Consider the following 72,089-nt stretch of genomic DNA (forward strand, 5'->3'; position numbering starts at 1 on the left):
ATTAGTCCATCTATACTAACCTCCACCAGGTTGCAAATTCAATATAATTTTTTTCTGCATCAAGATCTGAAAAAATATTTCAGCTTGTAGCAGTGTGTGGGACTTGTTCTATTAGTTCATCTTTACTGACCTCAATCAGGTTGCAAATTCAATATAATTTTTTTCTGCATCTAGCTCTGAAAAAATATTTCAGCTTGTAGCAGTGTGTGGGACTTGTTCTATTAGTCCATCTATACTGACCTCCATCAGGTTGCAAATTCAATATAATTTTTTTCTGCATCTAGCTCTGAAAAAATATTTCAGCTTGTAGCAGTGTGTGGGACTTGTTCTATTAGTCCATCTATACTGACCTCCATCAGGTTGCAAGTTCAACATAATTTTTTTCTGCATCTAGCTCTGAAAAAATATTTCGGCTTCTAGCAGTGTGTGGGACTTGTTCTATTAGTCCATCTATACTGACCTCCATCAGGTTGCAAATTCAATATAATTTTTTTCTGCATCGAGCTCTGAAAAAATATTTTGGCTTCTAGCAGTGTGTGGGACTTGTTCTATTAGTTCATCTATACTAACCTCCATCAGGTTGCAAATTCAATATAAATTTTTTCTGCATATTGCTCTGAAAAAATATTTCAACTTGTCGCAGTGTGTGGGACTTGTTCTATTAGTCCATCTATACTAACCTCCACCAGGTTGCAAATTCAATATAATTTTTTTCTACATCTAGCTCTGAAAAAATATTTCAGCTTGTAGCAGTGTGTGGGACTTGTTCTATTAGTCCATCTATACTGACCTGTATCAGGTTGCAAATTCAATATCATTTTTTTCTGCATCTAGCCCTGAAAAAATATTTCAGCTTGTAGCAGTTTGAGGGACTTGTTCTATTAGTCCATCTTTACTGACCTCCATCAGGTTGCAAATTCAACATAATTTTTTTCTGCATCTAGCTCTGAAAAAATATTTAGGCTTCTAGCAGTGTGTGGGACTTGATCTATTAGTCCATCTATACTGACCTCCATCAGGTTGCAAATTCAATATAATTTTTTTCAGCATCTAGCTCTGAAAAAATATTTCGGGTTCTAGGAGTGTGTGGGACTTGTTCTATTAGTCCATCTATACTGACCTCCATCAGGTTGCAAATTCAATATAATTTTTTTCTGCATCGAGCTCTAAAAAAATATTTCGGCTTCTAGCAGTGTGTTGGACTTGTTCTATTAGTCCATCTATACTAACCTCCATCAGGTTGCAAATTCAATATAATTTTTTTCTGCATCTAGCTCTGAAAAAATATGTCAGCTTGTCGCAGTGTGTGGGACTTGTTCTATTAGTCCATCTATACTGACTTCCATCAGGTTGCAAATTCAATATAATTTTTTTCTGCATCGAGCTCTGAAAAAATATTTCGGCTTCTAGCAGTGTGTGGGACTTGTTCTATTAGTCCATCTATACTAACCTCCATCAGGTTGCAAATTCAATATCATTTTTTTCTGCATCTAGCTCTGAAAAAAATATTTCAGCTTGTATCAGTGTGTGGGACTTGTTCTATTAGTCCATCTTTACTGACCTCCATCAGGTTGCAAATTCAACATAATTTTTTTCTGCATCTAGCTCTAAAAAAATATTTAGGCTTCTAGCATTGTGTGGGACTTGTTCTATTGGTCCATCTATACTGACCTCCATCAGGTTGCAAATTCAATATAATTTTTTTCAGCATCTAGCTCTGAAAAAATATTTCGGGTTCTAGGAGTGTGTGGGACTTGTTCTATTAGTCCATCTATACTGACCTCCATCAGGTTGCAAATTCAATATAATTTTTTTCTGCATCTTGCTCTGAAAATATATTTCAGCTTGTTGCAGTGTGTGGGACTTGTTCTTATTAGTCCATCTATACTAACCTACACCAGGTTGCAAATTCAATATAATTTTTTTCTGCATCAAGATCTGAAAAAATATTTCAGCTTCTAGCAGTGTGTGGGACTTGTTCTATTAGTTCATCTTTACTGACCTCCATCAGGTTGCAAATTCAATATAATTTTTTTCTACATCTAGCTCTGAAAAAATATTTCAGCTTGTAGCAGTGTGTGGGAATAGTTCTATTAGTCCATCTATACTGACCTCCATCAGGTTGCAAATTCAATATCATTTTTTTCTGCATCTAGCTCTGAAAAAATATTTCAGCATGTAGCAGTGTGTGGGACTTGTTCTATTAGTCCATGTTTACTGACCTCCATCAGGTTGCAAATTCAACATAATTTTTTTCTGCATCTAGCTCTGAAAAAATATTTAGGCTTCTAGCAGTGTGTGGGACTTGTTCTATTAGTCCATCTAAACTGACCTCCATCAGGTTGCAAATTCAATATCATTTTTTTCTGCATCTAGCTCTGAAAAAAATATTTCAGCTTGTAGCAGTGTGTGGGACTTGTTCTATTAGTCCATCTTTACTGACCTCCATCAGGTTGCAAATTCAACATAATTTTTTTCTGCATCTAGCTCTGAAAAAATATTTAGGCTTCTAGCATTGTGTGGGACTTGTTCTATTAGTCCATCTATACTAACCTCCACCAGGTTGCAAATTCAATATAATTTTTTTCTGCATCAAGATCTGAAAAAATATTTCAGCTTGTAGCAGTGTGTGGGACTTGTTCTATTAGTTCATCTTTACTGACCTCCATCAGGTTGCAAATTCAATATAATTTTTTTCTGCATCTAGCTCTGAAAAAATATTTCAGCTTGTAGCAGTGTGTGGGACTTGTTCTATTAGTCCATCTATTCTGACCTCCATCAGGTTGCAAATTCAATATAATTTTTTTCTGCATCTAGCTCTGAAAAAATATTTCAGCTTGTAGCAGTGTGTGGGACTTGTTCTATTAGTCCATCTATACTGACCTCCATCAGGTTGCAAGTTCAACATAATTTTTTTCTGCATCTAGCTCTGAAAAAATATTTCGGCTTCTAGCAGTGTGTGGGACTTGTTCTATTAGTCCATCTATACTGACCTCCATCAGGTTGCAAATTCAATATAATTTTTTTCTGCATCGAGCTCTGAAAAAATATTTTGGCTTCTAGCAGTGTGTGGGACTTGTTCTATTAGTTCATCTATACTAACCTCCATCAGGTTGCAAATTCAATATAAATTTTTTCTGCATATTGCTCTGAAAAAATATTTCAACTTGTCGCAGTGTGTGGGACTTGTTCTATTAGTCCATCTATACTAACCTCCACCAGGTTGCAAATTCAATATAATTTTTTTCTACATCTAGCTCTGAAAAAATATTTCAGCTTGTAGCAGTGTGTGGGACTTGTTCTATTAGTCCATCTATACTGACCTCTATCAGGTTGCAAATTCAATATCATTTTTTTCTGCATCTAGCCCTGAAAAAATATTTCAGCTTGTAGCAGTTTGAGGGACTTGTTCTATTAGTCCATCATTACTGACCTCCATCAGGTTGCAAATTCAATATAATTTTTTTCTGCATCTAGCTCTGAAAAAATATTTAGGCTTCTAGCAGTGTGTGGGACTTGATCTATTAGTCCATCTATACTGACCTCCATCAGGTTGCAAATTCAATATAATTTTTTTCAGCATCTAGCTCTGAAAAAATATTTCGGGTTCTAGGAGTGTGTGGGACTTGTTCTATTAGTCCATCTATACTGACCTCCATCAGGTTGCAAATTCAATATAATTTTTTTCTGCATCGAGCTCTGAAAAAATATTTCGGCTTCTAGCAGTGTGTTGGACTTGTTCTATTAGTCCATCTATACTAACCTCCATCAGGTTGCAAATTCAATATAATTTTTTTCTGCATCTAGCTCTGAAAAAATATGTCAGCTTGTCGCAGTGTGTGGGACTTGTTCTATTAGTCCATCTATACTGACCTCCATCAGGTTGCAAATTCAATATAATTTTTTTCTGCATCGAGCTCTGAAAAAATATTTCGGCTTCTAGCAGTGTGTGGGACTTGTTCTATTAGTCCATCTATACTAACCTCCATCAGGTTGCAAATTCAATATAATTTTTTTCTGCATCGAGCTCTGAAAAAATATTTCAGCTTGTAGCAGTGTGTGGGACTTGTTCTGTTAGTCCATCTATACTGACCTCCATCAGGTTGCAAATTCAATATAATTTTTTTCTGCATCTGGCTCTGAAAAAATATTTCGGCTTCTAGCATTGTGTGGGACTTGTTCTATTAGTCCATCTAAACTGACCTCCATCAGGTTGCAAATTCAATAATATTTTTTTATGCATCTAGCTCTGAAAAAATATTTCAGCTTGTCACAGTGTGTGGGACTTGTTCTATTAGTCCATCTATACTAACCTCCACCAGGTTTCAAATTCAATATAATTTTTTTCTGCATCTAGATCCGATAAAATATTTCAGATTGTAGCAGTGTGTGGGACTTGTTCTATTAGTTCATCTTTACTGACCTCCATCAGGTTGCAAATTTAATCTAATTTTTTTCTGCATCTAGCTCTGAAAAAATATTTCGGCCTCTAGCAGTGTGTGGGACTTGTTCTACTAGTCCATCTAAACTGACCTCCATCAGGTTGCAAATTCAATATCATTTTTTTCTGCATCTAGCTCTGAAAAAAATATTTCAGCTTGTATCAGTGTGTGGGACTTGTTCTATTAGTCCATCTTTACTGACCTCCATCAGGTTGCAAATTCAACATAATTTTTTTCTGCATCTAGCTCTGAAAAAATATTTAGGCTTCTAGCATTGTGTGGGACTTGTTCTATTAGTCCATCTATACTGACCTCCATCAGGTTGCAAATTCAATATAATTTTTTTCAGCATCTAGCTCTGAAAAAATATTTCGGGTTCTAGGAGTGTGTGGGACTTGTTCTATTAGTCCATCTATACTGACCTCCATCAGGTTGCAAATTCAATATAATTTTTTTCTGCATCTTGCTCTGAAAAATTATGTCAGCTTGTCGCAGTGTGTGGGACTTGTTCTATTAGTCCATCTATACTGACCTCCATCAGGTTGCAAATTCAATATAATTTTTTTCTGCATCGAGCTCTGAAAAAATATTTCAGCTTCTAGCAGTGTGTGGGACTTGTTCTATTAGTCCATCTATACTAACCTCCATCAGGTTGCAAATTCAATATAATTTTTTTCTGCATCGAGCTCTGAAAAAATATTTCAGCTTGTAGCAGTGTGTGGGACTTGTTCTATTAGTCCATCTAAACTGACCTCCATCAGGTTGCAAATTCAATATCATTTTTTTATGCATCTAGCTCTGAAAAAATATTTCAGCTTGTCACAGTGTGTGGGACTTGTTCTATTAGTCCATCTATACTAACCTCCACCAGGTTTCAAATTCAATATAATTTTTTTCTGCATCTAGATCCGATAAAATATTTCAGATTGTAGCAGTGTGTGGGACTTGTTCTATTAGTTCATCTTTACTGACCTCCATCAGGTTGCAAATTCAATCTAATTTTTTTCTGCATCTAGCTCTGAAAAAATATTTCGGCCTCTAGCAGTGTGTGGGACTTGTTCTACTAGTCCATCTAAACTGACCTCCATCAGGTTGCAAATTCAATATCATTTTTTTCTGCATCTAGCTCTGAAAAAAATATTTCAGCTTGTATCAGTGTGTGGGACTTGTTCTATTAGTCCATCTTTACTGACCTCCATCAGGTTGCAAATTCAACATAATTTTTTTCTGCATCTAGCTCTGAAAAAATATTTAGGCTTTTAGCATTGTGTGGGACTTGTTCTATTAGTCCATCTATACTGACCTCCATCAGGTTGCAAATTCAATATAATTTTTTTCAGCATCTAGCTCTGAAAAAATATTTCGGGTTCTAGGAGTGTGTGGGACTTGTTCTATTAGTCCATCTATACTGACCTCCATCAGGTTGCAAATTCAATATAATTTTTTTCTACATCTTGCTCTGAAAATATATTTCAGCTTGTTGCAGTGTGTGGAACTTGTTCTATTAGTCCATCTATACTAACCTCCACCAGGTTGCAAATTCAATATAATTTTTTTCTGCATCAAGATCTGAAAAAATATTTCAGCTTCTAGCAGTGTGTGGGACTTGTTCTATTAGTTCATCTTTACTGACCTCCATCAGGTTGCAAATTCAATATAATTTTTTTCTACATCTAGCTCTGAAAAAATATTTCAGCTTGTAGCAGTGTGTGGGAATTGTTCTATTAGTCCATCTATACTGACCTCCATCAGGTTGCAAATTCAATATCATTTTTTTCTGCATCTAGCTCTGAAAAAATATTTCAGCATGTAGCAGTGTGTGGGACTTGTTCTATTAGTCCATGTTTACTGACCTCCATCAGGTTGCAAATTCAACATAATTTTTTTCTGCATCTAGCTCTGAAAAAATATTTAGGCTTCTAGCAGTGTGTGGGACTTGTTCTATTAGTCCATCTAAACTGACCTCCATCAGGTTGCAAATTCAATATCATTTTTTTCTGCATCTAGCTCTGAAAAAAATATTTCAGCTTGTAGCAGTGTGTGGGACTTGTTCTATTAGTCCATCTTTACTGACCTCCATCAGGTTGCAAATTCAACATAATTTTTTTGTGCATCTAGCTCTGAAAAAATATTTAGGCTTCTAGCATTGTGTGGGACTTGTTCTATTAGTCCATCTATACTAACCTCCTCCAGGTTGCAAATTCAATATAATTTTTTTCTGCATCAAGATCTGAAAAAATATTTCAGCTTGTAGCAGTGTGTGGGACTTGTTCTATTAGTTCATCTTTACTGACCTCCATCAGGTTGCAAATTCAATATAATTTTTTTCTACATCTAGCTCTGAAAAAATATTTCAGCTTGTAGCAGTGTGTGGGACTTGTTCTATTAGTCCATCTATACTGACCTCCATCAGGTTGCAAATTCAATATAATTTTTTTCTGCACCTAGCTCTGAAAAAATATTTCAGCTTGTAGCAGTGTGTGGGACTTGTTCTATTAGTCCATCTATACTGACCTCCATCAGGTTGCAAGTTCAACATAATTTTTTTCAGCATCTAGCTCTGAAACAATATTTCGGGTTCTAGGAGTGTGTGGGACTTGTTCTATTAGTCCATCTATACTGACCTCCATCAGGTTGCAAATTCAATATAATTTTTTTCTACATCTAGCTCTGAAAAAATATTTCAGCTTGTAGCAGTGTGTGGGAATTGTTCTATTAGTCCATCTATACTGACCTCCATCAGGTTGCAAATTCAATATCATTTTTTTCTGCATCTAGCTCTGAAAAAAAATTTCAGCATGTAGCAGTGTGTGGGACTTGTTCTATTAGTCCATGTTTACTGACCTCCATCAGGTTGCAAATTCAACATAATTTTTTTCTACATCTAGCTCTGAAAAAATATTTAGGCTTCTAGCAGTGTGTGGGACTTGTTCTATTAGTCCATCTATACTGACCTCCATCAGGTTGCAAGTTCAACATAACTTTTTTCTGCATCTAGCTCTGAAAAAATATTTCGGCTTCTAGCAGTGTGTGGGACTTGTTCTATTAGTCCATCTATACTGACCTCCATCAGGTTGCAAATTCAATATAATTTTTTCCTGCATCGAGCTCTGAAAAAATATTTTGGCTTCTAGCAGTGTGTGGGACTTGTTCTATTAGTTCATCTATACTAACCTCCATCAGGTTGCAAATTCAATATAAATTTTTTCTGCATATTGCTCTGAAAAAATATTTCAACTTGTCGCAGTGTGTGGGACTTGTTCTATTAGTCCATCTATACTAACCTCCACCAGGTTGCAAATTCAATATAATTTTTTTCTGCATCGAGCTCTGAAAAAATATTTCGGCTTCTAGCAGTGTGTTGGACTTGTTCTATTAGTCTATCTATACTAACCTCCATCAGGTTGCAAATTCAATATAATTTTTTTCTGCATCTAGCTCTGAAAAAATATGTCAGCTTGTCGCAGTGTGTGGGACTTGTTCTATTAGTCCATCTATACTGACCTCCATCAGGTTGCAAATTCAATATAATTTTTTTCTGCATCCAGCTCTGAAAAAATATTTCGGCTTCTAGCAGTGTGTGGGACTTGTTCTATTAGTCCATCTATACTAACCTCCATCAGGTTGCAAATTCAATATAATTTTTTTCTGCATCGAGCTCTGAAAAAATATTTCAGCTTGTAGCAGTGTGTGGGACTTGTTCTGTTAGTCCATCTATACTGACCTCCATCAGGTTGCAAATTCAATATAATTTTTTTCTGCATCTGGCTCTGAAAAAATATTTCGGCTTCTAGCATTGTGTGGGACTTGTTCTATTAGTCCATCTAAACTGACCTCCATCAGGTTGCAAATTCAATATCATTTTTTTATGCATCTAGCTCTGAAAAAATATTTCAGCTTTTCACAGTGTGTGGGACTTGTTCTATTAGTCCATCTATTCTAACCTCCACCAGGTTTCAAATTCAATATAATTTTTTTCTGCATCTAGATCCGATAAAATATTTCAGATTGTAGCAGTGTGTGGGACTTGTTCTATTAGTTCATCTTTACTGACCTCCATCAGGTTGCAAATTCAATCTAATTTTTTTCTGCATCTAGCTCTGAAAAAATATTTCGGCCTCTAGCAGTGTGTGGGACTTGTTCTACTAGTCCATCTAAACTGACCTCCATCAGGTTGCAAATTCAATATCATTTTTTTCTGCATCTAGCTCTGAAAAAAATATTTCAGCTTGTATCAGTGTGTGGGACTTGTTCTATTAGTCCATCTTTACTGACCTCCATCAGGTTGCAAATTCAACATAATTTTTTTCTGCATCTAGCTCTGAAAAAATATTTAGGCTTCTAGCATTGTGTGGGACTTGTTCTATTAGTCCATCTATACTGACCTCCATCAGGTTGCAAATTCAATATAATTTTTTTCAGCATCTAGCTCTGAAAAAATATTTTGGGTTCTAGGAGTGTGTGGGACTTGATCTATTAGTCCATCTATACTGACCTCCATCAGGTTGCAAATTCAATATAATTTTTTTCTGCATCTTGCTCTGAAAATATATTTCAGCTTGTTGCAGTGTGTGGGACTTGTTCTATTAGTCCATCTATACTAACCTCCACCAGGTTGCAAATTCAATATAATTTTTTTCTGCATCAAGATCTGAAAAAATATTTCAGCTTCTAGCAGTGTGTGGGACTTGTTCTATTAGTTCATCTTTACTGACCTCCATCAGGTTGCAAATTCAATATAATTTTTTTCTACATCTAGCTCTGAAAAAATATTTCAGCTTGTAGCAGTGTGTGGGAATTGTTCTATTAGTCCATCTATACTGACCTCCATCAGGTTGCAAATTCAATATCATTTTTTTCTGCATCTAGCTCTGAAAAAATATTTCGGCATGTAGCAGTGTGTGGGACTTGTTCTATTAGTCCATGTTTACTGACCTCCATCAGGTTGCAAATTCAACATAATTTTTTTCTGCATCTAGCTCTGAAAAAATATTTAGGCTTCTAGCAGTGTGTGGGACTTGTTCTATTAGTCCATCTAAACTGACCTCCATCAGGTTGCAAATTCAATATCATTTTTTTCTGCATCTAGCTCTGAAAAAAATATTTCAGCTTGTAGCAGTGTGTGGGACTTGTTCTATTAGTCCATCTTTACTGACCTCCATCAGGTTGCAAATTCAACATAATTTTTTTGTGCATCTAGCTCTGAAAAAATATTTCGGCTTCTAGCAGTGTGTGGGACTTGTTCTATTAGTCCATCTATACTGACCTCCATCAGGTTGCAAACTCAATATAAATTTTCAGCATCTAGCTCTGAAAAAATATTTCGGGTTCTAGGAGTGTGTACGACTTGTTCTATTAGTCCATCTATACTGACCTCCATCAGGTTGCAAGTTCAATATAATTTTTTTCTGCATCTAGTTCTGAAAAAATATTTCAGCTTCTAGCAGTGTGTGGGACTTGTTCTATTAGTCCATCTATACTGACCTCCATCAGGTTGCAAATTCAACATAATTTTTTTCTACATCTAGCTCTGAAAAAATATTTCGGCTTCTAGCAGTGTGTGGGACTTGTTCTATTAGTCCATTTATACTGACCTCCATCAGGTTGCAAATTCAATATAATTTTTTCTGCGTCTAGCTCTGAAAAAATATTTCGGGTTCTAGCAGTGTGTGGGACTTGTTCTATTAGTCTATCTATACTGAAATCCATCAGGTTGCAAATTCAATATAATTTTTTTCTGCATCGAGCTCTGAAAAAATATTTCGGCTTCTAGCAGTGTGTGGGACTTGTTCTATTAGTCCATCTATACTAACCTTCATCAGGTTGCAAATTCAATTTAATTTTTTTCTGCATCTAGATCTGAAAAAATATTTCAGCTTGTCGCACTGTGTGGGACTTGTTCTATTCGTTCATCTTTACCGACCTCCATCAGGTTGCAAATTCAATATAATTTTTTTCTGCATCTAGGTCTGAAAAAATGTTTCGGCTTCTAGCAGTGTGTGAGACTTGTTCTATTAGTCCATCTAAACTGACCTCCATCAGGTTGCAAATTCAATATCATTTTTTTCTGCATCTAGCTCTGAAAAAATATTTCAGCTTGTAGCAGTGTGTGGGACTTGTTCTTTTAGTCCATCTATACTAACCTCCACCAGGTTGCAAATTCAATATAATTTTTTTCTGCAACTAGCTCTGAAAAAATATTTCGGGATCTAGCAGTGTGTGGGACTTGTTCTATTAGTCCATCTATACTGACCTCCATCAGGTTGCAAATTCAATATAATTTTTTCTGCATCGAGCTCTGAAAAAATATTTCGGCTTCTAGCAGTGTGTGGGACATGTTCTATTAGTCCATCTATACTAACCTTCATCAGGTTGCAAATTCAATTTAATTTTTTTCTGCATCTAGATCTGAAAAAATATTTCAGCTTGTAGCAGTGTGTGGGACTTGTTCTATTAGTCCATCTATACTGACCTCCATCAGGTTGCAAATTCAATATAATTTTTTTCTGCATCCAGCTCTGAAAAAATATTTCGGCTTCTAGCAGTGTGTGGGACTTGTTCTATTAGTCCATCTATACTAACCTCCATCAGGTTGCAAATTCAATATAATTTTTTTCTGCATCGAGCTCTGAAAAAATATTTCAGCTTGTAGCAGTGTGTGGGACTTGTTCTGTTAGTCCATCTATACTGACCTCCATCAGGTTGCAAATTCAATATAATTTTTTTCTGCATCTGGCTCTGAAAAAATATTTCGGCTTCTAGCATTGTGTGGGACTTGTTCTATTAGTCCATCTAAACTGACCTCCATCAGGTTGCAAATTCAATATCATTTTTTTATGCATCTAGCTCTGAAAAAATATTTCAGCTTTTCACAGTGTGTGGGACTTGTTCTATTAGTCCATCTATTCTAACCTCCACCAGGTTTCAAATTCAATATCATTTTTTTCTGCATCTAGATCCGATAAAATATTTCAGATTGTAGCAGTGTGTGGGACTTGTTCTATTAGTTCATCTTTACTGACCTCCATCAGGTTGCAAATTCAATCTAATTTTTTTCTGCATCTAGCTCTGAAAAAATATTTCGGCCTCTAGCAGTGTGTGGGACTTGTTCTACTAGTCCATCTAAACTGACCTCCATCAGGTTGCAAATTCAATATCATTTTTTTCTGCATCTAGCTCTGAAAAAAATATTTCAGCTTGTATCAGTGTGTGGGACTTGTTCTATTAGTCCATCTTTACTGACCTCCATCAGGTTGCAAATTCAACATAATTTTTTTCTGCATCTAGCTCTGAAAAAATATTTAGGCTTCTAGCATTGTGTGGGACTTGTTCTATTAGTCCATCTATACTGACCTCCATCAGGTTGCAAATTCAATATAATTTTTTTCAGCATCTAGCTCTGAAAAAATATTTTGGGTTCTAGGAGTGTGTGGGACTTGATCTATTAGTCCATCTATACTGACCTCCATCAGGTTGCAAATTCAATATAATTTTTTTCTGCATCTTGCTCTGAAAATATATTTCAGCTTGTTGCAGTGTGTGGGACTTGTTCTATTAGTCCATCTATACTAACCTCCACCAGGTTGCAAATTCAATATAATTTTTTTCTGCATCAAGATCTGAAAAAATATTTCAGCTTCTAGCAGTGTGTGGGACTTGTTCTATTAGTTCATCTTTACTGACCTCCATCAGGTTGCAAATTCAATATAATTTTTTTCTACATCTAGCTCTGAAAAAATATTTCAGCTTGTAGCAGTGTGTGGGAATTGTTCTATTAGTCCATCTATACTGACCTCCATCAGGTTGCAAATTCAATATCATTTTTTTCTGCATCTAGCTCTGAAAAAATATTTCAGCATGTAGCAGTGTGTGGGACTTGTTCTATTAGTCCATGTTTACTGACCTCCATCAGGTTGCAAATTCAACATAATTTTTTTCTGCATCTAGCTCTGAAAAAATATTTAGGCTTCTAGCAGTGTGTGGGACTTGTTCTATTAGTCCATCTAAACTGACCTCCATCAGGTTGCAAATTCAATATCATTTTTTTCTGCATCTAGCTCTGAAAAAAATATTTCAGCTTGTAGCAGTGTGTGGGACTTGTTCTATTAGTCCATCTTTACTGACCTCCATCAGGTTGCAAATTCAACATAATTTTTTTGTGCATCTAGCTCTGAAAAAATATTTAGGCTTCTAGCATTGTGTGGGACTTGTTCTATTAGTCCATCTATACTAACCTCCACCAGGTTGCAAATTCAATATAATTTTTTTCTGCATCAAGATCTGAAAAAATATTTCAGCTTGTAGCAGTGTGTGGGACTTGTTCTATTAGTTCATCTTTACTGACCTCCATCAGGTTGCAAATTCAATATAATTTTTTTCTACATCTAGCTCTGAAAAAATATTTCAGCTTGTAGCAGTGTGTGGGACTTGTTCTATTAGTCCATCTATACTGACCTCCATCAGGTTGCAAATTCAATATAATTTTTTTCTGCACCTAGCTCTGAAAAAATATTTCAGCTTGTAGCAGTGTGTGGGACTTGTTCTATTAGTCCATCTATACTGACCTCCATCAGGTTGCAAGTTCAACATAATTTTTTTCAGCATCTAGCTCTGAAAAAATATTTCGGGTTCTAGGAGTGTGTGGGACTTGTTCTATTAGTCCATCTATACTGACCTCCATCAGGTTGCAAATTCAATATAATTTTTTTCTACATCTAGCTCTGAAAAAATATTTCAGCTTGTAGCAGTGTGTGGGAATTGTTCTATTAGTCCATCTATACTGACCTCCATCAGGTTGCAAATTCAATATAATTTTTTTCTGCATCTAGCTCTGAAAAAAAATTTCAGCATGTAGCAGTGTGTGGGACTTGTTCTATTAGTCCATGTTTACTGACCTCCATCAGGTTGCAAATTCAACATAATTTTTTTCTACATCTAGCTCTGAAAAAATATTTAGGCTTCTAGCAGTGTGTGGGACTTGCTCTATTAGTCCATCTATACTGACCTCCATCAGGTTGCAAGTTCAACATAACTTTTTTCTGCATCTAGCTCTGAAAAAATATTTCGGCTTCTAGCAGTGTGTGGGACTTGTTCTATTAGTCCATCTATACTGACCTCCATCAGGTTGCAAATTCAATATAATTTTTTCCTGCATCGAGCTCTGAAAAAATATTTTGGCTTCTAGCAGTGTGTGGGACTTGTTCTATTAGTTCATCTATACTAACCTCCATCAGGTTGCAAATTCAATATAAATTTTTTCTGCATATTGCTCTGAAAAAATATTTCAACTTGTCGCAGTGTGTGGGACTTGTTCTATTAGTCCATCTATACTAACCTCCACCAGGTTGCAAATTCAATATAATTTTTTTCTACATCTAGCTCTGAAAAAATATTTCAGCTTGTAGCAGTGTGTGGGACTTGTTCTATTAGTCCATCTATACTGACCTCTATCAGGTTGCAAATTCAATATCATTTTTTTCTGCATCTAGCCCTTAAAAAATATTTCAGCTTGTAGCAGTTTGAGGGACTTGTTCTATTAGTCCATCTATACTGACCTCCATCAGGTTGCAAATTCAATATCATTTTTTTCTGCATCTAGCTCTGAAAAAATATTTCAGCATGTAGCAGTGTGTGGGACTTGTTCTATTAGTCCATGTTTACTGACCTCCATCAGGTTGCAAATTCAACATAATTTTTTTCTGCATCTAGCTCTGAAAAAATATTTAGGCTTCTAGCAGTGTGTGGGACTTGTTCTATTAGTCCATCTATACTGACCTCCATCAGGTTGCAAATTCAATATAATTTTTTTCAGCATCTAGCTCTGAAAAATTATTTCGGATTCTAGGAGTGTGTGGGACTTGTTCTATTAGTCCATCTATACTGACCTCCATCAGGTTGCAAATTCAATATAATTTTTTTCTGCATCGAGCTCTGAAAAAATATTTCGGCTTCTAGCAGTGTGTTGGACTTGTTCTATTAGTCCATCTATACTAACCTCCATCAGGTTGCAAATTCAATATAATTTTTTTCTGCATCTAGCTCTGAAAAAATATGTCAGCTTGTCGCAGTGTGTGGGACTTGTTCTATTAGTCCATCTATACTGACCTCCATCAGGTTGCAAATTCAATATAATTTTTTTCTGCATCGAGCTCTGAAAAAATATTTCGGCTTCTAGCAGTGTGTGGGACTTGTTCTATTAGTCCATCTATACTAACCTCCATCAGGTTGCAAATTCAATATAATTTTTTTCTGCATCGAGCTCTGAAAAAATATTTCAGCTTGTAGCAGTGTGTGGGACTTGTTCTGTTAGTCCATCTATACTGACCTCCATCAGGTTGCAAATTCAATATAATTTTTTTCTGCATCTGGCTCTGAAAAAATATTTCGGCTTCTAGCATTGTGTGGGACTTGTTCTATTAGTCCATCTAAACTGACCTCCATCAGGTTGCAAATTCAATATCATTTTTTTATGCATCTAGCTCTGAAAAAATATTTCAGCTTGTCACAGTGTGTGGGACTTGTTCTATTAGTCCATCTATACTAACCTCCACCAGGTTTCAAATTCAATATAATTTTTTTCTGCATCTAGATCCGATAAAATATTTCAGATTGTAGCAGTGTGTGGGACTTGTTCTATTAGTTCATCTTTACTGACCTCCATCAGGTTGCAAATTCAATCTAATTTTTTTCTGCATCTAGCTCTGAAAAAATATTTCGGCCTCTAGCAGTGTGTGGGACTTGTTCTACTAGTCCATCTAAACTGACCTCCATCAGGTTGCAAATTCAATATCATTTTTTTCTGCATCTAGCTCTGAAAAAAATATTTCAGCTTGTAGCAGTGTGTGGGACTTGTTCTATTAGTCCATCTTTACTGACCTCCATCAGGTTGCAAATTCAACATAATTTTTTTCTGCATCTAGCTCTGAAAAAATATTTAGGCTTCTAGCATTGTGTGGGACTTGTTCTATTAGTCCATCTATACTGACCTCCATCAGGTTGCAAATTCAATATAATTTTTTTCTGCATCGAGCTCTGAAAAAATATTTCGGCTTCTAGCAGTGTGTTGGACTTGTTCTATTAGTCCATCTATACTAACCTCCATCAGGTTGCAAATTCAATATAATTTTTTTCTGCATCTAGCTCTGAAAAATATGTCAGCTTGTCGCAGTGTGTGGGACTTGTTCTATTAGTCCATCTATACTGACCTCCATCAGGTTGCAAATTCAATATAATTTTTTTCTACATCGAGCTCTGAAAAAATATTTCGGCTTCTAGCAGTGTGTGGGACTTGTTCTATTAGTCCATCTATACTAACCTCCATCAGGTTGCAAATTCAATATAATTTTTTTCTGCATCGAGCTCTGAAAAAATATTTCAGCTTGTAGCAGTGTGTGGGACTTGTTCTGTTAGTCCATCTATACTGACCTCCATCAGGTTGCAAATTCAATATAATTTTTTTCTGCATCTGGCTCTGAAAAAATATTTCGGCTTCTAGCATTGTGTGGGACTTGTTCTATTAGTCCATCTAAACTGACCTCCATCAGGTTGCAAATTCAATATCATTTTTTTATGCATCTAGCTCTGAAAAAATATTTCAGCTTGTAGCAGTGTGTGGGACTTGTTCTATTAGTCCATCTATACTAACCTCCACCAGGTTTCAAATTCAATATAATTTTTTTCTGCATCTAGATCCGATAAAATATTTCAGATTGTAGCAGTGTGTGGGACTTGTTCTATTAGTTCATATTTACTGACCTCCATCAGGTTGCAAATTCAATCTAATTTTTTTCTGCATCTAGCTCTGAAAAAATATTTCGGCCTCTAGCAGTGTGTGGGACTTGTTCTACTAGTCCATCTAAACTGACCTCCATCAGGTTGCAAATTCAATATCATTTTTTTCTGCATCTATCTCTGAAAAAATTATTTCAGCTTGTAGCAGTGTGTGGGACTTGTTCTATTAGTCCATCTTTACTGACCTCCATCAGGTTGCAAATTCAACATAATTTTTTTCTGCATCTAGCTCTGAAAAAATATTTAGGCTTCTAGCATTGTGTGGGACTTGTTCTATTAGTCCATCTATACTGACCTCCATCAGGTTGCAAATTCAATATAATTTTTTTCAGCATCTAGCTCTGAAAAAATATTTCGGGTTCTAGGAGTGTGTGGGACTTGTTCTATTAGTCCATCTATACTGACCTCCATCAGGTTGCAAATTCAATATAATTTTTTTCTGCATCTTGCTCTGAAAATATATTTCAGCTTGTTGCAGTGTGTGGGACTTGTTCTATTAGTCCATCTATACTAACCTCCACCAGGTTGCAAATTCAATATAATTTTTTTCTGCATCAAGATCTGAAAAAATATTTCAGCTTCTAGCAGTGTGTGGGACTTGTTCTATTAGTTCATCTTTACTGACCTCCATCAGGTTGCAAATTCAATATAATTTTTTTCTACATCTAGCTCTGAAAAAATATTTCAGCTTGTAGCAGTGTGTGGGAATTGTTCTATTAGTCCATCTATACTGACCTCCATCAGGTTGCAAATTCAATATCATTTTTTTCTGCATCTAGCTCTGAAAAAATATTTCAGCATGTAGCAGTGTGTGGGACTTGTTCTATTAGTCCATGTTTACTGACCTCCATCAGGTTGCAAATTCAACATAATTTTTTTCTGCATCTAGCTCTGAAAAAATATTTCGGCTTCTAGCAGTGTGTGGGACTTGTTCTATTAGTCCATCTATACTGACCTCCATCAGGTTGCAAACTCAATATAAATTTTCAGCATCTAGCTCTGAAAAAATATTTCGGGTTCTAGGAGTGTGTACGACTTGTTCTATTAGTCCATCTATACTGACCTCCATCAGGTTGCAAGTTCAATATAATTTTTTTCTGCATCTAGTTCTGAAAAAATATTTCAGCTTCTAGCAGTGTGTGGGACTTGTTCTATTAGTCCATCTATACTGACCTCCATCAGGTTGCAAATTCAACATAATTTTTTTCTACATCTAGCTCTGAAAAAATATTTCGGCTTCTAGCAGTGTGTGGGACTTGTTCTATTAGTCCATTTATACTGACCTCCATCAGGTTGCAAATTCAATATAATTTTTTCTGCGTCTAGCTCTGAAAAAATATTTCGGGTTCTAGCAGTGTGTGGGACTTGTTCTATTAGTCTATCTATACTGAAATCCATCAGGTTGCAAATTCAATATAATTTTTTTCTGCATCGAGCTCTGAAAAAATATTTCGGCTTCTAGCAGTGTGTGGGACTTGTTCTATTAGTCCATCTATACTAACCTTCATCAGGTTGCAAATTCAATTTAATTTTTTTCTGCATCTAGATCTGAAAAAATATTTCAGCTTGTCGCACTGTGTGGGACTTGTTCTATTCGTTCATCTTTACCGACCTCCATCAGGTTGCAAATTCAATATAATTTTTTTCTGCATCTAGTTCTGAAAAAATGTTTCGGCTTCTAGCAGTGTGTGAGACTTGTTCTATTAGTCCATCTAAACTGACCTCCATCAGGTTGCAAATTCAATATCATTTTTTTCTGCATCTAGCTCTGAAAAAATATTTCAGCTTGTAGCAGTGTGTGGGACTTGTTCTTTTAGTCCATCTATACTAACCTCCACCAGGTTGCAAATTCAATATAATTTTTTTCTGCAACTAGCTCTGAAAAAATATTTCGGGATCTAGCAGTGTGTGGGACTTGTTCTATTAGTCCATCTATACTGACCTCCATCAGGTTGCAAATTCAATATAATTTTTTCTGCATCGAGCTCTGAAAAAATATTTCGGCTTCTAGCAGTGTGTGGGACATGTTCTATTAGTCCATCTATACTAACCTTCATCAGGTTGCAAATTCAATTTAATTTTTTTCTGCATCTAGATCTGAAAAAATATTTCAGCTTGTAGCAGTGTGTGGGACTTGTTCTATTAGTCCATCTATACTGACCTCCATCAGGTTGCAAATTCAATATAATTTTTTTCTGCATCTAGCTCTGAAAAAATATTTCGGCTTCTAGCAGTGTGTGGGAGTTGTTCTATTAGTCCATCTATACTGACCTCCATCAGGTTGCAAATTCAACAGAATTTTTTTCTGCATCTAGCTCTGAAAAAATATTTCAGCTTGTCGCAGTGTGTGGGACTTGTTCTCTTAGTCCATCTATACTAACCTCCACCTGGTTGCAAATTCAATATAATTTTTTTCTGCATCAAGATCTGAAAAAATATTTCAGCTTGTAGCAGTGTGTGGGACTTGTTCTATTAGTCCATCTATACTGACCTCCATCAGGTTGCAAATTCAATCTAATTTTTTTCTGCATCTAGCTCTGAAAAAATATTTCGGCCTCTAGCAGTGTGTGGGACTTGTTCTACTAGTCCATCTAAACTGACCTCCATCAGGTTGCAAATTCAATATCATTTTTTTCTGCATCTAGCTCTGAAAAAAATATTTCAGCTTGTAGCAGTGTGTGGGACTTGTTCTATTAGTCCATCTTTACTGACCTCCATCAGGTTGCAAATTCAACATAATTTTTTTCTGCATCTAGCTCTGAAAAAATATTTAGGCTTCTAGCATTGTGTGGGACTTGTTCTATTAGTCCATCTATACTGACCTCCATCAGGTTGCAAATTCAATATAATTTTTTTCTGCATCGAGCTCTGAAAAAATATTTCGGCTTCTAGCAGTGTGTTGGACTTGTTCTATTAGTCCATCTATACTAACCTCCATCAGGTTGCAAATTCAATATAATTTTTTTCTGCATCTAGCTCTGAAAAAATATGTCAGCTTGTCGCAGTGTGTGGGACTTGTTCTATTAGTCCATCTATACTGACCTCCATCAGGTTGCAAATTCAATATAATTTTTTTCTGCATCGAGCTCTGAAAAAATATTTCGGCTTCTAGCAGTGTGTGGGACTTGTTCTATTAGTCCATCTATGCTAACCTCCATCAGGTTGCAAATTCAATATAATTTTTTTCTGCATCGAGCTCTGAAAAAATATTTCAGCTTATAGCAGTGTGTGGGACTTGTTCTGTTAGTCCATCTATACTGACCTCCATCAGGTTGCAAATTCAATATAATTTTTTTCTGCATCTGGCTCTGAAAAAATATTTCGGCTTCTAGCATTGTGTGGGACTTGTTCTATTAGTCCATCTAAACTGACCTCCATCAGGTTGCAAATTCAATATCATTTTTTTATGCATCTAGCTCTGAAAAAATATTTCAGCTTGTCACAGTGTGTGGGACTTGTTCTATTAGTCCATCTATACTAACCTCCACCAGGTTTCAAATTCAATATAATTTTTTTCTGCATCTAGATCCGATAAAATATTTCAGATTGTAGCAGTGTGTGGGACTTGTTCTATTAGTTCATCTTTACTGACCTCCATCAGGTTGCAAATTCAATCTAATTTTTTTCTGCATCTAGCTCTGAAAAAATATTTCGGCCTCTAGCAGTGTGTGGGACTTGTTCTACTAGTCCATCTAAACTGACCTCCATCAGGTTGCAAATTCAGTATCATTTTTTTCTGCATCTAGCTCTGAAAAAAATATTTCAGCTTGTAGCAGTGTGTGGGACTTGTTCTATTAGTCCATCTTTACTGACCTCCATCAGGTTGCAAATTCAACATAATTTTTTTCTGCATCTAGCTCTGAAAAAATATTTAGGCTTCTAGCATTGTGTGGGACTTGTTCTATTAGTCCATCTATACTGACCTCCATCAGGTTGCAAATTCAATATAATTTTTTTCAGCATCTAGCTCTGAAAAAATATTTCGGGTTCTAGGAGTGTGTGGGACTTGTTCTATTAGTCCATCTATACTGACCTCCATCAGGTTGCAAATTCAATATAATTTTTTTCTGCATCTTGCTCTGAAAATATATTTCAGCTTGTTGCAGTGTGTGGGACTTGTTCTATTAGTCCATCTATACTAACCTCCACCAGGTTGCAAATTCAATATAATTTTTTTCTGCATCAAGATCTGAAAAAATATTTCAGCTTCTAGCAGTGTGTGGGACTTGTTCTATTAGTTCATCTTTACTGACCTCCATCAGGTTGCAAATTCAATATAATTTTTTTCTACATCTAGCTCTGAAAAAATATTTCAGCTTGTAGCAGTGTGTGGGAATTGTTCTATTAGTCCATCTATACTGACCTCCATCAGGTTGCAAATTCAATATCATTTTTTTCTGCATCTAGCTCTGAAAAAATATTTCAGCATGTAGCAGTGTGTGGGACTTGTTCTATTAGTCCATGTTTACTGACCTCCATCAGGTTGCAAATTCAACATAATTTTTTTCTGCATCTAGCTCTGAAAAAATATTTAGGCTTCTAGCAGTGTGTGGGACTTGTTCTATTAGTCCATCTATACTGACCTCCATCAGGTTGCAAATTCAATATAAATTTTCAGCATCTAGCTCTGAAAAAATATTTCGGGTTCTAGGAGTGTGTGGGACTTGTTCTATTAGTCCATCTATACTGACCTCCATCAGGTTGCAAGTTCAATATAATTTTTTTCTGCATCTAGTTCTGAAAAAATATTTCAGCTTCTAGCAGTGTGTGGGACTTGTTCTATTAGTCCATCTATACTGACCTCCATCAGGTTGCAAATTCAACATAATTTTTTTCTACATCTAGCTCTGAAAAAATATTTCGGCTTCTAGCAGTGTGTGGGACTTGTTCTATTAGTCCATTTATACTGACCTCCATCAGGTTGCAAATTCAATATAATTTTTTCTGCGTCTAGCTCTGAAAAAATATTTCGGGTTCTAGCAGTGTGTGGGACTTGTTCTATTAGTCTATCTATACTGAACTCCATCAGGTTGGAAATTCAATATAATTTTTTTCTGCATCGAGCTCTGAAAAAATATTTCGGCTTCTAGCAGTGTGTGGGACTTGTTCTATTAGTCCATCTATACTAACCTTCATCAGGTTGCAAATTCAATTTAATTTTTTTCTGCATCTAGATGTGAAAAAATATTTCAGCTTGTCGCACTGTGTGGGACTTGTTCTATTCGTTCATCTTTACCGACCTCCATCAGGTTGCAAATTCAATATAATTTTTTTCTGCATCTAGTTCTGAAAAAATATTTCGGCTTCTAGCAGTGTGTGAGACTTGTTCTATTAGTCCATCTAAACTGACCTCCATCAGGTTGCAAATTCAATATCATTTTTTTCTGCATCTAGCTCTGAAAAAATATTTCAGCTTGTAGCAGTGTGTGGGACTTGTTCTTTTAGTCCATCTATACTAACCTCCACCAGGTTGCAAATTCAATATAATTTTTTTCTGCAAATAGCTCTGAAAAAATATTTCGGGATCTAGCAGTGTGTGGGACATGTTCTATTAGTCCATCTATACTGACCTCCATCAGGTTGCAAATTCAATATAATTTTTTCTGCATCGAGCTCTGAAAAAATATTTCGGCTTCTAGCAGTGTGTGGGACATGTTCTATTAGTCCATCTATACTAACCTTCATCAGGTTGCAAATTCAATTTAATTTTTTTCTGCATCTAGATCTGAAAAAATATTTCAGCTTGTAGCAGTGTGTGGGACTTGTTCTATTAGTCCATCTATACTGACCTCCATCAGGTTGCAAATTCAATATAATTTTTTTCTGCATCTAGCTCTGAAAAAATATTTCGGCTTCTAGCAGTGTGTGGGAGTTGTTCTATTAGTCCATCTATACTGACCTCCATCAGGTTGCAAATTCAACAGAATTTTTTTCTGCATCTAGCTCTGAAAAAATATTTCAGCTTGTCGCAGTGTGTGGGACTTGTTCTATTAGTCCATCTATACTAACCTCCACCTGGTTGCAAATTCAATATAATTTTTTTCTGCATCAAGATCTGAAAAAATATTTCAGCTTGTAGCAGTGTGTGGGACTTGTTCTATTAGTCCATCTATACTGACCTCCATCAGGTTGCAAATTCAATATAATTTTTTTCTGCATCCAGCTCTGAAAAAAAATTTCAGCTTGTAGCAGTGTGTGGGACTTGTTCTATTAGTCCATCTTTACTGACCTCCATCAGGTTGCAAATTCAATATAATTTTTTTCTGCAGATAGCTCTGAAAGACTATTTCGGGTTCTAGCAGTGTGTGGTACTTGTTCTATTAGCCCATCTATACTGACCTCCATCAGGTTGCAAATTCAATATAATTTTTTTCTGCATCGAGCTCTGAAAAAATATTTCGGCTTCTAACAGTGTGTGGGACTTGTTCTATTAGTCCATCTATACTAACCTCCATCAGGTTGCAAATTCAATATAATTTTTTTCTGCATTTAGCTCTGAAAAAATATTTCAGCTTGTAGCAGTGTGTGGGACTTGTTCTGTTAGTCCATCTATACTAACCTCCACCAGGTTGCAAATACAATATAATTTTTTTCTGCATCGAGCTCTGAAAAAATATTTTGGCTTCTAGCAGTGTGTGGTACTTGTTCTATTAGTCCATCTATACTGACCTCCATCAGGTTGCAAATTCAATATAAATTTTTTCTGCATCTAGCTCTGAAAAAATATTTCAGCTTCTAGCAGTGTGTGGGACTTGTTCCATTAGCCCATCTATACTGACCTCCATCAGGTTGCAAATTCAATATAATTTTTTTCTGCATCTAGCTCTGAAAAAATATTTCAGCTTGTAGCAGTGTGTGGGACTTGTTCTATTAGTTCATCTATACTAACCTACACCAGGTTGCAAATTCAATATAATTTTTTTCTGCATCCAGCTCTGAAAAAATATTTCAGCTTGTAAAAGTGTGTGGGACTTGTTCTATTAGTCCATCTACACTGACCTCCACCAGGTTTCAAATTCAATATAATTTTTTTCTGCATCTAGCTCTGAATAAATATTTTGGTTTCTAGTAGTTTATGGGACTTGTTCTATTAGTCCATCTATACTGACCTCCATCAGGTTGCAAATTCAATATAATTTTTTTCTGCATCTAGCTCTGAAAAAATATTTCAGCTTGTAGCAGTGTGTGGGACTTGTTCTATTAGTCCATCTATACTAACCTCCACCAGGTTGCAAATTAAATATAATTTTTTTCTGCATCTAACTCTGAAAAAATATTTCAGCTTGTAGCATTGTGTGGGATTTGTTCTATTAGTCCATCTAAACTAACCTCCATCAGGTTGCAAATTCAATATATTTTTTTTCTGCATCTAGCTCTGAAAAAATATTTCAGCTTGTAGCAGTGTGTGGGACTTGTTCTATTAGTCCATCTATACTGACCTCCATCAGGTTGCAAATTCAATATAATTTTTTTCTGCAGCTAGCTCTGAAAGACTATTTCGGGTTCTAGCAGTGTGTGGGACTTGTTCTATTAGCCCATCTATACTGACCTCCACCAGGTTGCAAATACAATATAATTTTTTTCTGCATCGAGCTCTGAAAAAATATTTCGGCTTCTAGCGGTGTGTGGGACTTGTTCTATTAGTCCATCTATACTGACCTCCATCAGGTTGCAAATTTAATATAAATTTTTTCTGCATCTAGCTCTGAAAAAATATTTCAGCTTCTAGCAGTGTGTGGGACTTGTTCTATTAGTCCATCTATACTGACCTCCATCAGGTTGCAAATTCAATATAATTTTTTTCTGCATCTAGCTCTGAAAAAATATTTCAGCTTGTAGCAGTGTGTGGGACTTGTTCTATTAGTCCATCTACACTGACCTCCACCAGGTTGCAAATTCAATATAATTTTTTTCTGCATCTAGCTCTGAATAAATATTTCGGCTTCTAGTAGTTTGTGGGACTTGTTCTATTAGTCCATCTATACTGACCTCCATCAGGTTGCAAATTCAATATAATTTTTTTCTGCATCTAGCTCTGAAAAAATATTTTGGCTTCTAGCAGTGTGTGAGACTTGTTCTATTCGTCCATCTAAACTGACCTTCATCAGGTTGCAATTTCAATATAATTTTTTTCTGCATCTAGCTCTGAAAAAATATTTCAGCTTGTAGCAGTGTGTGGGACTTGTTCTATTAGTCCATCTATAGTAACTTCCACCAAGTTGCAAATTCAATATAATTTTTTTCTGCATCTAGCTCTGAAAAAATATTTCAGCTTGTAGCAGTGTGTGGGACTTGTTCTATTAGTCCATCTATACTGACCTCCATCAGGTTCCAAATTCAATATAATTTTTTCTGCAGCTAGCTCTAAAAAAATATTTCGGGTTCTAGCAGTGTGTGGGACTTCTTCTATTAGTCCATCTATACTGACCTCCATCAGGTTGCAAATTCAATGTAATTTTTTTCTGCATCTAGCATAGAAAAAATATTTTGGGTTCTAGCAGTGTGTGGGACTTATTCTATTAATCTATCTAAACTGACCTCCATCAGGTTGCAAATTCAATATAATTTTTTTCTGCATCTAGCTCTGAAAAAATATTTCAGCTTGTAGCAGTGTGTGGGACTTGTTCTAATAGTCCATCTATACTAACCTCCACCAGGTTGCAATTTAAATATAATTTTTTTCTGCATCTAGCTCTGAAAAAATATTTCAGCTTGTAGCAGTGTGTGGGACTTGTTCTATTAGTCCATCTATACTGACCTCCATCAGGTTGCAAATTCAATATAATTTTTTTCTGCATCTAGCTGTGAAAAAATATTTCGGCTTCTAGTGGTTTGTGGGACTTGTTCTATTAGTCCATCTATACTGACCTCCATCAGGTTGCAAATTCAATATAATTTTTTTCTGCATCTAGCTCTGAAAAAATATTTTGGGTTCTAGCAGTGTGTGGGACTTGTTCTATTAGTCCATCTAAACTGACCTCCATCAGGGTGCAAATTCAATATAATTTTTTTCTGCATCTAGCTCTGAAAAAATAATTCAGCTTGTAGCAGTGTGTGGGACTAGTTCTATTAGTCCATCTATACTAACCTCCACCAGGTTGCAAATTAAATATAATTTTTTTCTGCATCTAGCTCTGAAAAAATATTTCAGCTTGTAGCAGTGTGTGGGACTTGTTCTATTAGTCCATCTATACTGACCTCCATCAGGTTGCAAATTCAATATAATTTTTTTTTTCTGCATCTAGCTCTGAAAAAATATTTCGGCTTCTAGCAGTGTGTGGGACTTGTTCTATTAGTCCATCTAAACTAACCTCCATCAGGTTGCAAATTCAATATAATTTTTTTCTGCATCTAGCTCTGAAAAAATATTTCAGCTTGTAGCATTGTGTGGGACTTGTTCTATTAGTCCATCTATACTGACCTCCATCAGGTTGCAAATTCAATATAATTGTTTTCTGCAGCTAGCTCTGAAAGACTATTTCGGGTTCTAGCAGTGTGTGGGACTTGTTCTATTAGCCCATCTATACTGACCTCCATCAGGTTGCAAATTCAATATAATTTTTTTCTACATCGAGCTCTGAAAAAATATTTCGGCTTCCAACAGTGTGTGGGACTTGTTCTATTAGTCCATCTATACTAACCTCCATCAGGTTGCAAATTCAATATAATTTTTTTCTGAATTTAGCTCTGAAAAAATATTTCAGCTTGTAGCAGTGTGTGGGACTTGTTCTGTTAGTCCATCTATACTAACCTCCACCAGGTTGCAAATACAATATAATTTTTTTCTGCATCGAGCTCTGAAAAAATATTTCGGCTTCTAGCGGTGTGTGGGACTTGTTCTATTAGTCCATCTATACTGACCTCCATCAGGTTGCAAATTCAATATAAATTTTTTCTGCATCTAGCTCTGAAAAAATATTTCAGCTTCTAGCAGTGTGTGGGACTTGTTCTATTAGTCCATCTATACTGACCTCCATCAGGTTGCAAATTCAATATAATTTTTTTCTGCATCTAGCTCTGAAAAAATATTTCAGCTTGTAGCAGTGTGTGGGACTTGTTCTATTAGTCCATCTATACTGACCTCCATCAGGTTGCAAATTCAATATAATTTTTTCTGCATATAGCTCTGAAAAAATATTTTGGGTTCTAGCAGTGTGTGTTACTTGTTCTATTAGTCGATCTAAACTGACCTCCATCAGGTTGCAAATTCAATATAATTTTTTTCTGCATCTAGCTCTGAAAAAATATTTCAGCTTGTAGCAGTGTGTGGGACTTGTTCTATTAGTCCATCTATACTAACCTCCACCAGGTTGCAAATTAAATATAATTTTTTCTGCATCTAGCTCTGAAAAAATATTTCAGCTTGTAGCAGTGTGTGGGACTTGTTCTATTAGTCCATCTATACTGACCTCCATCAGGTTGCAAATTCAATACAATTTTTTTCTGCATCTAGCTGTTAAAAAATATTTCGGCTTCTATTAGTTTGTGGGACTTGTTCTATTAGTCCATCTATACTGACCTCCATCAGGTTGCAAATTCAATATAATTTTTTTCTGCAGCTAGCTCTGAAAGACTATTTCGGGTTCTAGCAGTGTGTGGGACTTGTTCTATTAGCCCATCTATACTGACCTCCATCAGGTTGCAAATTCAATATAATTTTTTTCTACATCGAGCTCTGAAAAAATATTTCGGCTTCCAACAGTGTGTGGGACTTGTTCTATTGGTCCATCTATACTAACCTCCATCAGGTTGCAAATTCAATATAATTTTTTTCTGCATTTAGCTCTGAAAAAATATTTCAGCTTGTAGCAGTGTGTGGGACTTGTTCTGTTAGTCCATCTATACTAACCTCCACCAGGTTGCAAATACAATATAATTTTTTTCTGCATCGAGCTCTGAAAAAATATTTCGGCTTCTAGCGGTGTGTGGGACTTGTTCTATTAGTCCATCTATACTGACCTCCATCAGGTTGCAAATTCAATATAAATTTTTTCTGCATCTAGCTCTGAAAAAATATTTCAGCTTCTAGCAGTGTGTGGGACTTGTTCTATTAGTCCATCTATACTGACCTCCATCAGGTTGCAAATTCAATATAATTTTTTTCTGCATCTAGCTCTGAAAAAATATTTCAGCTTGTAGCAGTGTGTGGGACTTGTTCTATTAGTCCATCTATACTGACCTCCATCAGGTTGCAAATTCAATATAATTTTTTTCTGCATCTAGCTCTGAAAAAATATTTTGGGTTCTAGCAGTGTGTGGGACTTGTTCTATTAGTCCATCTAAACTGACCTCCATCAGGTTGCAAATTCAATATAATTTTTTTCTGCATCTAGCTCTGAAAAAATATTTCAGCTTGTAGCAGTGTGTGGGACTTGTTCTATTAGTCCATCTATACTGACCTCCATCAGGTTGCAAATTCAATATAATTTTTTTCTGCAGCTAGCTCTAAAAAAATATTTCGGGTTCTAGCAGTGTGTGGGACTTCTTCCATTAGTCCATCTATACTGACCTCCATCACGTTGCAAATTCAATGTAATTTTTTTCTGCATCTAGCATAGAAAAAATATTTTGGGTTCTAGCAGTGTGTGGGACTTGTTCTATTAGTCTATCTAAACTGACCTCCATCAGGTTGCAAATTCAATATAATTTTTTTCTGCATCTAGCTCTGAAAAAATATTTCAGCTTGTAGCAGTGTGTGGGACTTGTTCTAATAGTCCATCTATACTAACCTCCACCAGGTTGCAAATTAAATATAATTTTTTTCTGCATCTAGCTCTGAAAAAATATTTCAGCTTGTAGCAGTGTGTGGGACTTGTTCTATTAGTCCATCTATCCTGACCTCCATCAGGTTGCAAATTCAATATAATTTTTTTCTGCATCTAGCTGTGAAAAAATATTTCAGCTTCTAGTGGTTTGTGGGACTTGTTCTATTAGTCCATCTATACTGACCTCCATCAGGTTGCAAATTCAATATAATTTTTTTCTGCATCTAGCTCTGAAAAAATATTTTGGGTTCTAGCAGTGTGTGGGACTTGTTCTATTAGTCCATCTAAACTGACCTCCATCAGGGTGCAAATTCAATATAATTTTTTTCTGCATCTAGCTCTGAAAAAATATTTCAGCTTGTAGCAGTGTGTGGGACTGGTTCTATTAGTCCATCTATACTAACCTCCACCAGGTTGCAAATTAAATATAATTTTTTTCTGCATCTAGCTCTGAAAAAATATTTCAGCTTGTAGCAGTGTGTGGGACTTGTTCTATTAGTCCATCTATACTGACCTCCATCAGGTTGCAAATTCAATATAATTTTTTTTTTCTGCATCTAGCTCTGAAAAAATATTTCGGCTTCTAGCAGTGTGTGGGACTTGTTCTATTAGTCCATCTATACTAACCTCCATCAGGTTGCAAATTCAATATAATTTTTTTCTGCATCTAGCTCTGAAAAAATATTTCAGCTTGTAGCATTGTGTGGGACTTGTTCTATTAGTCCATCTATACTGACCTCCATCAGGTTGCAAATTCAATATAATTTTTTTCTGCAGCTAGCTCTGAAAGACTATTTCGGGTTCTAGCAGTGTGTGAGACTTGTTCTATTAGCCCATCTATACTGACCTCCATCAGGTTGCAAATTCAATATAATTTTTTTCTACATCGAGCTCTGAAAAAATATTTCGGCTTCCAACAGTGTGTGGGACTTGTTCTATTAGTCCATCTATACTAACCTCCATCAGGTTGCAAATTCAATATAATTTTTTTCTGCATTTAGCTCTGAAAAAATATTTCAGCTTGTAGCAGTGTGTGGGACTTGTTCTGTTAGTCCATCTATACTAACCTCCACCAGGTTGCAAATTCAATATAATTTTTTTCTGCATCTAGCTCTGAAAAAATATTTTGGGTTCTAGCAGTGTGTGGGACTTGTTCTATTAGTCCATCTAAACTGACCTCCATCAGGTTGCAAATTCAATATAATTTTTTTCTGCATCTAGCTCTGAAAAAATATTTCAGCTTGTAGCAGTGTGTGGGACTTGTTCTATTAGTCCATCTATACTGACCTCCATCAGGTTGCAAATTCAATATAATTTTTTTCTGCATCTAGCTCTGAAAAAATATTTTGGGTTCTAGCAGTGTGTGGGACTTGTTCTATTAGTCCATCTAAACTGACCTCCATCAGGTTGCAAATTCAATATAATTTTTTTCTGCATCTAGCTCTGAAAAAATATTTCAGCTTGTAGCAGTGTGTGGGACTTGTTCTATTAGTCCATCTATACTAACCTCCACCAGGTTGCAAATTAAATTTAATTTTTTCTGCATCTAGCTCTGAAAAAATATTTCAGCTTGTAGCAGTGTGTGGGACTTGTTCTATTAGTCCATCTATACTGACCTCCATCAGGTTGCAAATTCAATACAATTTTTTTCTGCATCTAGCTGTGAAAAAATATTTCGGCTTCTATTAGTTTGTGGGACTTGTTCTATTAGTCCATCTATACTGACCTCCATCAGGTTGCAAATTCAATATAATTTTTTTCTGCATCTAGCTCTGAAAAAATATTTTGGCTTCTTGCAGTGTGTGGGACTTGTTCTATTCGTCCATCTAAACTGACCTCCATCAGGTTGCAAATTCAATATAATTTTTTTCTGCATCTAGCTCTAAAAATATATTTCAGCTTGTAGCAGTGTGTGAGACTTGTTCTATTAGACCATCTATACTGACCTCCATCAGGTTGCAAATTCAATATAATTTTTTTTTTCTGCATCTAGCTCTGAAAAAATATTTCGGCTTCTAGCAGTGTGTGGGACTTGTTCTATTAGTCCATCTAAACTAACCTCCATCAGGTTGTAAATTCAATATAATTTTTTTCTGCATCTAGCTCTGAAAAAATATTTCAGCTTGTAGCAGTGTGTGGGACTTGTTCTATTAGTCCATCTATACTGACCTCCATCAGGTTGCAAATTCAATATAATTTTTTCCTGCAGCTAGCTCTGAAAGACTATTTCGGGTTCTAGCAGTGTGTGGGACTTGTTCTGTTAGTCCATCTATACTGTAACATACCTGGCGGCGTCCTTGCATGGTGATCCATCTCCCACTGTGCAAGAGCGCGCACTTGATCTCCAGTCCAGAATGTCTCTCTGGCTTCCCTCCATGCTGTCTGTGTCTGTTTCTGCTGCTTTAGGGCGGCGCCCGATCACTTCCTGCTTTTTGTACCTGCTGTGGGTCACACCCCTTGTGCGTCCTCAGCCTATTGCTGTCTGTCACCTGGTATATAGCTCAGCTGCTCCCATCTATTCCTGCCTGAGCATAGTGTTTCATTCAGTGTGTGCTTGCACTCTGAAGGTGCCAGGTCCCGTTCTGTGTTCTCTTGTCTGCCTATCCTGGAGGCTGTATTTCCAGGCCTGTCTGAACACGCTCCTAGCCTGTTCCTCCTGCCTTCTAGGGGCCGATTACCTAGACCCGTTCCTGTATCTTGTCTGACCTGTCTGAACACGCTCCTAGCCTGTTCCTCCCGCCTTCTAGGGGCCGATTACCTAGACCCGCTCCTGTATCTTGTCTGTCCTGTCTGAACACGCTCCTTGCCTGTTCGTCTTGCCTCTCTGGGGGCCGTATTCCCAGACCCGCTCCTGTATTCCGCTGCAGTGTCGGTCTCCTCCGTACACTCAGTTCCAGTCTGAACTCTCTCCTATCCTTTACCTGTTTTGCCTCTATGTCCGTTCCCTTCCTTTTTCTGCAGAGTCTGAACTCGTACCTAACTCCTGCTTGTTGTCTCTGTACTCCCGTTTGTGAGTTTGTGGTCCACTCGCTACTTCTCTGCTAGTACCCTGTGGGTGTCTGGCTCTCCCTTTCCCTTCCTGTCTGTTCCGTGTGAACAGAGCCCTGTCCCCCCTACTCAGCCTAGCCTGCTCTGACTCCTTTGCTCACCGCTCCGGCGGTTCTAGCCTGCTCTGACTCCTTTGCTCACCGCTCCGGCGGTTCTAGCCTGCTCTGACTCCTTTGCTCACCGCTCCGGCGGTTCTAGTCTGCTCTGACTCCTTTGCTTACCGCTCCGGCGGTTCTAGCCTGCTCTGACTCCTTGCTCACTGCTCCGCAGCCTTGCTCCGCTCTGACCCTTTTGCTCACTGCTCCGGCAGCCTTGCTCCGCTCTGACCCTTTTGCTCACTGCTCCGGCAGTCCTGTCCTGCCCTGCTTCTGCCTGCTGCTCCGGCAGTCCTGTCCTGCCCTGCTTCTGCCCGCTGCTCCGGCAGTCCTGTCCTGCCCTGCTTCTGCCCGCTGCTCCGGCAGTCCTGTCCTGCCCTGCTTCTGCCCGCTGCTCCGGCAGTCCTGTCCTGCCCTGCTTCTGCCCGCTGCTCCGGCAGTCCTGTCCTGCCCTGCTTCTGCCCGCTGCTCCGGCAGTCCTGTCCTGCCCTGCTTCTGCCCGCTGCTCCGGCAGTCCTGTCCTGCCCTGCTTCTGCCCGCTGCTCCGGCAGTCCTGTCCTGCCCTGCTTCTGCCCGCTGCTCCGGCAGTCCTGTCCTGCCCTGCTTCTGCCCGCTGCTCCGGCAGTCCTGTCCTGCCCTGCTTGTGCTCGCTGCTCCTGCAGCCCCGTCCTGCTCTGTTTTCGCCCACCGCTTCGGGCGTTCCCTCTCTGCTGTGGTTGTCTACCGCATCTGCGGTTCTGTGACCCAGTCTGTACTGGGTCTTAACCTTTCTGTGCTCCAGCCCGTCCTTTCGGCCAGTACCTCCCTGCCTGCATACTCGCCTGTATCCACCCATCTGCATACCTGCCGTGTTTGCTTACATCCACCAGTCTGTGCCATCCTAACCTGCCTGTTCCTGAGTCCCAGTGTGTACTGGGTCCTATCCCGCCTGTGTTCCTACCTGCTAGTGCCTCCCTTTCTGCACTGTAGCTGCGCTTGCCTTTACCCGCCTGCCTGCATACCAGTCGTGCCTGCCTATACCCTCCAGTCTGTGCGCCAGCCTAACCAGCCTGTTCCAGTAATCCCTGTGTGGGTCAACCCCCGTGTCCGGAGTTTGACCTGGAGTAGCACCTGGTCCCTCTGCCCGGTTTCTCCCTGGTGCACTGGCGTCGTATGCCGTCGTGCCATCTTGGTCGGATCGGCCAGATACTTAGTCATGCCCCTCCAGGCACTCTCCGGTTCATGGTCCAGTGGAACCACAACACCCGCACACGCCAGTCAGTCCGGGCGTGTGCATAACAGCATGCTCAGGCCATGGTTCCCGTTGAGCCCTACGGCCTTCGCTCTCTGAGAAGTTTTCCAGCGAATACATGCATTAAAAATAAATAAATAAAATTTTTTTTTTTTTTTTTCTCAGCTGAGTTCCAGGCGAATTACGCACCCGTCCAGATGGATCTATCTGCTCTCGTTCCTGCGGATCCGCCACGTTACTATGGGGATCCAAGACAAAGTCGTGCATTTGTGGAGCAATGCATGCTACACTTCAAGTTCTACCCTCTATGTTTTCCCACCGATCGGGTTAAGGTGGCATTCATTATGTCTTACCTGGCGGGTGATGCCTTGGAATGGATCAACCCCCTATATGAAACACAGGATCCGATCCTCCTGGACCTAATGGCCTTCCTGGTGGCCTTTCTAATGGTCTTCGATGATCCTAACCCGGAGGCTCCTGCTGAAGCTTCACCTCCCAATATCCCGGAGCAGCCCCGATGGGTAATGTGTGTGGGTAGCGCTATAGTCCTCCAGCCCAATGAGACTACTGTCCACCCAGAATCTTCACAGGGTGACTACGCTTTCCGGAATACATCTCCCAACCTCAAGAGGCAGTCCAGACGTGCTAGACGTAGAGGCAAGCCGTCACGCCAGGGTCTGTCCTCCCTGAGACCTCCTGACCCCAACCTTGAAGTCCCTACTGAAGCTTCATCTCCCTGTATCCCGGAGAAGCCCCAACGGGTAATGTGCGTGGGTAGTGCTCCGGTTCTCCTGCCCGAAGAGACTTCTGCCCATCCAGACTCCACACAGGAGATCTTCCTGCACCCGGCATCAGATGCTTCACCCACTTTAACCGGTGTGCATGTCCAAGGATGCTCCAAAGCTGTGGTTACCTCTGAGTCTGTGCACCTCTACTACCTGGCGAAGGACCCCCTGTTGCCTCCTGAATCCTCCGGGATACCACTCGATGACAAATGGAGAGAGACTTCTCTACACTCGGTACTCGATACTTTGTCCGCTTCGTCCTGTGAGCCTGACAATCGGTACCCCAAAGTGGTAGTTACCCCCGAGTCTCTACACCCCTCCGACCAGGCGGAGGACCTCCAGTTGTCTCCAGAACCCTTCGGGGTGCTACCTGGTAGCGAAAGGACAGAGACTCTCCTATACTCTGTACCTGATACCTCGCTCGCTTCGTCCAGTGAGTCCAACCTAGTGTACTCTGAAGCAGAGGTTACTCCCGAGTCTCTACACCCCTCCGACCAGGCGGAGGACCTCCAGTTGTCTCCAGAACCCTTCGGGGTGCTACCTGGTAGCGAAAGGACAGAGACTCTCCTTTACTCTGTACCTGATACCTCGCTCGCTTCGTCCAGTGAGTCCAACCTAGTGTACTCTGAAGCAGAGGTTACCCGTGAGTCTCTACACCCTTCTGACCAGGCGGAGGACCGCCAGTTGTCTCCAGAACCCTTCGGGGTGCCACCTGGTGGTGAATGGACAGAGACTTTCCTATACTCGGTACCCGATACCTCGCCTGCTTCGTCCAGTGAGTCCGACCTAGTGTACTCTGAAGCAGATGTTTTCTCTGAGCCTCTGCACTCTTCTGACCCGGCGGAGGACCTCCAGTTGTTTCCTGAATCCTCCGGGGTACCATCAGATAACAAAGAGACAGTGACTTTTCCTCATTATGTACCTGATAACCCGTCTATTTCTTCCTGTGAGCTTGACAAGATGTACCTCGAAGCAGAGATTACCCCCAAGTCTCTGTCCCCCTCCAACCCGGTGAAGGACTTCCAGTTGTCTCCTGTACCCTCTGGGGTGCCACCTGAAAATATGTGGAGAGAGACTTCCTTGTGTGCTGTTCCTGGTACTCCACCCGTTTCGTCTGTTGCTGAGGATGGCTGGATAGGAGGTAGCATCCTAGCTAACCAGATGAGATCAGTTTTTCCTGTGGACAGTGGAAGTGATCTCCTTGAAGTGAACGACTGGTCCTCGAATTCCCTGCGGAAGATTCTGGCAGGCCTGAAGAAGAGGGGGCGTAAGGGGGGGGGTACTGTAACATACCTGGCGGCGTCCTTGCATGGTGGTCCATCTCCCACTGTGCAAGAGCGCGCACTTGATCTCCAGTCCAGAATGTCTCTCTGGCTTCCCTCCATGCTGTCTGTGTCTGTTTCTGCTGCTTAAGGGCGGCGCCCGATCACTTCCTGCTTTTTGTACCTGCTGTGGGTCACACCCCTTGTGCGTCCTCAGCCTATTGCTGTCTGTCACCTGGTATATAGCTCAGCTGCTCCCATCTATTCCTGTCTGAGCATAGTGTTTCATTCAGTGTGTGCTTGCACTCTGAAGGTGCCAGGTCCCGTTCTGTGTTCTCTTGTCTGCCTATCCTGGAGGCTGTATTTCCAAGCCTGTCTGAACACGCTCCTAGCCTGTTCCTCCTGCCTTCTAGGGGCCGATTACCTAGACCCGTTCCTGTATCTTGTCTGACCTGTCTGAACACGCTCCTAGCCTGTTCCTCCCGCCTTCTAGGGGCCGATTACCTAGACCCGCTCCTGTATCTTGTCTGTCCTGTCTGAACACGCTCCTTGCCTGTTCGTCCTGCCTCTCTGGGGGCCGTATTCCCAGACCCGCTCCTGTATTCCGCTGCAGTGTCGGTCTCCTCCGTACACTCAGTTCCAGTCTGAACTCTCTCCTATCCTTTACCTGTTTTGCCTCTATGTCCGTTCCTTTCCTTTTTCTGCAGAGTCTGAACTCGTACCTAACTCCTGCTTGTTGTCTCTGTACTCCCGTTTGTGAGTTTGTGGTCCACTCGCTACTTCTCTGCTAGTACCCTGTGGGTGTCTGGCTCTCCCTTTCCCTTCCTGTCTGTTCCGTGTGAACAGAGCCCTGTCCCCCCTACTCAGCCTAGCCTGCTCTGACTCCTTTGCTCACCGCTCCGGCGGTTCTAGCCTGCTCTGACTCCTTTGCTCACCGCTCCGGCGGTTCTAGCCTGCTCTGACTCCTTTGCTCACCGCTCCGGCGGTTCTAGTCTGCTCTGACTCCTTTGCTTACCGCTCCGGTGGTTCTAGCCTGCTCTGACTCCTTGCTCACTGCTCCGCAGCCTTGCTCCGCTCTGACCCTTTTGCTCACTGCTCCGGCAGCCTTGCTCCGCTCTGACCCTTTTGCTCACTGCTCCGGCAGTCCTGTCCTGCCCTGCTTCTGCCTGCTGCTCCGGCAGTCCTGTCCTGCCCTGCTTCTGCCCGCTGCTCCGGCAGTCCTGTCCTGCCCTGCTTCTGCCCGCTGCTCCGGCAGTCCTGTCCTGCCCTGCTTCTGCCCGCTGCTCCGGCAGTCCTGTCCTGCCCTGCTTCTGCCCGCTGCTCCGGCAGTCCTGTCCTGCCCTGCTTCTGCCCGCTGCTCCGGCAGTCCTGTCCTGCCCTGCTTCTGCCCGCTGCTCCGGCAGTCCTGTCCTGCCCTGCTTCTGCCCGCTGCTCCGGCAGTCCTGTCCTGCCCTGCTTCTGCCCGCTGCTCCGGCAGTCCTGTCCTGCCCTGCTTCTGCCCGCTGCTCCGGCAGTCCTGTCCTGCCCTGCTTGTGCTCGCTGCTCCTGCAGCCCCGTCCTGCTCTGTTTTCGCCCACCGCTTCGGGCGTTCCCTCTCTGCTGTGGTTGTCTACCGCATCTGCGGTTCTGTGACCCAGTCTGTACTGGGTCTTAACCTTTCTGTGCTCCAGCCCGTCCTTTCGGCCAGTACCTCCCTGCCTGCATACTCGCCTGTATCCACCCATCTGCATACCTGCCGTGTTTGCTTACATCCACCAGTCTGTGCCAGCCTAACCTGCCTGTTCCTGAGTCCCAGTGTGTACTGGGTCCTATCCCGCCTGTGTTCCTACCTGCTAGTGCCTCCCTGTCTGCACTCTAGCTGCGCTTGCCTTTACCTGCCTGCCTGCATACCAGTCGTGCCTGCCTATACCCTCCAGTCTGTGCGCCAGCCTAACCAGCCTGTTCCAGTAATCCCTGTGTGGGTCAACCCCCGTGTCCGGAGTTTGACCTGGAGTAGCACCTGGTCCCTCTGCCCGGTTTCTCCCTGGTGCACTGGCGTCGTATGCCGTCGTGCCATCTTGGTCGGATCGGCCAGATACTTAGTCACGCCCCTCCAGGCACTCTCCGGTTCATGGTCCAGTGGAACCACAACACCCGCACACGCCAGTCAGTCCGGGCGTGTGCATAACATATACTAACCTCCACCAGGTTGCAAATACAATATAATTTTTTTCTGCATCGAGCTCTGAAAAAATATTTCGGCTTCTAGCGGTGTGTGGGACATGTTCTATTAGTCCATCTATACTGACCTCCATCAGGTTGCAAATTCAATATAAATTTTTTCTGCATCCAGCTCTGAAAAAATATTTCAGCTTCTAGCAGTGTGTGGGACTTGTTCTATTAGTCCATCTATACTGACCTCCATCAGGTTGCAAATTCAATATAATTTTTTTCTGCATCTAGCTCTGAAAAAATATTTCAGCTTGTAGCAGTGTGTGGGACTGGTTCTATTAGTCCATCTATACTAACCTACACCAGGTTGCAAATTCAATATAATTTTTTTCTGCATCTAGCTCTGAAAAAATATTTCAGCTTGTAGCAGTGTGTGGGACTTGTTCTATTAGTCCATCTATACTGACCTCCATCAGGTTGCAAATTCAATATAATTTTTTTTTTCTGCATCTAGCTCTGAAAAAATATTTCGGCTTCTAGCAGTGTGTGGGACTTGTTCTATTAGTCCATCTAAACTAACCTCCATCAGGTTGCAAATTCAATATAATTTTTTTCTGCATCTAGCTCTGAAAAAATATTTCAGCTTGTAGCATTGTGTGGGACTTGTTCTATTAGTCCATCTATACTGACCTCCATCAGGTTGCAAATTCAATATAATTTTTTTCTGCAGCTAGCTCTGAAAGACTATTTCGGGTTCTAGCAGTGTGTGGGACTTGTTCTATTAGCCCATCTATACTGACCTCCATCAGGTTGCAAATTCAATATAATTTTTTTCTACATCGAGCTCTGAAAAAATATTTCGGCTTCCAACAGTGTGTGGGACTTGTTCTATTAGTCCATCTATACTAACCTCCATCAGGTTGCAAATTCAATATAATTTTTTTCTGCATTTAGCTATGAAAAAATATTTCAGCTTGTAGCAGTGTGTGGGACTTGTTCTGTTAGTCCATCTATACTAACCTCCACCAGGTTGCAAATACAATATAATTTTTTTCTGCATCGAGCTCTGAAAAAATATTTCGGCTTCTAGCGGTGTGTGGGACTTGTTCTATTAGTCCATCTATACTGACCTCCATCAGGTTGCAAATTCAATATAAATTTTTTCTGCATCTAGCTCTGAAAAAATATTTCAGCTTCTAGCAGTGTGTGGGACTTGTTCTATTAGTCCATCTATACTGACCTCCATCAGGTTGCAAATTCAATATAATTTTTTTCTGCATCTAGCTCTGAAAAAATATTTCAGCTTGTAGCAGTGTGTGGGACTTGTTCTATTAGTCCATCTATACTGACCTCCATCAGGTTGCAAATTCAATATAATTTTTTTCTGCATCTAGCTCTGAAAAAATATTTTGGGTTCTAGCAGTGTGTGGGACTTGTTCTATTAGTCCATCTAAACTGACCTCCATCAGGTTGCAAATTCAATATAATTTTTTTCTGCATCTAGCTCTGAAAAAATATTTCAGCTTGTAGAAGTGTGTGGGGCTTGTTCTATTAGTCCATCTACACTGACCTCCACCAGGTTGCAAATTCAATATAATTTTTTTCTGCATCTAGCTCTGAAAAAATATTTCGGCTTCTAGTAGTTTGTAGGACTTGTTCTATTAGTCCATCTATACTGACCTCCATCAGGTTGCAAATTCAATATAATTTTTTTCTGCATCTAGCTCTGAAAAAATATTTTGGCTTCTAGCAGTGTGTGAGACTTGTTCTATTCGTCCATCTAAACTGACCTTCATCAGGTTGCAAATTCAATATAATTTTTTTCTGCATCTAGCTCTGAAAAAATATTTCAGCTTGTAGCAGTGTGTGAGACTTGTTCTATTAGTCTATCTATACTAACTTCCACCAAGTTGCAAATTCAATATAATTTTTTTCTGCATCTAGCTCTGAAAAAATATTTCAGCTTGTAGCAGTGTGTGGGACTTGTTCTATTAGTCCATCTATACTGACCTCCATCAGGTTGCAAATTCAATAAAAAAAATTTCTGCAGCTAGCTCTAAAAAAATATTTCGGGTTCTAGCAGTGTGTGGGACTTCTTCCATTAGTCCATCTATACTGACCTCCATCAGGTTGCAAATTCAATGTAATTTTTTTCTGCATCTAGCCCTGAAAAAATATTTTGGGTTCTAGCAGTGTGTGGGACTTGTTCTATTAGTCCATCTAAACTGACCTCCATCAGGTTGCAAATTCAATATAATTTTTTTCTGCATCTAGCTCTGAAAAAAATATTTCAGCTTGTAGCAGTGTGTGGGACTTGTTCTATTAGTCCATCTATACTAACCTCCACCAGGTTGCAAATTAAATATAATTTTTTTCTGCATCTAGCTCTGAAAAAATATTTCAGCTTGTAGCAGTGTGTGGGACTTGTTCTATTATTTCGTCTTTACTGACCTCCACCAGGTTGCAAATTCAATATATTTTTTTTCTGCATCTAGTTCTGAAAAAATATATCAGCTTGTAGCAGTGTGTGGGACTTGTTCTATTAGTCCATCTATGCTGACCTCCATCAGGTTGCAAATTCAATATAATTTTTTTCTGCATCTAGCTCTGAAAAAATATTTCGGCTTCTGGCAGCGTGTGGGACTTGTTCTATTAATCCATCTATACTGACCTCCATCAGGTTGCAAATTCAATATAATTTTTTTCTGCATCGACCTCTGAAAAAATATTTCGGCTTCTAGCAGTGTGTGGGACTTGTTCTATTAGTCCATCTATACTAACCTCCATCAGGTTGCAAATTCAATTTAATTTTTTTCTGCATCTAGATCTGAAAAAATATTTCAGCTTGTCGCACTGTGTGGGACTTGTTCTATTCGTTCATCTTTACTGACCTCCATCAGGTTGCAAATTCAATATAATTTTTTTCTGCATCTAGGTCTGAAAAAATATTTCGGCTTCTAGCAGTGTGTGAGACTTGTTCTATTAGTCCATCTAAACTGACCTCCATCAGGTTGCAAATTCAATATCATTTTTTTCTGCATCTAGCTCTGAAAAAATATTTCAGCTTGTAGCAGTGTGTGGGACTTGTTCTTTTAGTCCATCTATACTAACCTCCACCAGGTTGCAAATTCAATATAATTTTTTTCTGCATCTAGCTCTGAAAAAATATTTCAGCCTGCAGCAGTGTGTGGGACTTGTTCTATTAGTCCATCTATACTGACCTCCATCAGGTTGCAAATTCAATATAATTTTTTTCTGCAACTAGCTCTGAAAAAATATTTCGGGATCTAGCAGTGTGTGGGACTTGTTCTATTAGTCCATCTATACTGACCTCCATCAGGTTGCAAATTCAATATAATTTTTTCTGCATCGAGCTCTGAAAAAATATTTCGGCTTCTATCAGTGTGTGGGACATGTTCTATTAGTCCATCTATACTAACCTTCATCAGGTTGCAAATTCAATTAAATTTTTTTCTGCATCTAGATCTGAAAAAATATTTCAGCTTGTAGCAGTGTGTGGGACTTGTTCTATTAGTCCAGCTATACTGACCTCCATCAGGTTGCAAATTCAATATAATTTTTTTCTGCATCTAGCTCTGAAAAAATATTTCGGCTTCTAGCAGTGTGTGGGAGTTGTTCTATTAGTCCATCTATACTGACCTCCATCAGGTTGGAAATTCAACATAATTTTTTTCTTCATCTAGCTCTGAAAAAATATTTCAGCTTGTACCAGTGTGTGGGACTTGTTCTATTAGTCCATCTATACTAACCTCCACCTGGTTGCAAATTCAATATAATTTTTTTCTGCATCAAGATCTGAAAAAATATTTCAGCTTGTAGCAGTGTGTGGGACTTGTTCTAGTAGTCTATCTATACTGACCTCCATCAGGTTGCAAATTCAATATAATTTTTTTCTGCATCTAGCTCTGAAAAAATATTTCAGCTTGTAGCAGTGTGTGGGACTTGTTCTATTAGTCCATCTTTACTGACCTCCATCAGGTTGCAAATTCAACATAATTTTTTTCTGCATCTAGCTCTGAAAAAATATTTAGGCTTCTAGCAGTGTGTGGGACTTGTTCTAGTAGTCCATCTATACTGACCTCCATCAGGTTGCAAATTCAATATAATTTTTTTCTGCATCTAGCTCTGAAAAAATATTTCGGCTTCTAGCAGTGTGTGGGACTTGTTCTATTAGTCCATCTATAGTAACCTCCATCTGGTTGCAAATTCAATATAATTTTTTTCTGCATCTAGCTCTGAAAAAATATGTCAGCTGGTAGCAGTGTGTGGGACTTGTTCTATTAGTCCATCTGTACTAACCTTCACCAGGTTGCAAATTCAATATAATTTTTTTCTGCATCTAGATCCGAAAAAATATTTCAGCTTGTAGCAGTGTGTGGGACTTGTTCTATTAGTTCATCTTTACTGACCTCCATCAGGTTGAAAATTCAATATAATTTATTTCTGCATCTAGCTCTGAAAAAATATTTCGGCTTCTAGCATTGTGTGGGACTTGTTCTATTAGTCCATCTAAACTGACCTCCATCAGGTTGCAAATTCAAAATCATTTTTTTCTGCATCTAGCTCTGAAAAAATATTTCAGCTTGTCGCAGTGTGTGGGACTTGTTCTTTTAGTCCATCTATACTAACCTCCACCAGGTTGCAAATTCAATATAATTTTTTTCTGCATCTAGCTCTGAAAAAATATTTCAGCCTGCAGCAGTGTGTGGGACTTGTTCTATAAGTCCATCTATACTGACCTCCATCAGGTTGCAAATTCAATATAATTTTTTTCTGCAACTAGCTCTGAAAAAATATTTCGGGTTCTAGCAGTGTGTGGGACTTGTTCTATTAGTCCATCTATACTGACCTCCATCAGGTTGCAAATTCAATATAATTTTTCTGCATCGAGCTCTGAAAAAATATTTCGGCTTCTAGCAGTGTGTGGGACATGTACTATTAGACCATCTATACTAACCTTCATCAGGTTGCAAATTCAATTTAATTTTTTTCTGCATCTAGATCTGAAAAAATATTTCAGTTTGTAGCAGTGTGTGGGACTTGTTCTATTAGTCCATCTATACTGACCTCCATCAGGTTGCAAATTCAATATAATTTTTTTCTGCATCTAGCTCTGAAAAAATATTTCGGCTTCTAGCAGTGTGTGGGACTTGTTCTATTAGTCCATCTAAACTGACCTCCATCAGGTTGCAAATTCAATATAATTTTTTTCTGCATCTAGCTCTGAAAAAATATTTCAGCTTGTAGCAGTGTGTGGGACTTGTTCTATTAGTCCATCTATACTGACCTCCAGCAGGTTGCAAATTCAATATAATTTTTTTCTGCATCTAGCTCTGAAAGAGTATTTCGGGTTCTAGCAGTGTGTGGGACTTGTTCTAATAGTCCATCTATACTGACCTCCATCAGGTAGCAAATTCAATATAATTTTTTTCTGCATCGAGCTCTGAAAAAATATTTCGGCTTCTAACAGTGTGTGGGACCTGTTCTATTAGTCCATCTATACTAACCTCCATCAGGTTGCAAATTCAATATAATTTTTTTCTGCATTTAGCTCTGAAAAAATATTTCAGCTTATAGCAGTGTGTGGGACTTGTTCTGTTAGTCCATCTATACTAACCTCCACCAGGTTGCAAATTCAATATAATTTTTTCTGCATCTAGCTCTGAAAAAATATTTCGGCTTCTAGTAGTTTGTGGGACTTGTTCTATTAGTCCATCTATACTGACCTCCATCAGGTTGCAAATTCAATATAATTTTTTTATGCATCTAGCTCTGAAAAAATATTTTGGCTTCTAGCAGTGTGTGGGACTTGTTCTATTCGTCCATCTAAACTGACCTCCATCAGGTTGAAAATTCAATATAATTTTTTTCTGCATCTAGCTCTGAAAAAATATTTCAGCTTGTAGCAGTGTGTGGGACTTGTTCTATTAGTCCATCTATACTGACCTCCATCAGGTTGCAAATTCAATATAATTTTTTTCTGCAGCTAGCTCTAAATAAATATTTCGGGTTCTAGCAGTGTGTGGGACTTCTTCCATTAGTCCATCTATACTGACCTCCATCAGTTTGCAAATTAAATATAATTTTTTTCTGCATCTAGCTCTGAAAAAATATTTCAGCATGTATCAGTGTGTGGGACTTGTTCTATTAGTTCTTCTTTACTGACCTCCATCAGGTTGCAAATTCAATATAATTTTTTTCTGCATCTAGTTCTGAAAAAATATATCAGATTGTAGCAGTGTGTGGGACTTGTTCTATTAGTCCATCTATACTAACATTCATCAGGTTGCAAATTCAATTTAATTTTTTTCTGCATCTAGATCTGAAAAAATATTTCAGCTTGTAGCAGTGTGTGGGACTTGTTCTATTAGTTCATCTTTACTGACCTCCATCAGGTTGCAAATTCAATATATTTTTTTTCTACATCTAGCTCTGAAAAAATATTTCAGCTTGTAGCAGTGTGTGGGAATTGTTCTATTAGTCCATCTATACTGACCTCCATCAGGTTGCAAATTCAATATAATTTTTTTCTGCATCTAGCTCTGAAAAAATATTTCAGCTTGTCGCAGTGTGTGGGACTTGTTCTATTAGTCCATCTATACTGACCTCAATCAGGTTGCAAATTCAATATCATTTTTTTCTGCATCTAGCTCTGAAAAAATATTTCAGCTTGTAGCAGTGTGTGGGACTTGTTCTATTAGTCCATCTTTACTGACCTCAATCAGGTTGCAAATTCAACATTATTTTTTTCTGCATCTAGCTCTGAAAAAATATTTAGGCTTCTAGCATTGTGTGGGACTTGTTCTATTAGTCCATCTATACTGACCTCCATCAGGTTGCAAATTCAATATAATTTTTTTCAGCATATAGCTCTGAAAAAATATTTCGGGTTCTAGGAGTGTGTGGGAATTGTTCTATTAGTCCATCTATACTGACCTCCATCAAGTTGCAAATTCAATATAATTTTTTTCTGCATCGAGCTCTGAAAAAATATTTCGGCTTCTAGCAGTGTGTGGGACTTGTTCTATTAGTCCATCTATACTAACCTCCATCAGGTTGCAAATTCAATATAATTTTTTTCTGCATCTAGCTCTGAAAAAATATTTCAGCTTGTCGCAGTGTGTGGGACTTGTTCTATTAGTCCATCTATACTAACCTCCACCAGGTTGCAAATTCAATATAATTTTTTTCTGCATCAAGATCTGAAAAAATATTTCAGCTTGTAGCAGTGTGTGGGACTTGTTCTATTAGTTCATCTTTACTGACCTTCATCAGGCTGCAAATTCAATATAATTTTTTTCTTCATCTAGCTCTGAAAAATATTTCAGCTTGTAGCAGTGTGTGGGACTTGTTCTATTAGTCCATCTATACTGACCTCCATCAGGTTGCAAATTCAATACAATTTTTTTCTGCATCTAGCTCTGAAAAAATATTTCGGCTTCTAGCAGTGTGTGGGACTTGTTCTATTAGTCCATGTAAACTGACCTCCATCAGGTTGCAAATTCAATATCATTTTTTTATGCATCTAGCTCTGAAAAAATATTTCAGCTTGTCGCAGTGTGTGGGACTTGTTCTTTTAGTCCATCTATACTAACCTCCACCAGGTTGCAAATTCAATATAATTTTTTTCTGCATCTAGATCCGAAAAAATATTTCAGCTTGTAGCAGTGTGTGGGACTTGTTCTATTAGTTCATCTTTACTGACCTCCATCAGATTGCAAATTCAATATAATTTTTTTCTGCATCTAGCTCTGTAAAAATACTTCGGCTTCTAGCAGTGTGTGGGACTTGTTCTATTAGTCCATCTAAACTGACCTCCATCAGGTTGCAAATTCAATATCATTTTTTTCTGCATCTAGCTCTGAAAAAATATTTCAGCTTGTAGCAGTGTGTGGGACTTGTTCTATTAGTACATCTATACTGACCTCCATCAGGTTGCAAAATCAATATAATTTTTTTCTGCATCTAGCTCTCAAAAATATTTCGGGTTCTAGCAGTGTGTGGGACTTGTTCTATTAGTCCATCTATACTGACCTCCATCAGGTTGCAAATTCAATATAAATTTTTTCTGCATCGAGCTCTGAAAAACTATTTCAGCTTGTAGCAGTGTGTGGGACTTGTTCTATTAGTCCATCTATACTGACCTCCATCAGGTTGCAAATTCAATATAATTTTTTTCTGCATCTAGCTCTGAAAAAATATTTCGGGTTCTAGCAGTGTGTGGGACTTGTTCTATTAGTCCATCTATACTAACCTTCATCAGGTTGCAAATTCAATTTAATTTTTTTCTGCATCTAGATCTGAAAAAATATTTCAGCTTGTAGCAGTGTGTTGGACTTGTTCTATTAGTCCATCTATACTGACCTCCATCAGGTTGCAAATTCAATATAATTTTTTTCTGCATCTAGCTCTGAAAAAATATTTCCGCTTGTAGCAGTGTGTGGGACTTGTTCTATTAGTCCATCTATACTAACCTAAACCAGGTTGCAAATTCAATATAATTTTTTTCTGCATCTAGCTCTGAAAAAATATTTTGGCTTCTAGCAATGTGTGGGACTTTTTCTATTCGTCCATCTAAACTGACCTCCATCAGATTGCAAATTCAATATAATTTTTTTCTGCATCTAGCTCTGAAAAAATATTTCAGCTTGTAGCAGTGTGTGGGACTTGTTCTATTAGTCCATCTATACTAACTTCCACCAGGTTGCAAATTCAATATAATTTTTTTCTGCATCTAGCTCTGAAAAAATAATTCAGCTTGTAGCATGTGTGGGACTTGTTCTATTAGTCCATCTATACTGACCTCCATCAGGTTGCAAATTCAACATAATTTTTTTCTGCAGCTAGCTCTGAAAAAATATTTCGGGTTCTAGCAGTGTGTGGGACTTCTTCCATTAGTCCATCTATACTGACCTCCATCAGGTTGCAAATTCAATATAATTTTTTTCTGCATCTAGCTCTGAAAAAATATTTCGGCTTCTAGCAGTGTGTGGGACTTGTTCTATTAGTCCATCTAAACTGACCTCCATCAGGTTGCAAATTCAATATAATTTTTTTCTGCATCTAGCTCTGAAAAAAAATTTCAGCTTGTAGCAGTGTGTGGGACTTGCTCTATTAGTCCATCTATACTAACCTCCACCAGGTTGCAAATTAAATATAATTTTTTTCTGCATCTAGCTCTGAAAAAATATTTCAGCTTGTAGCAGTGTGTTTGACTTGTTCTATTAGTCCATCTACACTGACCTCCATCAGGTTGCAAATTCAATATCATTTTTTTCTGCATCTAGCTCTGAAAAAATATTTCAGGTTCTAGCAGTGTGTGGGACTTGTTCTATTAGTCCATCTATACTGACCTCCATCAGGTTGCAAATTCAATATAATTTTTTTCTCCATCAAGCTCTTAAAAAATATTTAGGCATCTAGCAGTGTTTGGGACTTGTTCTATTAGTCCATCTATACTAACCTTCATCAGGTTGCAAATTCAAGATAATTTTTTTCTGCATCTAGCTCTGAAACAATATTTCAGCTTGTCGCAGTGTGTGAGACTTGTTCTATTAGTCCATCTATACTAACCTCCACCAGGTTGCAAATTCAATATAATTTTTTTCTGCATCTAGCTCTGAAAAAATATTTCGGCTTCTAGCAGTGTGTGGGACTTGTTCTATTACTCCATCTATACTGACCTCCATCAGGTTGCAAATTCAATATAATTTTTTTCTGCATCTAGCTCTGAAAAAATATTTTGGCTTCTAGCAGTGTGTGGGACTTGTTCTATTAGTCCATCTATACTGACCTCCATCAGGTTGCAAATTCAATATAATTTTTATCTGCATCTAACCCAGCCAATACTTTTGGGCTAATACCACAGTTTGGTCACTCAGCTCTGCTCGGTTCCCATCCATTGTTTTTTGTGCTAACAACTCCAGAGTTGGGAATTAGTTAACCACCAAAATGAGTGGAAAAAGGCCTGCTGCTGGTGGAAAGGGGAATAGGCATGTTGGGAAGGGAAAAAAAGCTTGTGTCCGTGGGGTAGGTGTTAAAGCAACAGTAACATCTGCAGAACAAAGACCATCTTCCAGCCAAACTAAAATGTCTACTTCTTTTAGTGGACAATGTGATAAGATCCCTTTCTTACGGCCACGCCAATCGCTACAAATTCCAGATGAGGCACAAAAACAGCAGGTGTTTCAACGGATATCAAGTGCTCCTTTAAGTGGTCTCTCCTCCACCTCAACTTCAACATCACAAATACTCCAGTCCTCAGAGGTGTCACCCCAATCGCACTTGCTTCCTCACAGCTCCTAAGTCTCCTGCTGCCCGTCTGAGTATGGGGTAGAACAGATGGTTGAGTCTGCAGAGCTGTTTACTCATACTATAGCCTGGGAATCAGAGGTCGGCTCCAGAGCTTCTGTGAATACAGATGAGGAAATGATCTGCACTGATGCCCAGAATCTTTATGAGTCGGATCCAGGACCAGATGCAGAAGGTTCTGACCATAATGTAGACCCTCGTTCCCAAACTGTAACTCCTGTTGGTGGAGACAATGAGGAAGACGTTGATGAGACTCAAATACCTGATTGGAGCGACAACTTTAGTTTTTTGTCAGGGCAGGAACAGGTTGGCTCTGAGGACGACGGGTGTAATAACACACAGGGTGATGATGATGAGGTTGGAGATCCCACTTACTGTCAACCCACAGTCAGCCAAGAGATGAGGTCAGCAGAGGAGATGGAGGAGGATGCTAGTGACGATGTGGTCAGGTTACGCCTTCCTGGACAGAGACGTAGTACTGGAAGCACGTCAACAACTGCATCCTCAAACACAACTCTGCCTCTGACCACAAGTCGTGGTGGCTCTTCAGGTCGCATGGGTGCTAAGCCTTGCATAGCCTGGGCATTTTTTCAGATCGATAAAGATGGCCCAACTCGTGTTATCTGTAACATTTGTCAGCAAAAGCTAAGTAGTGGCCAAAAAATACATAGTTTGAGTACTTCATGCATGAACCGGCACATGGACATGAAGCATAAGTTGCAGTGGGAAGCTCACTGTGCTACAATGCGGCCTAGCTGGCCGGGCCAGCCACCGTCTGCCACATCTTGTGCATCCGCGGCCTTTTCATCCTCTGTGACAGAGGGGACAGCAGTCACACCTGTTTTGGGACGCAGACCTGCCGCCTCTTTACCCGCAACAGCCAGCTTGATTGGCAGGTCATCATTTTCTTTGGAGGTGGAAACACCAGCTGGTGTTCAGCGCTGTCCGACATCGAGAACACCACCTTTGGATCAAGGCAACCTAACATGTACGCCTGCATCTTCCTCACAGACTGGCAGTTTGCCGGGGACACCCTTCTCAACCCTGTCTAAGCACAACAGCCAGCCCTCGGTCCCTCAGATGTGGACAAGTAAAAGACCATTTCCTCCTAGCCATGCAAAAGCTAAGAGGTTGAATTTCACCATCTGTAGCTCTTATCTACAGAAATGCTTCATTTCCGCCTGGTGGACACAGAGGATTTTTGAGACCTTATGTCCGTCGCAGTACCCCAGTACCAGATGCCCAGTCGGCACTACTTCTCAAAGAAAGGTGTGCCTGCGCTCCACGAGCATGTCGCACACAACATCACCGCTTCTTTGAGAAACTCTGTGTGTGACAGGGTGCATTTCACCACAGACACTTGGACGAGTAGGCGTGTACAGGGGCGTTACATGTCGCTGACTGGGCACTGGGTAACTATGGTGACAGCAGGTCAAGGGGCTGCTGTCCAAGTCTTGCCGTCCCCACGAGTCGTGCGTCAATCTTCTTTATCTCAAAGTTCCTCCACTGCTTCTGCCTCCTCAACCTCCTCTCGGTCCTCCACCTGCACCCAAAGCCTGCCTGGTCATGTCATAAGCTTTCTAACTGCGCAGAAGGGATCCTGCACACCTCCTTACTATGCTGGCAGCAGGGCTCAACGTCATCAGGCGGTTTTTACTTTGAAATGTCTGGGAAATGTGAGTCACACAGCTGAGGAGTTGTGGTCAGCTCTGGAGAACCAGTTTCATGAATGGTTGTCTCCACTGGACCTGAATCCAGGGAAGGCCGTGTGCGACAATGCTGCAAACCTGGGTGCGGCCCTTCACCGGGGCAATGTCACACACGTGCCTTGTATGGCTCACGTGTTGAACCTGGTTGTCCAGCAATTTTTAGCCCACTATCCCGGACTAGATGGCCTTCTGCAGAGGGCACGGTCGCTGTGTGCTCACTTCCGCCGTTTGCATCCCGCAGCTCAGCGACTTACATCTCTACAGAAGTCGTTGGGCCTGCCACTTCACCAGCTAAAATGCAATGTGCCTGCCCAGTGAATTCAACTCTGCACATGTTGCAGAGACTGTGGCAGCACCGACAAGCCCTGGTGCAATACGTTCTGACGTATAGCCTGGGCCAATGAGATCCAGAGGTGGGGCAAATCACGCTGGAGGAGTGGTCTCAGATCAGGGACCTATGCACCCTTCTGCACAGTTTTGAAATGGCGACGAAGATGTTTAGTGCTGACGATGCCATTTTCAGCATGACTATTCCGGTGATTTACATGCTGGAGAACATGTTAAACAGAATTAGGAATCAGGTGGCGGCACCAGAGGAGGTGGAGGAAGTAGAGGAGGAGGAGTTGTATGCGGAAGGGCTAACATCTGCAAGGTCCAGACGGTCGGCGGCACTAACGCGGCAGGCATGTGAGGGTGGGGGAGATGGTTTTACCAGGGCGCATGGTAGCAGCCAAACTAGTGAGGAAGATGCAGGAGCCCAGGAAGGAGTGGAGGACGAACTAATGGAAGACTCATCAGTTGAGGGAGACCTTGATCACATTTCTGTTGTGCGAGGTTGGGGGGAGAGGACAGAGGAAGGAAGCATGATTGTTACCTCGCCACCAACACAACAGGGACTTGGTGCTCCTGGATGCGCAAGACACATGTGTGCCTTCTTGCTGCACTACCTGCAGCATGACCCTCGAATTGTGAGAATTAGAAATAATCCTGACTACTGGGTTGCCACACTGTTAGATCCCCGGTACAAAAGTAAATTTGCAGAAATTATTCCTGCCATAGAAAGGGATGCACGCATGCAGGAGTATCAGCAGAGACTGTTGCAGAATCTTACATGTGCTTTTCCACAAAACACCAGTGGTGCACGTAGTGAATCTCACAGTTCCAACTTGCCAACCGTGGGACCGTCGAGTGTTCAGCACTCAAACCGTAACAGAAACACAGTATCTGCTGGTAACATCAATTTTGCGGAATCATTTCACCACTTCTTTAGCCCATCCTTTGCAAGGCCACAGGAGACAAGAAGTCTGACACATAGTCAACGCCTAGAGACGATGGTACAGGAGTATCTCCAAGTAAACATTGAAGCCATGACTGTGTCACTGGACCCTTGCTCTTTTTGGGCTTCCAATCTGGATAAATGGCCGGAACTCGCCACTTACGCCTTGGAGATCTTGTCATGCCCTGCAGCCAGCGTTCTGTCTGAACGTGTGTTCAGCGCTGCTGGTGGTGTGCTGACAGATAAGCGCACGCATCTCTCCACTGATAATGTAGACAGACTCACGTTCATAAAGATGAAAAAATCATGGATCCGAAATGACTTTTCTACCCCTGTGTCATCCTGGGGAGAGTAAAAGCTTGATGATTTGTTAAAATCACCTCACCAACCATTTTAAGCTTTAAAATTACTAATCATGGTTATCTGTATCTTGGCTGGAAAATAATTTGGGCTTTGTAGCAGTGTGCAGTACTGATTCTATTAGGCCATCTATACTAAGCTCCACCAGATCTAAAATTACTAATCATGTTTATCTGTATCTTGGCTGGAAAATAATTTGGGCTTTGTATCAGTGTGCAGTACTGATTCTATTAGGCCATCTATACTAAGCTCCGCCAGATTTAAAATTACTAATCATGATTATCTGTATCTTGGCTGGAAAATAATTTGGGCTTTGTAGCAGTGTGCAGTACTGATTCAATTAGGCCATCTATACTAAGCTCCACCAGATTTAAAATTACTAATCATGATTATCTGTATCTTGGCTGGAAAATAATTTGGGCTTTGTAGCAGTTTGCAGTACAGATTCTATTAGGCCATCTATACTAAGCTCCACCAGCTTTCAAATTAATAATAATTTTTAGCTGCATCTAGCCCGGAAAATAATTTTGGGTCTCCTAGATGCGCAAGACACATGAGTGCCTTCTTGCTGCACTACCTGCAACATGACCCTCAGATTGTCAGAATTCGAAGTAATCCTGACTACTGGGTTGCCACACTGTTAGATCCCCCACACTCTTCGATCAACCTTTTCATTTTAATAAAGAACAAAAAAATGGTCATTTTTGAAATTATAAGCATTAGCAGGCTATTAGAAACTGAAATCAAACAGTTTTCAACTCAAAACTTTATTCTAGGTGATGTTACATTTGCACATAGGACCCCTTGTTCGAAAGGAGCTTCTGAACTCTCTCGTCCATTGAATTTGTCAGGTTTTGGATGGTTTCTGCTTCATTTGTTTTGCATGAGGACAGAATACACTCCCAGAGCTGTTGCTTAGATGTGAACTGCCTCCCGCCATCATAGACACTCCTTTTGATGATGCTCCAGAGGTTCTGAATGGGGTTGAGGTCAGGGGAGCATGGGGGTCACACCATAAGTTTGTCCCCTTTTATGTCCATATCAGCCAGAGATGCAGATGTGTTATGTGCAGCATGAGATGATGCATTATCATGCATGAAAATGATCTTGCTGTGGAATACACGGTTCTTCTTCTTGAACCATGGCAGGAAGTGCTGTTTGAGAAACTCCACATACATTATGGAGTTCATCTTTACCCCTTCAGGGATCCTAAAGGGGCTGACAATCTCTCTCCCCATGATTCCACCTCCTCCTTGTTGGCGCTGTAGCCGTGTTTGCGTGGGGTGTCCATCAACCAGCCATCCTCCACTCCATCCATCTGGACCATCAAGCATTGCACGGTACTCATCGGTGAACAGTTTTGAAGTCAGTCTTCATGTATTGTTTGGCCCACTGGAGCCATTTTTGCTTGTGTGCAGTGGATAGAGGAGGTCGACAGGATGGCTTACGCACAGGTGCAAACCTCTGAAGGACTCTGCATCTTGTTGTTCTGGAGACGTTGGAGGCACCAGCTGCTTCAAAAACTTGTCTGCTGCTATGACAAGGCTTTTTTGCCGCTGCTCTTTTAACCTGACGTAATTGCCTGGAGGAAAGAGTCCTCAATTTTCCCTTATCAGCACGCACACGTGTGTACTGTGAATCAGCTACATACTTCTTGATTGTGCGATGATCAGGATGAAGTGTCTTGGCAATGTTGAGTGTAGTCATGCCTTGACCTAAACACTCCACAATTTGTTGCTTCTCAGCAGCCGACACATCCTTTTTCTTTCCCATTTTGGCAGAAAATGTAGGCTGCTTAATAATGTGGGACAGCCTTCTTAAGTAGTCTTGCCTTTCATTGGACACACCTGCCAAACTAATTAGCACAGGTGTCTGCAATTGCTTACAGTGATATAAAGAGCCCTGACACACATCACCATCAATGAGTTTAACTGACAAACAAACAATTTCTTCCCTTATCACTCCTAAACACTTTTTGCATAATAATTTGGAACACAGTGTACATGTGCTTTTCCACAAAACACCAGTGTTTCACGTAGTGAATCTTACAGTTCTACCTTGCCAACCGTGGTCTGTATGGAGTTGTTCAATAAAGGGCCCAAAATTATGATAACATAGATGGGAGAGGTCTCTATGAATATGAATTCCTAAGTATTTGATACCCTGTGAGGGCCAGGCAAAGGGAAAGTTGGACTGGATGGAATCATGTATGGATTTGGGGAGGGAGACATTGAGGGCCTCAGACTTCGCTGCATTGATTTTAAAATTTGACCATGTAACAAAGTGATCTATTTCAGCCATAACAGCAGGGATGGATATATGTGATTGAGTGATATATACTAGGACATCATAAGCATGTATTTTTTCTCGATTTGTGTAGAATCAATTTGCCACAAATCACAATATTAAAAAACTTCTAATTGCTCGGAAAATACATGTATTACACTGTTAGTTTTAGTGAGAAAAAGAGAAAGAGGCCGGGCACCATTAGCCCGCTTTATGATGCTTAAGCTGCATGGGAAATGGTACTGGGCATGATCTTTTTTTTTTACAATCTTCACGAATTGAATCTTAAAGTTTTCAATTTTGCGTGGAACTGCAAATTCAGGAAATTCTGATCGGTCTAATCTCTAGATATGACCATCGGAAACTGGAGTCTGGAGATGTTCAATGTCTTCTAAAAGGAAAGTGTTTTGTGCTGTAATCATTATAAGGGAAGGGAGGAGAAGGCGGGCTGTGACCATTGCTTCTTGTGAATGGTGAATGGTGTGATCAACATATAGGTGTTAACTTTAATTTTTATGCTACCTGTGATGACAAGCAGGTAACTGCTGTAATGAGATTCATACAGAACAGAAAATATCAGCTAAAGTTAGCTGTACTTACCAAGTACAATAAATTTTCTCAGCATAGTCCCTCCTCTAACACCCATAGGTTTGCATTCTGTGGGTTTAGTAAGTGTTTGCAGGAGTTCCTAGGCATGTGGTTGTCACTTATACATTTTGTGTCCTAAAGATTAGTAAGTATGTTAGTAGCCAATATGAAAATTGTTTAGCATGAAAACTAGATATAAAAGTAAGTCATTTCCCGATAACACATTACCTTTAACCCCTTAATGACCTGTTATTTACATTTTCATCACAGATTGCAGTGAGGAGTATGAAGCGGGCTCAGGAGCTGTTACATAGCCAACATCTGCTTGTAACAGCAACAGCGAGAGTGAGCTCTGATTGTTGCTGTTAACTATTAAGATGCCACTGACCATAGGCGTATTATAATGAGGGCAATCTGGGCTACCACCCGGGGCCCGATGCTCTGGGGTGACCATGAATTGCCCCCATTATAATTCGCAATCGCATGTTGTTGTCACTGCTGCGGCCAAATATGGTTTAATTAATACTGGACCCGCCCTGCCACATGTTTCAGTTGTCACCGCCGCGGCCGCAGGTGCTTTGAATGATGCTGGGCTCGCCCTGCTGCATGACGTCTGGCAGGATCCAGCATACATAGCGCGGGCGCATCTGACAATAGCTGTAGTCACGCCTACCATCACTCACGGTCTGCCGAAGAGGAGCTTCATGGTGATGCTTGCCGGTTTCCACCTTGCACCGCACACACACACGCCTCTGCTGAGAAAAGTGAAGACTGAACAAGCTGCGGCGCCTGCATATTCCCCTAGCTCCCTCAGTTCTCCTCCTCTCCTCAGCTGTCTCTGGAGTATGGCTGCACTGGGTGAGGGTCTGACTGCCACACTATAACCTAATTTCCTATAAAGTACAGGCAGTGGTTCTAGGCAGCAGTATTAATCTAATTTTTAAAATGTGTGTATATAATGAGGAGTATGGGAGTGCACTGAAACTACATGAGACAAATGCCCCTGCACACTCTGTTTCCCTCCACCTTGGAAATGTTGCCACATTTCTAAGATGGAGGGGCGCATAGTGTGCAGGAGCATTTGTCTCATGTACTTTTAGTTTACTCCCATCCCCCACATAAGCCACATTTTATGCACAACAAGAAAAAGCCCCTTGCCCCTAGGCCTCTTTCACACGTCCGGATATTTCCATAAAACCAGTACCGGAGATATCAGTGTTCATGTGCCATACGTGTGACATCTGTGTGTCATCAGTGTTACACGTACCAGCGCCTGGGAATCAGTGTACAGTTAGCACTGTTCCCAAGCGCTGGGTGCTGGAGGCAGCTGTCATCATTGTCCCCAGCTTGGGCTGTGATCAGCACTAGCATGGGATAATGTTGAGAGTAGTATTCTGCTCTTGCTATCTCCAAAACCTGTAAAAATAAGAATAAAATCGAATGACTCGCTGCGGCGAGCGGGCCCCTGACCTGTGCTGAGCTCACGGAGTGGTGTCCTGTCAGTCACTGAACTCAGCGGAGGACAGGGGCCCGCTCGCTGCAGCGAGTAATTCTCCTCTGCTCCTCAGTGTGAGCGGTTGCCTCAAACCAGGTGAGTATAATGATTTTTTTATTTTATTCTTATTTTTACAGGTTTTGGAGACATCGGGAGATGAATTTTGCGTCCCGTGCCGTGTGTAAAAGAATGGTCCGTGGAAACACACTGATATGTGCACAGACCCATTCATTTGAATGGGTCCACAATTGTGTTAGTGTCTACGGTACGTGTGGAAACTGTCACCACACGTTCTGGAGACACTGACGTGTGAAAGAGGCCTAAGATACAGAGCACCGCTGCAAATTCTGCTTCTACGCATTTCTACTACTGTCACTATTTCACAGTCTGCAGTGCCTGGGCGTGCACAGTTTACAGCCAGGTTCTATCTCTCGCAAACGTGGATGGAACTGAGTTTGCAGCTGCTGTTAATTCCTTAAAGGGGTTTTCCACTACTCAGACAACCCCATCTTAATCCGTATGTTAGTTTCCCCCTTTTAAAATATCAACACTTCTGCTTACCGCCAGTGCTGTACCAATGGTGCCGCTAGTATGGCACTGTCACTGAGAAAAACTGTTATTTTTACAAGGGGGAAACATATGAATTTAAATGGAGTTGTCAGAGTAGTAGACAACCCTTGTAAAGGGAACCTGTCATGTCAAATAACACTACTAACCTGCAGATGTAGATATAATCTGCAGGTTAATAGTGTTAGATAGGTGCCTGATGGCTGTACTGAAAGTGCAGTTCATGGGAAAAAAATGGACTTAATTCATCACAGGAACCGCCGGCTTTCAGTCATACAGGTGAACAAAGCGTCTACAGTTGCCGTTCACAGCACTGTGAGTGGCTGCTGTAAGAACGCACTGACACTTTCATTGATAGCTGGCACTTCAATGATGTGACGCGCCCCCTGGGCCGTGGGGTACCCGGAGCCGGGCCTGTAGATGCTGGGGGTTGTAGTCACCGTGGCAGCGACCCAGTCTGTGACCCAGGTTGGTCAAACCAGGGTAGTCTATGTGTATCTGTTATATATAGTCCGACTACGCCACCTGTGGAATGCGGTTATTGGGAACCGCCGCTGCGGAGCAGTCCGCTGAAGCTGGTGGTACGTGCAGCAAGGTGATGTAACTCCCCACAGGAAGAGTGGAGCTTCAGGGCAGCGTGTATGGATGATGGTGGTGGTAGTGCAAGGTATCAGTAATGACAACACGGAGTCTTTGCAGTGCAGTCCCAGGGTCTTTACTGTTGGCAATTATATGGGCCCCAACGGGAGTACAGGCTAGTGATGAGGTCCTGATCAGTCTGGGAACAATCCTAGAGTCCTCCTGGCCAGGAGAAGTTGTAGGCCTGCCGTTCTGACTATACTTTTTGGCTATCCTGCTTATAGTCGTGTTGTAGCCCACGTCCCTGAGTGTAACGTGCTGCGCTCACCCGTATGGCTGGCGACTCGGACCTTGTGTATTCCTCGCTCCTCTATGGCGGTACGGGTCCTTTTGTGTGGCTGAGCCTCCGGGCTTCTGTTGGGCCAGGAGACCTGCAATCCCCTGCCCTGTGGTATCTGCTGCTGGGTATGTAATCCCCACAGCCTCGGACTCCGGCGTCCGGTCCTCTGTGGATACCATCCAGGACGAGCTAACTCCAGCTCCAGTCCCTGGCTCTTTACTCCTTCCTGTCCTACTTGACTCCACACTAGACTGAACTAACCCCGCCTCCAGATCCAGTTATATAGGGCAGGATCCTCCCATTTCTGGTCTGGGGCAGGAAGTGATGCTGGTAATGTGTTCCTGACTAGGAAACTCCTGTTTTGCTCCCAGACATGGTATTACTACCACTGTGGCAACCAGACCCTCTGGGGTGCCACATTCCCTCCTAGTAAATTTCAGTACTTCGGGACTGAGTATATTTTGCAAAAATATAACAGACAACAATAAACAATAGCAATAACAATACATGAACATATTTTCAGGCATTACTGTCTTTTTAGGTCACGGTATCATCCATAATCAGGTGTCCATTCCACTGAAGAAGATGTAGTTTGAGGGACCTGTCCCAAACCCTCCACGGGGGCCCTGGGGTGGCTACAGGGCATTGATGATCCGGATGTTGGACCACGTCTTCAGCCACCTCCACGGGTTTTTGTTGTGTGGTCTGGCACAAAGGGGCACTTTTACAGGTGCAACTATTTACAATGGAGATTTCTTGGTTATTCACTGTCCATAACCTAAAAGTCTCTGGATCCCTTGTCGGGTAACTGGATAAACACAGATTAAATGCACACATATAAAACATTTCAAATTTTCTATACTTTAAATTTCTGCAATTTTAAATTCTCCAAGGGGCAGGGGGCTGACCTTTTGTAGCTCTGGTAGATCTACGGAGTACACTATCTATCTGTGCTCTACCCTGGTCCCTTGTGTCTACCCCTGGTGTGGTGGGTTCAGTGTGAACTGCATCACTAGTATTTTGAGGTGACACTGGTAGGTTGGGCAACTTCCTACGGATTCTTTGGCTTAACGTGGGTATGACAGGTTCACTATTAGCAGAGGGTAGATTCTCCTGGTCTGCTGATGAGGAAACTTTTGCCTCCGGGGCCAATGGTTCTTCCAACTCTACTGGGACTTCTACAGCTCCCTGAGGGGCTGGTTGGAGAAATGTAAGGACTGGCACAACAATGGCATTATTCACTTGCGTCCATGACCGGGGAAATTCTCCGAGTACTGTGCTGACCATTTCTTCCACTTCCTCTGCGGGTTGAGGGATATCTTGGCCTTCTTCAGCATGCTTCAGGTGGTCTCTGGAAACGGTTGCTGTCGTTTCTCCTCCATCCTTACTTATGAGGTACACCTTGGTGTTATCATGACTTGATGGTAGAATGGTGTATGGCTCTTTTTTCCTCTGGTCATCCAATTTATGGAGCCACCTTTTTCTCTTTAGGACTTGCTCTCTAGGTGACAAGGGGGCTGCAGGTGCATGTTGATTGTAAGTCCTCTCTTGCCTTTCTCTTGCTTGGGACAGACTTCTTTCAACACTTTCCTGTACCTTACGGTATTGCTGGTGCCGCTCAGTATCCCAATCCGCATCTGGTGAGGCGTCCTCTGGTGTCAGAACTCCCATATCCAGATCGATGGGCAGCTTACCAGGTCTCGCTCTCATCAGGTAAGCTGGTGTGCAGTTGGTGAAATTCACTTGGGATGTGGTTGTAGAGATCCACCAGGTATGGCAACTTTTCTGGCCACAGGCTGCGTTCCTCTAGGGGCAACGTCTTCAGTAGGTCTATCACCACCTGATTCACCTTTTCACACATCCCGTTTGTCTGGGGGTGATAAGGCGTTGTCCTGATCTTCTTGCAGCCGTACAGGTTGCAGAATTCCTGGAATACTTCAGCTTCGAAGGCCGGACCTTGGTCAGTTAGCACACGTTCTGGGTAACCATGCGGGCGGCAGAAGTGCAGTTGGAAGGCTCTGGCTTCTGTATGAGTCGTTTGGTCCTTGACTGTCACTACTACCAGGAATGGGGAATATAGTGGTCTACGATGGTGAGAGCGTAGACATAGCCTGACCTGCTCGGGGGTAGCCTCACATGGTCCAGGGCTGTCAGTTCGAGTGGCTGCTTGGTGATGATGGGCTGCAGGGAGCCCTCTGGCTGTCACAGTCTTTTCTTCTCAGGTTGCATGGTCCGCATTCTCAACACCACCTCTCGACTGCTTTCCTCATGCCTACCCAATAGAACCGTTCACGTAGCAGGACTTCCAGCTTCTTCCATCCAGAATGTCCCGCTCCATCGTGGTACGCTTCCAGGACCATAGACGCATCTCGCCTCCGGACTACCACCTGCCAGACCAGCTCATGTGTCCGGGAGTTGACAGCTCTTTGACACAGCTTCCCTTCATAGATGAACAGCTTGCTCTTTTCTTTCCACAGCTGTTTGGTCTCTTCTGGAGCATCTGAATCAGGGTAGGAGTCAGCTTGTGTCAGCAACTCTTTGACTAGGCAAACAGCCGGGTCACTGTCTTGTGTTTCTGCCCATCCATAGTGGGGCAATGGATTGAACGTGGCTTCTCTGTTGGCAGAGCACCTGTTCTTCACACAATGGGAGCACTGCTTTATCCCATGGTGGTGGAACACAGGGATTTCTATCTCTTCCAGCTCCTCTGGGTCTTCTCCCCTGTCTGGCAAGTTAGGCATTCTGGACAGCGCATCTGCGTTTCCATTCTTGTGCCCAGTCCGATACTTGATGGTGAATTCGTAATTAGACAGTAGGGCCATCCATCTCTGTTCCAGGGCACCAAGTTTTGCAGTGTCCAGGTGTGTCAGCGGGTTATTATCCGTGTACACAGTGAATTTGGACGAGGCGAGATAATGTTTGAAGCACTCAGTCACAGCCCAGACGATGGCAAGGAACTCCAACTTAAAGGAGCTGTAGTTTAGTGTTGAGCCACCCCCGTAGTGTTCGAGTTCGGTTCGGTTCGTCGAACACCCGTGTGTTCGCCGAACTGTTCGTCGAACTGTTCGTCGAACACCGTTAAAACCAATGGCAGGCAAACAAAAACACATAGAAATACATAGAAAACACCTTCAAAGGTGTCCAAAAGCTGACAAACTGCTCAGAAGACATAACTAACACATGGAAAAGTGACAAGTACATATAGTCATGCGAAAATAAAAGAGGTGGAGGAGTAAAAGGAGGGGGAGACACAGATATAGGCATGTCATGCCCTTCTAAAATCCAAAAAGTGAGAAGCCGACACGGCCAGTCCGCTCCTGCCCGTGCCACCTCCGTGTTGCCGGGTTTGTGCCAGAGCCGCGGTGAACCCTGATGGCCAGCCCCCCTCTCCCAATACTGGTGCCTGTCCTCTGGTGGGTCGAGCGAGCCCCCCTGTGATGGAGGCAGCTCTAAGCTTTTTAATTTAAATTGTCTCTCTAATTTGAATGAATACACTTTAAATCCATTTACAAGGATCTATTGGAGGGCAAGTCTCATGCCAGCAGCCGCGTAATTCCAGCTCCAGTAGCGTCCACTAAAGCTGCTGCAGTTAAAAAGCTTTTATAAGGATCGAGCTCGGCTGTCCACCGCAAGGCATCCTACTGCCAGTCCCAGCCCCTATGCCTTGGGGTGCCTCCTGATGCTCTTCACTGAGTATCCCATGGTCCCGAAGCATTTCCTTTGAAAAAATTAAGTGTCTAAACTACAGGTGGTGTAGCTTGCTTAACAGCTGGGATAATCCGCTGACTAGCAGACACTGCTACTAGGCACAAAGTATTTCCTGGGCTAGATGCAGTTAAAAATTTGCAATTAGATACTCTCGTTGGATGCTGAGAAAGCATTCCATAGAGTCTCCTGGCACGCCATATATGATTCTCTTAAAAAGCTTGGGGTAGGGGTCTAGGGGACCCTTTTATATCCAAAATCACAGCCCTGTATCACAATACGTCACCTAGGCTGAAGATAAATGGAACTGTAGCACCCTGAGGGCTCGGTTGCTACAGAGGTATTGCACCTCACCCAGAGGTGTGATATCTCACTCTCAGGTAAGGATGGAGTGTGGATCAGGACCCGACACCTGCATGCATTACACCACATTGCCGTGGGGCAGGGCGACCAATATGCCTCTGAGATGGGCACGACAGTCCCTGTCCCTGGCTGGAGTGGGGGGAGGGAACACTGAGGAAGGGGAACCCTGTAGTGCAGGAGCAGGGAGGAAGCAGTTCCTGGGTGCATGGAGAAGGGAGTATAAAAGGTGGGCACCATCTTAGTTCAGTGCAGAGAAGTCTGAGCAGAAGTGGCAGGGAGCAGGGGCTCTGCATGAGCTCTGCTCCGGAGGCGGGCCTAGTAACAGAGGCCCAGGCCTGGAAGAGGGAGAAGGAAGGAAGAGGAGCGGAGAAGGCTCCAGGAACGAGGAATGAAGGGATCCCAGGGGTGCGGACGGACGAGTCGCCACCGCACGCCCGAATCCACCTGCGTGGAGGGGTCAGGCCAAAGGGGAAGACCGGTCCCCGACACTAGTGGAGGCAGGAAACGACCCTCAGCTAGAAACCGGAGGCTGTGACATTTTATGTGGCGCAGCCCCTCGCTACACCCGCTAGGAAGGCACCACATAGGGTCAGGGAAACTGGCGCCAAGTTTACCAAGAGGAGGCCCGAGGCAGCCGGACAGAAGGGTTGGTAAGAAAGGCCAGACAAAGGACACACAAAGGGGGTCCTGTGAAGCGCTCCAAAGTTATCTGGGAGTTGTCTGAGCCCCTCACCTGGTGAGCACAGTACGACGTGGGCAGCCGTTACCTGCAGACGTGGTCTGGATAATAAGAACTGTGAGTAAAGGCCCTGGACTGCATCACTGACTCCGTGTCGTTACTGCTGCTGTCCTGCACCATCACCCCCATCCTCCGCATACACTGCCCTGAGGCTATACTCCTCCCGTGGGGAGTTATGCTACGCTCTGCTGCACCCACAACACCAGCCTCAGCAGTCTGCCCTGCAGCGGCGGTTCACTCTGACCGCAATTCACGGGTGGCGTAGTCGGACATTTAAACATCAAAACCACATAAATAGTTCCGCCACTGGTTTGACCACCCTGAGCCACGGAACCGGGTCGCCGCCACGAAGACTACAACCACCAGCATCCACCAAAAAGGGTCCGGCTCCGGGTGTCCCAAGGCCCAGGGGGTGCATCAGAACATTTTCATCACCTTTCACAATCACCAATGGGACAAGGCAGGGATGTCCTCTGTCCCCTCTCTTATACATCCTAGTGACGGAGCACCTGCTCTCATGAATTCGCCATAACCCCAATATTAGGTGGATTGAGGTGGGAGGCACCGAGTACAAGTGCTCTCTATTTGCTGATGATGTCCTAGTATATATCACTCAATCACATATATCCATCCATGCTGTTATGGCTGAAATAGATCACTTTGTTACATGGTCAAATTTTAAAATCAATGCAGCGAAGTCTGAGGCCCTCGATGTCTCCCTCCCCAAATCCATATAGGATTCCATCCAGTCCAACTTTCCCTTTGCCTGGCCCTCACAGGGTATCAAATACTTAGGAATTCCTATTCATAGAGACCTCTCCCATCTATGTTATCTTAATTTTGGGCCCTTTATTGAACAACTCCATACAGACCACGGTTGGCAAGTTAGAACTGTAAGATTCACTACGTGAACCACTGGTGTTTTGTGGAAAAGCACATGTACACTGCGTTCCAAATTATTATGCAAAAAGTGTTTAGGAGTGATAAGGGAAGAATTTGTTTGTTTGTCAGTTAAACTCATTGATGGTGATGTGTGTCAGGGCTCTTTATATCACTGTAAGCAATTGCAGACACCTGTGCTAATTAGTTTGGCAGGTGTGTCCAATGAAAGGCAAGACTACTTAAGAAGGCTGTCTCACATTATTAAGCAGCCTACATTTTCTGCCAAAATGGGAAAGAAAAAGGATGTGTCGGCTGATGAGAAGCAACAAATTGTGGAGTGTTTAGGTCAAGGCATGACTACAATCAACATTGTGCGATGATCAGGATGAAGTGTCTTGGCAATCAAAAAGTATGTAGCTGATTCACAGTACACACGTGTGCGTGCTGATAAGGGCAAATTGAGGACTCTTTCCTACAGGCAATTACGTCAGGTTGAAAGAGCAGCGGCAAAAAAGCCTTGTCATAGCAGCAGACAAGTTTTTGAAGCTGCTTGTGCCTCCAACGTCCCCCGAACAACAAGATGCAGGGTGCTTCAGAGGTTTGCAGCTGTGCATACGCCATCCTGTCGACCTCCTCTATCCACTTCACACAAGCAGAAACGGCTCCAGTGGGCCAAACATTACATGAAGACTGATTTCAAAACTGTTTTGTTCACGGATGAGTGCCGTGCAGCGCTCGATGGTCCAGATGGATGGAGTGGAGGATGGCTGGTTGATGGACACCCCACGCAAACACGGCTACAGCGCCAACAAGGAGGAGGTGGAGTAATGTTTTGGGCTGGAATCATGGGGAGAGAGATTGTCGGCCCTTTAGGATCCCTGAAGGTACTAAAGATGAACTCCATAATGTATGTGGATTTTCTCAAACAGCGCTTCCTGCCATGGTTCAAGAAGAAGAACCGTGTATTTCACAGCAAGATCATTTTTCTGCATGATATGCACCATCTCATGCTGCACATAAAACATCTGCATCTCTGGCTGATATGGGCATAAAAGGGGACAAACTTATGGTGTGACCCCCATGCTCCCCTGACCTGTACCCCATTCAGAACCTTTGGAGCATCATTAAAAGGAGTGTCTATGATGGCGGGAGGCAGTTCACATCTAAGCAACAGCTCTGGGAGGGTATTCTGTCCTCATGCAAAACAATTGAAGCAGAAACCATCCAAAACCTGACAAATTCAATGGACGAGAGAGTTCAGAAGCTCCTTTCGAACAAGGGGTCCTATGTGAAAATGTAACATCACCTAGAATAAAGTTTTGAGTTGAAAACTGTTTGATTTCAGTTTCTAACAACCTGCTAATGCTTATAATTTCAAAAATGACCATTTTTTTGGTCTTTATTAAAATGAAAAGGTTGATCGAAAAGTTTGGGGGATCTAAGAGTGTGGCAACCCAGTAGTCATGATTACTTCGAATTCTGACAATATGAGGGTCATGCTGCAGGTAGTGCAGCAAGAAGGCACTTATGTGTCTTGCGCATCTCGGAGCCCCAAAATTATTTTCCGGGCTAGATGCAGCTAAAAATTATTATTAATTTTAAATCTGGTGAAGCTTTAGTATAGATGGCCTAATAGGATCAGTGCTGCACACTGCTACAAAGCCCAAATTATTTTCCAGTCAAGATACAGATAAACATGATTAGTAATTTTAAATCTGGTGGAGCTTATTATAGATGGCCTAATAGAATCAGTGCTGCACACTGCTACAAAGCCCAAATTATTTTCCAGCCAAGATACAGATAAACATGATTAGTAATTTGAAAGCTTAAAACGGTTGGTAGGGTGATTTTAACCAATCATCAAGCTTTTACTCTCCCCAGGATGACACAGGGGTAGAAAAGTCGTTTCGGATCCATGATTTGTTCATCTTTATGAACGTGAGTCTGTCTACATTATCAGTGGAGAGCCGCGTGCGCTTATCTGTCAGCACACCACCAGCAGCGCTGAACACACGTTCAGACAGAACGCTGGCTGCGGGGCATGACAAGATCTCCAAGGCGTAAGTGGCTAGCTCCGGCCATTTATCCAGATTGGAAGCCCAAAAAGAGCAAGGGTCCAGTGACACAGTTGTGGCTTCAATGTTTACTTGGAGATACTCCTGTACCATCGTCTCTAGGCGTTGACTATGTGTCAGACTTCTTGTCTCCTGTGGCCTTGCAAAGGATGGGCTAAAAAAGTGATGAAATGATTCCGCAAAATTGATGTTACCAGCAGATACTGTGGTTCTGTTACGGTTTGAGTGCTGAACACTTGACAGTCCCACGGTTGGCAAGTTGGAACTGTGAGATTCACTACGTGCACCACTGGTATTTTGTGGAAAAGCACATGTAAGATTCTGCAACAGTCTCTGCTGATACTCCTGCATGCGTGCATCCCTTTCTATGGCAGGAATAATTTCTGCAAATTTACTTTTGTACCGGGGATCTAACAGTGTGGCAACCCTGTAGTCAGGATTATTTCTAATTCTCACAATTCGAGGGTCATGTTGCAGGTAGTGCAGCAAGAAGGCACTCATGTGTGTTGCGCATCCAGGAGCACCAAGTCCTTGTTGTGTTGGTGGCGAGGTAACAATCATGCTTCCTTCCTCTGTCCTCTCCCCCCAACCTCGCACAACAGAAATGTGATCAAGGTCTCCCTCATCTGATGAGTCTTCCATCAGTTCGTCCTCCACTTCTTCCTGGGCTCCTGCACCTTCCTCACTAGTTTGGCTGCTACCATGCGCCCTGGTAAAACCATCTCCCCCACCCTCACATGCCCGCCGACCGTCTGGACCTTGCAGATGTTAGCCCTTCCGCATACAACTCCTCCTCCTCTACTTCCTCCACCTCCTCTTGTGCCACCACCTGACTCTGAATTCTGTTTAACATGTGCTCCAGCATGTAAATCACCGGAATAGTCATGCTGATAATGGCATCGTCAGCACTAAACATCTTCGTCACCATTTCAAAACTGTGCAGAAGGGTGCATAGGTCCCTGATCTGAGACCACTCCTCCAGCGTGATTTGCCCCACCTCTGAATCTCGTTGGCCCAGGCTATACGTCAGAACGTATTGCACCAGGGCTTGTCGGTGCTGCCACAGTCGCTGCAACATGTGCAGAGTTGAATTCCACCGGGTAGGCACATCGCATTTTAGCCGGTGAAGTGGCAGGCCCAACGACTTCTGTAGAGTTGTAAGTCGCTGAGCTGCGGGATGCGAACGGCGGAAGTGAGCACACAGCGACTGTGCCCTCTGCAGAAGGCCATCTAGTCTGGGATAGTGGGCTAAAAATTGCTGGACAACCAGGTTCAACACGTGAGCCATACAAGGCACGTGTGTGACATTGCCCCGGCGAAGGGCCGCACCCAGGTTTGCAGCATTGTCGCACACGGCCTTCCCTGGTTTCAGATCCAGTGGAGACAACCATTCATGAAATTGGTTCTCCAGAGCTGACCACAACTCCTCAGCTGTGTGACTCACATTTCCCAGACATTTCAATGTAAAAACCGCCTGATGACGTTGAGCCCTACTGCCAGCATAGTAAGGAGGTGTGCAGGATCCCTTCTGCGCAGTTAGAAAGCTTGTGGCATGACCAGACAGGCTTTGGGTGCAGGTGGAAGACCGAGAGGAGGTTGAGGAGGCAGAAGCAGTGGAGGAACTTTGACATAAAGAGGATTGACGCACAACTCGTGGGGACGGCAAGACTTGGACAGCAGCCCCTTGTCCTGCTGTCACCATAGTTACCCAGTGCCCAGTCAGCGACATGTAACGACCCTGTCCATGCCTACTCGTCCAAGTGTCTGTGGTGAAATGCACCCTGTCACACACAGAGTTTCTCAAAGAAGCGGTGATGTTGTGTGCGACATGCTGGTGGAGCGCAGGCACACCTTTCTTTGAGAAGTAGTGCCGACTGGGCATCTGGTACTGGGGCACTGCGACGGACATAAGGTCTCGAAAATCCTCTGTGTCCACCAGGCGGAAAGGCAGCATTTCTGTAGCCAAGAGCTTGCAGATGGTGAAATTCAACCTCTTAGCTTTCTCATGGCTAGGAGGAAATGGTCTTTTACTTGTCCACATCTGAGGGACCGAGGGCTGGCTATTGTGCTTAGACGGGGTTGATAAGGGTGTCCCCGGCAAATTCCGGTCTGTGAGGAAGATGCAGGCGGACATGTTAGGTTGCCTTGATCCAAAGGTGGTGCTATCGATGTCGGACAGCGCTCAACACCAGCTGGTGTTACCACCTCCAAAGAAAATGATGACCTGCCAATCACGCTGGCTGTTGCGGGTAAAGAGGTGGCAGGTCTGCGCCCCAAAACAGGTGTGACTGCTGTCCCCCCAGTCACAGAGGATGAAGAGGCCGCGGATGCACAAGATATGGCAGACGGTGGTTGGACCGGCCGGCTAGGCCGCATTGTAGCACACTGAGCTTCCCACTGCAACTTATGCTTCATGTCCATGTGCCGGTTCATGCATGAAGTACTCAAACTATGTATTTTTTGGCCTCTACTTAGCTTTTGCTGACAAATGTTACAGATAACACGAGTTGGGTCATCTTTATCGATCTGAAAAAATGCCCAGGCTATGCAAGGCTTAGCACCCATGCGACCTGAAGAGCCACCACGACTTGTGGTGAGAGGCAGAGTTGTGTTTGAGGATGCAGTTGTTGACGTGCTTCCAGTACTACGTCTCTGTCCAGGAAGGCGCAACCTGACCTCGTCGTCACTAGCATCTTCCTCCACCTCCTCTGCTGACCTCATCTCTTGGCTGACTGTGGGTTGACAGTAAGTGGGATCTCCAACCTCATCATCATCACCCTGTGCGTTATCACACCCATCGTCCTCAGAGCCAACCTGTTCCTGCCCTGACAAAAAACTAAAGTTGTCGCTCCAATCAGGTATTTGAGTCTTATCATCGTCTTCCTCATTGTCTCCACCAACAGGAGTTACAGTTTGGGAATGAAGGTCTACATTATGGTCAGATCCTTCTGCGTCTTTTCCTGGATCCGACTCATAAAGATTCTGGGCATCAGTGCAGATCATTTCCTCGTCTGGATTCACAGAAACGCTGGAGTCGACCTCTGATTCCCAGGCTATAGTATGAGTAAACAGCTCTGCAGACTCAACCATCTGTTCTACCTCATACTCAGACGGGCAGCTGGAGATTTGGGAGCTGTGAGGAAGCAAGTGCGACTGGGGTGACACCTTTGAGGACTGGAGTATTTGTGATGTTGAAGTTGATGTGGAGGAGAGCCCACTTAAAGGAGCACTTGATATCCGTTGAAGCACCTGCTGTTTTTGTGCCTCATCTGGAATTTGTAGCGATTGGCGTGGCCGTAAGAAAGGGATCTTATCACATTGTCCGCTAAAAGAAGTAGACATTTTAGTTTGGCTGGAAGATGGTCTTTCTTCTGCAGATGTTACTGTTGCTTTAACACCTACCCCACGGACACAACCTTTTTTCCCCTTCCCAACACGCCTATTCCCCTTTCCACCAGCAGCAGGCCTTTTTCCACTCAATTTGGTGGTTAACTAATTCACAACTCTGGAGTTGTTTGCACAAAAAAACAATGGATGGGAACTGAGTAGAGCTGAGTGGCCAAACTGTGGTATTAGGCCAAAACTATTGGCTGGGTTAGATGCAGAAAAAATTTATATTCAATTTGCAACCTGATGGAGGTCTGTATAGATGGATTAATAGAACAAGTCCCACACACAGCTAGAAGCCCAATATTTTTTCAGAGGTAGATGCAGAAAAAAATATATTCAGTTTGCAACCTGATGGAGGTCAGTATAGATGGACTAATACAACAAGTCCCACACACAGCTAGAAGCCCAATATTTTTTCAGAGGTAGATGCAGAAAAAAATATATTCAATTTGCAACCTGATGGAGGTCTGTATAGATGGATTCATAGAACAAGTCCCACACACAGCTAGAAGCCCAATATTTTTTCAGAGGTAGATGCAGAAAAAAATATATTCAGTTTGCAACCTGATGGAGGTCTGTATAGATGGATTAATAGAACAAGTCCCACACACAGCTAGAAGCCCAATATTTTTTCAGAGGTAGATGCAGAAAAAAATATATTCAGTTTGCAACCTGATGGAGGTCTGTATAGATGGATTAATAGAACAAGTCCCACACACAGCTAGAAGCCTAATATTTTTTCAGAGGTAGATGCAGAAAAAAATATATTCAGTTTGCAACCTGATGGAGGTCTGTATAGATGGATTAATAGAACAAGTCCCACACACAGCTAGAAGCCCAATATTTTTTCAGAGGTAGATGCAGAAAAAAATATATTCAGTTTGCAACCTGATGGAGGTCTGTATAGATGGATTAATAGAACAAGTCCCACACACAGCTAGAAGCCCAATATTTTTTCAGAGGTAGATGCAGAAAAAAATATATTCAGTTTGCAACCTGATGGAGGTCTGTATAGATGGATTAATAGAACAAGTCCCACACACAGCTAGAAGCCCAATATTTTTTCAGAGGTAGATGCAGAAAAAAATATATTCAGTTTGCAACCTGATGGAGGTCAGTATAGATGGACTAATACAACAAGTCCCACACACAGCTAGAAGCCCAATATTTTTTCAGAGGTAGATGCAGAAAAAAATATATTCAGTTTTCAACCTGATGGAGGTCAGTATAGATGGACTAATACAACAAGTCCCACACACAGCTAGAAGCTCAATATTTTTTCAGAGGTAGATGCAGAAAAAAATATATTCAGTTTGCAACCTGATGGAGGTCTGTATAGATGGATTAATAGAACAAGTCCCACACACAGCTAGAAGCCCAATATTTTTTCAGAGGTAGATGCAGAAAAAAATATATTCAGTTTGCAACCTGATGGAGGTCTGTATAGATGGATTAATAGAACAAGTCCCACACACAGCTAGAAGCCCAATATTTTTTCAGAGGTAGATGCAGAAAAAAATATATTCAGTTTGCAACCTGATGGAGGTCTGTATAGATGGATTAATAGAACAAGTCCCACACACAGCTAGAAGCCCAATATTTTTTCAGAGCTAGATGCAGAAAAAAATTATATTCAATTTGCAACCTGATGGAGGTCAGTATAGATGGACTAATAGAATGATGCTATGCCCAAAAGATTTTACTTCACTAGGTGCAGTAAAAAAATTGGTATTCTATACACAGGTGGTATATCTTGCAACACAGATAGGCTACTCCACTGACTAACACACTCTGCAATAGGCCAAAAAGGATTAGCTTTGCTAGATTCAGCCAAATGCTGTGAAAAAAACTTGCACAGCACTGGCACAGACCTGCCTGGCAAAAACTGATAGGAACTGATGTAACCTAGTCCTGAAAAGTAATCCAATTACAATTAGTCTTTACTCCCACAATCTATCTATTTAAGAGCACAGACCTGCCTGATAAAAGTCATAGGAAATGCTGTAACCTAGTCCTTAAAAGGACTGCAATCACAACTATTCCCTACTCCCAAGCTATCTGTAGATTTGTGCGAAAATTTTCTTGAAATTAACAAGGTATAGGCACACAGCAACAGCGGTGCCGTCTAACACGCAGCTGCAGCAGTGAGAAAATGGTGGCGACGGGGAAAATGGCTTTGTCTTATAGGGCAAGGACATGTGACATACACTGCCAATGACACATGCCCTTGCTTGTGTGAAAAAAAGCACTTCGCTCCGTGTGTGCGCTGCTGATAGGCTGACAGATTGCACCTCCCCACTGCAAATGCGGGAAAGAGAAAAAAAAATGGAGATCTTCATTGTTCCTGCAGAGATCCATCCCCTGCCCCTCCCCCCACCCCGCTGTACACTCAAACTGCGTATTAACATTAATTTTCATCATTACTGAGAAAAAATCCAGTTATGATTTTGGTGCACGAACAGTTATCGAACATAACCTAGAACAGCCGAATTTTTCTCAAATTGTTCGTGTTCGCCGAACGGCTCGAACACCGCCCAAAACAGCTCGAATTTGAGATTGGCGAACAGTTCGAGTAGAACAACGCTCATCTCTACTGTAGTTTTCTGAGTTTCTTTCTGTGGGCCGGAGCTTCCTGCTGGCATAGGCTATCACCCTTTCTCTGCCTTGCTGGACCTGGGACAGCACCGCTCCTAGTCCCACGTTGCTCACGTCCGTGTGAAGGATGAAGGGTTGGCCATAATCAGGGTAGGCCAGGACCTCGTCTTCTGTTAGGGTCATCTTTAACCTGGTGAAGGACTCATCTTCCAGCTTGTCCCATTTGAATGGTGGTTTCTGGTTCTTGGCCTTCCTGGACTGGCCTATCAGGAGGTCCTGCATGGGTGCCGCCATCTTGGTGAAGCCTGGTATAAACCTTCGGTAGTAGCCTACCAACCCGAGGAACTGCCGCACTTCTTTGATGGTGGAAGGTCTCGGCCAGTCCTTGATTACGGTGACCTTGTCGGGGTCTGGTGCTACACCGCCAGCGCTTACCACATGTCCTAAGTACTGTACTTTGGGCTTCAGCAGGTGGCACTTAGACTGCTTCACCTTCAGGCCAAAGCCAGCCAGGGCTTCAAAAACTTCCGCCAGGTGCTTCAGATGATCATCATATGATTTGGAGTATACTATGATGTCATCCAGGTACAGCAGGAGTGTTTTGAAATTCTTATGCCCTAGACAGCACTCCATCAACCGCTGGAAGGTTCCTGGGGCGTTGCAGAGCCCGAATGGCATGCAGTTGAACTCGCTGAGGCCCATCGGGGTGGTGAATGCGGTCTTTTTCTTATCTGCCTCTGCTACAGGAACCTGCCAATACCCACTAGTAAGATCCAAAGTAGAGAAATAATTAGCAGATTTTAACGCAGCTAGTGACTTCTCTATCCTGGGTAGCGGGTATGCATCTTTATGCGTTATGCGGTTAATTTGCCTGTAGTCTACACACATTCTCATTGTGCCATCCTTTTTCTTTACAAGAACTAATTGAGCTGCCCAGGGGCTACAACTGTCTCTTATTACCCCAGCCTTCTTCATCTCTCGCAACATCCCTTTGGCATTTTGGTAGTGTGCTGGCGGTACAGGCCGGTACCTTTCTTTAACGGTGGATGGTCTCCCGTGGGGATATGGTGTTGAACCCCCTTTACCTGCCCGAAGTCGAGTGGGTGTTTACTGAAGACCCTTTCATACTCTTGGACCACCCGGTATACTCCTTGTTTTGGTGTTGAGGGGTGGAGTCAGTGCCCACATGCAGCTTCAGACACCAGTCCTCCATCTGTCCCTCGGAGCCATTACCCTCCGCCTGGGTGGTTGGAGGTAAGGGTTCCACTGTTTTTTATAGCATTTTGATTGACAGTAAATAGCTTGGCTATGGTGGCATACCGGGGCAAATGGACCTCTTTTTCCCCAATGTTCAGGATGCGGACTGGCACTCTCCCATAGCAGACATCAAAAAACCCCCTGGCTGTCAAAATGGTGGGCCTACTGTCAGAGTAGACGGGCTTTACCAGGGCCTGGTAATCTCTACCCCGGAGACCGATTGCTGCCCGGCACCATATCAGCATTTCACTTCTTGGGGGCATGGCAATAGGGAATGGGTCACTCATACTGACACTGCCAATTTCACCACCAGACAGTTCTACCTGTTGTCTTTTCATCAGGGCTCTGATCTCTCTTTGTAGAACCCGCTGCTGGCTGGAACTGGCGGTTTCCGCAACCTGCTGTAACAAGACAATTATTTCTGCAAGACAATTTTCAATGACATTAGTGCCTAGGGTTATCATGGGATGACTTTCTCGACGATCAATGTCAACAATAATCAGTCTTTGTGCTGGCAGTTCGACTTTGCCAACCTTTATGGTCACTTCTTTGTACCCCACCTTAGGTACGGGTTGACCATTACTAGCGTAAATACTTAAATGTTTGTCTGGACGGCGGGTAATGTCCGAATCAGTCCAGTACCGTTTGAAAAGAATGTAGGGGATGGTGGTCACCTGGGACCCAGTGTCCAGCAACGCGCTCATTGGAAAGCCGTCCAGCACGATAGGTAGGACTGGTCGTCCTCCCACATATTTGTCTCGCCAGCTTGATGGGCCTGGTGGTCTTTCGCCTCGAGGTTGGCCCTCTGCCCCAGGTTTTGCTCGTTTAAATGACAGTACCTTGCATAATGTCTTGGCTGGTTGCAGCGGCGGCAGGTGGGTTGTCCGTCCTGGTTGTAGCGGTCGCTGTTCCTCCCTCTGGATGGTGGAATCCTCTTCTGTCAGCGCCACGGGACGTCCTCTGGACTGGAAGCCATCTGGAT

The sequence above is a fragment of the Phyllobates terribilis genome, unplaced genomic scaffold, assembly GCF_046119375.1.
Source record: "Phyllobates terribilis strain yellow unplaced genomic scaffold, ASM4611937v1 Scaffold_2__4_contigs__length_985480577, whole genome shotgun sequence".
NCBI lineage: Eukaryota > Metazoa > Chordata > Amphibia > Anura > Dendrobatidae > Phyllobates > Phyllobates terribilis.